The 70,667-nt window shown below is 49.1% G+C and overlaps 1 protein-coding gene and 1 non-coding gene across 3 annotated transcripts; both read left to right on the top strand.

The window, feature by feature from the left end:
- Positions 1–38,418: 38,418 nt before the first annotated feature.
- On the top strand, positions 38,419–70,357 carry KRT8 (keratin 8). Of its 2 annotated transcripts, none has more exons than XM_060252159.1 (9): positions 38,419–38,835; positions 46,318–46,526; positions 48,799–48,859; positions 48,987–49,082; positions 51,342–51,506; positions 60,726–60,851; positions 63,555–63,775; positions 67,222–67,277; positions 68,287–70,357. In XM_060252159.1, exons 1-9 carry the CDS (start codon positions 38,494–38,496, stop codon positions 68,475–68,477), a joined length of 1,467 nt encoding a protein of 488 aa, XP_060108142.1. In that variant the 5' UTR covers positions 38,419–38,493; the 3' UTR covers positions 68,478–70,357. The 2 variants fall into 2 exon arrangements, with proteins under 2 accessions (XP_060108142.1, XP_060108143.1); XM_060252160.1 differs by lacking the exon at positions 38,419–38,835 and adding an exon at positions 39,115–39,136.
- Positions 43,296–43,362, top strand: TRNAM-CAU (transfer RNA methionine (anticodon CAU)). Its single transcript has one exon. It is a non-coding gene; the product is annotated as a tRNA-Met (tRNA).
- Positions 70,358–70,667: the final 310 nt, after the last annotated feature.

Genomic DNA, 70,667 nt, shown 5'->3' with positions numbered 1-70,667 from the left:
AGTAGCTACTGATGGAACTATTTGCCACTAATTGGTTTAATCTCCTTTAACCCCCCCCCCCCAACCTCCCCCTAAACTAGCAGTTAGAGATTTTTTTGCGCAGGAATGCACAGGAACACAGTTCCGGCTGACTTGGTGTCAGAGGGTGTGGGCTTATATGTAAATGAGTTCCTGCTGGGCTTTTTCTACCAGAAAAGCCCTGCTAGCAGCCATTGCTACGACTGCTTTGACATGAATGTTTTGGGTCTGGTTTCGAAACTTGAGCAGGGAAGATGGTTGCAGCCTCAGGGTTGTAGCAGTGAAGTCCATGAGATAATAGTACTGATACCAGCTTGGGGTAGTGGCTAGAAGGCCAAACTAGGATCAGGGAGACTTGGGGTTGAATTGCTATAGATGGCCTTGGGCCAGTTAACTCTCTCTCAGCTAGGGCTGCCAACTCCATCTTGGAAAATTCCTGGAGATTTATAGGCAGGGAGGGTAGAGTTTGAAGATAGGAGAGAGTTCGGTGCAGTGTTAACCTCTGAAGCCACCATTTCATCCAGGATTTTTAAAAATTACCAGTATTTTAACATTATAGCAGTACACTTACTGACAGGGCTTTTTTCTGGGGGAACACAGTGGAACTGAGTTCCAGAATCTCTTTGTGGAAACAAAATTCTCAAAGATTGTTTAAAAGTTCATGAGGGGCACCCGTTTGTTTCTCCTTCATTTCTATCCTGAGAGTTCTGGCACCTCTTTTTCTAGAAAAAAAGTCCTGCCTACTGATGATTTTTAACAAACAAAAGCCTGCCAGTGCTAGGATTGGAAATGGTGGGCCACCATAGTGCCACATGTGGCATTGATTCACAACAAGAGAGATGAACTGGTTGGCCACTGTGTGAGACAGGATGCTGGACTGGATGGCCATTGGTCTGATCCAGCAGGGCTTTTCTGGTATTCTACTCTTCCATGCTTTCTCAATGCACTTTGAATGCAATCTTCCAAGAAGGATCTTTCCATATCAAGTTTGGGGAAAACAGTAGCACAGCCAGATTGGCAGTCGTACAGCAATGTCATGTGGAAGCTAAAATATGAGCTCTGTGAGGAATTAATCATAAGATCCAGCAGAACCCAAGTACAGAAATTAAAAAAGTTCAGTGTTTCTCAGAAGCACTACATCTCTGCCAGTATCATGGTTTTGCATTTCTGTGGGTTTTTTTCTCTTTCTTTCCCACACATACTAATTTCCTTCAATTTTGTCTTTACTTAATTTCATCCTATCAATTTCTACTTTCTTCAGTCTGTCAAGCTCCATGTGACTGCTAATCCTATTGTCCACAGAGTTTTCAATCCTTCCCCATTAAATTGATGATTTCCAGAAAGGAGTTTTTGAAGCAAACATGTCCAAGCTGATAAAGACCCAAAGGAGGGAGGGGCCGCAAACATTGTAAAGGATAGGATTAAAATTCACAACAAATGGTTCAAAGTAAACATAACAAGGCCTAAGGCTGAAAACTGAAATTCTATATTGGGCTGCTGCTTAAAGGAAGGCAGGGTGTGCATTGTACAATTAGATAAACCTATTTAGCTATCTGCAAAAGTAGCATCAAATCCCAGGAGTGATCTGACTTTCAAAAAGGAAGGATTGAAAAGCATGAGCATGCTGTTGGTCAGGCATGCTGCTAACAGGAGATCTGCCCCATTGAGGATGATATTATTTGTAAGTTCTCCTAGGACAGGTCTAAACAAGAGCAATTGTCTTGTGATCAAAACTAATGGTTGGTCTAGACAAGGTCTGCGTTCCGATGGTTAGTCTGGCACACAAAGAATGGGATCAAAATGTTCCACATCCCTGATCAGCCATGTGTACTAGAGGGGTTGGGAGAAGGCTGAAAGAAGTGCCCTGGGCTGTGCTGTGTTCCAGCCACTCTCCCAGGATATGTCTCGAAGGAAAACTAGGGCAATGAAATTCAGGGTTGCCAATAGTGAATCTGACTGGTGTAGTGCTTATTGCAAGGATCTTCAGTCTTTTTGAGCCTGCGGACACCTGACACAGGGAAGCTGGTGCCACCACAGGGGGCAGAGCCGACCACAAAATTAGAGTTGCCAACTCCCAGATGCCAGCAGAGGTTCCCCTGCTTTGGGGGGCTTTGGCCCACCGCTGGCCAACTGGCTGGCAGAGAAGCCCCACCCCGAAACAGTGACATCATTGTGTGACGTTGCCGATGCAATGACTTCCAGATCACTTCCAGGTGATGTCATCGCATTGGGGATGTTACATGCAACATCCTGCCCATCCCCGGAATGCCCCTCAAATATTCCCGCTGAAGAGCGGACCTGGCAACCCTGCACAAAATGGATGCAAAGCTAACCACAAAATGACTACCATGGGAGGTAGTGCTAACGAAATGGCCACCGTGAGAGGCAACACCAACCACAAAATGGGAGGCAGAGCCAAGCAGACACGCACAAGCACACACACACACAAAACACCCAGAAGAAGCCCAAGTGCAGGGGACAGGAGGAGTAATTTAAAATGCAGTAGGTAAGAGGAGAGAAAAAAATAAGAAAATTAGACAAGCCAGGTCAATTCTCATTTTTTTTTACAGTGCAGTCCTCTACATTTACTCCAATCTAAGGTTACTTCTCTATGGGGACGATTTCCACTTTTTTAGGGCTGCCTGCCTACAGGTGGCACCTGGAGATCTCCTGCTTTTACAACTGATCTCCAACTAGCAGAGATCAGCTCCCCTGGAGAAAATGGCTGCTTGGAAGGGTGAGCTCTATGGCATTAGGCCCCTCCCCTCCCCTCCCCAAACCCTGCTCTCTCCTGGCTCTACCCCCAATGTCTCCAGGCATTTTCCAACACAGTCCTGGCAACTCTACTTCAAATACACAGGCATTTACCAGGAATGGCCAAACTTCTTTAACATAAGATCCACATAGAATAAGCATAGGGCTGCCAAGCCCCCCGGTCTGGGCGGGGGAACCTCCCCCACCCACATTGGGCCAGCGGAGGGAACCTCCCCCAACGTTGTCGGTGTGATGACACCCAGAAGTGACATCCCGTTAGCCACTCTAAGCATTTTCAGGAAAACTCTATGGTTTTCCCGGATGCTCTAGCCATTTGGGAGGAAAAACTTTATGGCACAATGGGTACCATAGAGTTTTCCCCTCCCAAATGACTAGAGCATCTGGGAAAAAACATAGAGTTTTCCCAGAAATGTCTAAAGCGGCCATGACTGCTGCCGCCATGATGATGTCACTTCCGGGTGACATCATTGCATTGTGCCCCGGAGAGCAGAGGGGACTTGGCAACCCTAAATAAGCATCAAATGTTTGAGAGCTGCAAGACATGAATGTCAGATGTCTGCGGGAGGGAAGAAAGGAAGGAGATCAAACAGATGGAGGAAAGAGAGAGAGGAAATGAAAGCAACTTTAAATGCATTTTCCAAACCACCAGGTGGCTTGACTTGAAGAAATGATTTAAAGAGAGAAATGCCTTCTCCAAGCCGGCCAACAGGGCAGCGGGGCTTCAAGGGCAACACAATATGTGTGAAAGAGCCACATGTGGTCCTCAAGCCACAGTTTGGCCTCCCTGGCATTCACAGTGGCAATTAGGCTTGCCAATCACCAGGTCCCAGCAGGGGTTCTTCCGCTTTCCCAAGCTCCTTCCCGCCCCCAGTCAGCTGGCCGGCGGGGAGAAGCCCCGCCCCCAGAGGACTATGTGCCTTTCCCCCTCCGGAGGCTCCAGTCTCCGATTGAAAGGTTTCCTTTTGGGATGGTGTGTCTGTGTTACTTGGAAGAAGTTGGCAGCAACTTGTGAGTCGAGATGCCAATCCCTCGCTTCAGAGTTGCCAGAAACGGGGTGGCGGGGGGAGGGAAACATCTGCTGAGCTCTTCATTATTCCCTATGTGGAGATTGATTCTCATAGGGTATAATGGGGAATTGATCTGGAGGTTTTGGGGGCTCTGGGGGAGCTGTATTTTGAGGTAGAGGCACAAAACTTTCAGTATAGTATCTAGTGCCTCTCCCCAAAGTACCCCCAAGTTTCAAAACGATTGGACCAGGGGGTCCAATTCTATGAGCCCCAAAAGAAGGTGCCCCTATCCTTCATTATTTCCTATGGAAGGAAGACATTTAAAAAGGTGTTCTGTCCCTTTAAATGTGATGGCCAGAACTCCCTTGGAATTCAATTATGCTTGTCACACCCTTGTTCCTGGCTCCGCCCCCAATGTCTCCTGGCTCCACCCCCAAAGTCTCCTGGCTCCACCCCCAAAGTCTCCAGATATTTCTTGAATTGGACTTGACAACCCTAGTTGCAGTGCAATATCCACAGCCACCAATTCCCTCTCTCTCCCTCCCTCCCTCACCATTCTCTTCCTCCACAACCCTGGAAGACTTTTAAAACATGACACACTATTCATTTTTTAAAATGGCCCCAAAATGGAGGTGGGCAGGGCTTTTTTAGAGCAGGAAAGCAGTTCCGGCTGCCTTGGTGTCGGGGATGTGGCTTAATATGCCAATGAATTCCTGGTGGGCTTTTTAAAAAAAACAAAAACCCTAGTGGTGGGAAGCGGCTAGTGTAATAGGAGAGAGAGGGGAAATGGTTCCTGGTTTGCATGGGGAGTTTGGAAATCCATGTCCTTTCTTTAACATGTGACTCTGAGCACAGTGACGTTGAGCAATCCCCAGGGTAAGCCTCTGGACTTAGAATGCCATGGAAGAGCCACTCGTGGAGGGTGATATCGTGTTCCAACCCCTCCCCCACAAACCAGGATGAGTACTGGGCTGGAGAAAACGTTCCAAGTGAAAGCAGCCTAAGTCTATCGAAGTCTACACTTAGACAAAAGGAACTGTTATGTCCTAGGACCAATGTGAAGACTATTATGGGTGTTCCTGCCTGGCTCCCTGAAGCCATAAAGACTGAACTTGGGGCTCAGAAACAATGGGCAGCTGCCCTGCTCCAATCACTAACCCCTTGCTGGTTCGAATGAGCCAATGTTGTGCTAGTGCAGGAAACTTGAAGAGCCAGTTCGGTGCAGTGGTTAAGTGTGCAGACTCTTATCTGGGAGAACTGGATTTGATTCCCCACTTCTCCATTTGCACCTGCTGGAATGGCCTTGGGTCAGCCATAGCTCTGGCAGAGGTTGTCCTTGAAAGGGCAGCTGCTGTGTGAGCCCTCTCCAGCCCCACCCACCTCACAGGGTGTCTGTTGTGGGGGAGGAAGGTAAAGGAGATTGTGAGCTGCTCTGAGACTCTTCAGAGTGGAGGGCGGGATATAAATCCAATATCTTCTTCTTGAAGTGTATATGTTGGCCCCGTTGGCCCTGTTCTCCAGTCTTTTAGTGCAGCCCTATACTATGCTGTTTTAATAAAGAGCTATTTACTACCTAATATTTACTATTTAATAAAGAGCTATTTAATAAAGAGCTATTCACTACCACCTCGCTTCTTCCTTGTGTTGAACCAGGGCCGGCCCTAGACTGTCTGGCACCTTAGGCAAGGCTGACTTCTGCCACCACACCCCACCCCCCCTCACTGATAAGGTCACTGAGTCCCATGGGGGTTCTCAATTCAGTGCCCCCAGAAGGCTGGTGCTCTAGGCAGTTGCCTTGTTTACCTAGTGGCAGGGCTGACCCTGCGTTGAACCCACTATATTATAGGAACAATGCACAGGATTGCCCTATTACTGTGCTACAATTGAGCTGCCCAACATGCTATAAGATGTAGGTGGCAGCAATTACATCAGGGTAACAAAAACATTTAGTAGACTCTGAGGGTTCCCAACGGACTGGGAAAAACCAGCTGCGGTGTAGTTGTTAAGAGCAGCAGATTCTAATCTGGAGAATTGGATTTGATCCCCCACTCCTCCTCCATATGCAGTCAGTTGGGTGACCTTGGGTCAGTCACAGTTCTCTCAGGGCTCTCTCAGCCCCACCTACCTCCCCACCTGGGGAGAGGAAGGGAAGGCGATCGTAAGCTGCTCCTTTGGGTAGTGCAGGGCAGGGTATAAAGCCAACTCTTCTTCTTCTCCTTCTTCAGCAGACTCTGAGATGGTGCAGCTGCCAGGATCCAGGGTTTCTGGCAGGGCCCCCTGCTGTTGACTCAGTGGGCTTCCAGCAGCACACCCTAGCATTGTCACTGGGAAATAGGATTGCCAGTCCCCAGGAGGCCTTCCCCCACTTCAGGGTCATTAGAAAACAGGGGCAGGGGAGGGAAACGTCTGCTGGGCACTCCGTTATTCCCTATGGAGACTGATTCCCATAGGGTATAATGGAGAATTGATCCACGGGTCTCTGGGGCTTGGGGAGGCCTGCTTTTTGAGGTTAAGGTATCATATTTTGATTTATTACATCCACCTTCAGAGGCTCCTCTCCCAATAACGACATCCAAAAACACCAAATATTTGCAGCATAGCATTTGGTCCCTCTCCTCAAAGCACCCTCCAAGTTTCAAAAGGATTGGAGCTGGGGGTCCAATTCCATGAGCCCCAAAAGAAGGTGCCCCTATCCTACATTGTTTCCAATGGAAGGAAGGCGTGCAATCCCTTTGAATGTGATGGCCACAACTCCCTTTGGAGTTCGATTATGCTTGTCACAACCTTGCTCCTGGCTCCACCCCCAAAGTCTCCTGGCTCCACCCCCAAAGTCAAAGTTTCTTGAATTGGACCTGGCAACCCTACTGGGGGGCAGTCCGCAGGTGGTCAGGTGGCTGTGAGCGTGGGCAGTGGGAGGGAGTGCAAGAGGATGAGAATGGCATGCAGATATGTGAAGGGCATGCAGGTGGGGACAAAGGAGGAGGGCAGGAGCAGTAGAGTTGCCAAGTCCAATTCAAGAAATATCTGGGAACTTTGGGGGCGGAGCCAGGAGCAAGGATGTGACAAGCATAATTGAACTTCAAGGGAGTTCTGGCCATCACATTTAAAGAGACCACACATCTTTTAGATCCCTTCCCTCCATAGGAAATAATGAAGGATAGGGGCACCTTCTTTTGGGGCTCACAGAATTGGACTACCCGGTCCAATATTTTTGAAACTTGGGGGGTATTTTGGGGAGAGGTACTGGATGCGATGCTGCAAATCTGGTGCCTCAACCTCAAAAAACAGCCCCCCCCCCCAGAGCCCCAGATACCTGCGGATCAATTTTCCTTATTTCCTATGAGAATAAGTCTCCATAGGGAATAATATTCACTCCCCTCCCCCCGTTTTCTTTCTCTCACTCACACACGCTTAACTGTCTCTGGTGCAAGTGGGCAGCCATGTTGGTCTGAAGCAGTAGAACAAAGCAGGGGTCTCTGGTGCCTCCACAACCAGGTCTGGAAAGTACAGGGGCTACACACACACTCACTCGTTGGAAAGTTGCAAAACCAACAGAGGGGCTGCACTTTCACTAGGTCTGCTGTTGCTAACCCTTCCCCATGAAGTACTTCCTGCTCCAATTTAAAGGCACACACATTTTAAAACTGTACCTGTTTGCAGGTCCTTCCCAAGATCTAGCCAGCCAGCTGGCTGGGGAAGCCTGTAAAACCCAATCCCCCGCTGGGACCTGGGGATTGGGAAGCCTAAGGGGAAGGGAAGGGGCAAAAAGAAGCTGCTGCGATGGTGCTGGGTGGGAGGGGAAGGGGCGAGAAGAAGCTGCTGCCATCAGGGCTGGGTGGGAAGGGAAGGCGCGAGGAGAAGCTGCTGCGATCGGGGCTGGGTGGGAAGGGAAGGGAAGGCGCGAGGAGAAGCTGCTGCGATCGGGGCTGGGTGGGAAGGGAAGGGAAGGGGTGAGGAGAAGCTGCTGCGATCAGGGCTGGGTGGGAAGGGAAGGCGCGAGGAGAAGCTGCTGCGATCGGGGCTGGGTGGGAAGGGAAGGGAAGGCGCGAGGAGAAGCTGCTGCGATCGGGGCTGGGTGGGAAGGGAAGGGAAGGGGTGAGGAGAAGCTGCTGCGATCAGGGCTGGGTGGGAAGGGAAGGGAAGGCGCGAGGAGAAGCTGCTGCGATCGGGGCTGGGTGGGAAGGGAAGGGAAGGCGCGAGGAGAAGCTGCTGCGATCGGGGCTGGGTGGGAAGGGAAGGGAAGGGGCGAGAAGAAGCTGCTGCCATCAGGGCTGGGTGGGAAGGGAAGGCGCGAGGAGAAGCTGCTGCGATCGGGGCTGGGTGGGAAGGGAAGGGAAGGCGCGAGGAGAAGCTGCTGCGATCGGGGCTGGGTGGGAAGGGAAGGGAAGGGGTGAGGAGAAGCTGCTGCGATCAGGGCTGGGTGGGAAGGGCCACCATTTTCCCCCGCTTCTGGATTTTTGGCGAGCGAGGGAGGAGGCTCCAAATCGGGTGGTCCCCCGCCCGGGGTGGGGGATTGTGAAGCCTAAGGAGCAGTGGCCTGATGGGGAAGGGCAGGGGAGACCTCAGCACTCCTTGCCCAGGGCCCACTAAATCCTGCAACTGGCTCCGATAACCAGGACCTGGCCTGCTCTTGTGCCTTTAGAAGCAGATTAATGTGTGAGACCCAGAAGAGGTTGCTTTTCAGAACAAGGATGTGAACTATTATCACCTGCTAATGTCAACACATCACCATACATGTACCAGCTGAACAAGAGGCAACCTTTGCTGGTAAATTGTGACATTTTCATGGTGGGAATTAAGAATGATGCGCAAGTTATGTACAAGGAATGCAAAGCCAACGTACATTTAAAAGGTAAAAAGATAAAGGTAGGGTTGCCAAGTCCCCTGCAGCCTCCAGCAGCTTCCGGTGGGAGACTGCTTTATTGTACAATAGCTTCCATAGCGTTTCCCCTCCCAAATTGCTAGAGCATCCAGGAAAACCATAGAGGTTTCCCGGAAGCTCCTAGAGCAACCGGGAAGTGACGTTGCTGGTGCGATAACATCACTGCAAATGACGTCTTCGCGCCAGTGATGTTGGGGGAGGATCCCCCTCACCGGCCCATTGCAGGACGGCAGGTTGGGAACCTTCAGGATGAGGGAGCCCCTGTCTGGCCAGGGAACTTGGCAGCCCTAGATATAAAGGTAGTTCCCTGTGCAAGCACTGAGTCATTACTGACCCATGGGGGGACATCACCTCATGACTTTTTTTGGCAGAATTTTTATGGTGTGGTTTGCCATTGCCTTCCCCAGTCATCTATTCTTTACCCCCAGCAAGCTGGGTCCTCATTTACTATGCAATAAATGAAATGGGGAAAGGACTTCAAATCACAGCATTTGACCCTTGTCCCAGGTATTGCAGTCCAAACCCTGCAATCGACATTTGAAGGAGAAGCAGCTGGGAATAGTTCGGGGGGGGGGGGGGGGAGGAGGAGGAGGGGTTGTGTGGATTCAAGTCCCTTCTAGTCAGGCTTGGTGATCTTGCATGCTTTTCTGTTGAGTGCAAACAGGGTCTGGACCTTTCACATTCTTTCAAGTTTGCAGAGGCTTTTCATTTCATTTTATTTGATTTATATCCCGCCCTCCCCAACGAGGCTTTTTTCCAGCGAACTGCAGATTAGCACATTCCTATCTAATGTGGAGAAATTTCCCAACAGAGGGAGGCCAGGGAGTGGCACCAAACGGGCTGGAGGGCGAAAGAGAGCGCATCTACCTCTAGTGGGAGTTCCTCAGCACTGTTGCTGCTTTGCAACAGCTCTAAGGGCATTCTTGATTGGCAATTTACGAATTGGGTGTGGTGGCTCTGGGTTGCAAAATACCTGGAGATTTGGGGGGGGGGGGGTGGAACCAAGGAAGTGCAAGATTTGGGGAGAGGGCCTCAGCAGGGTATAATGTCATAGAGTCCACCCTCCAAATCAGTCATTTTCTCCAGTGGGATTGATCTTGGTTGTCCAGAGATCAAGTGTAATAGTGGAAGATCTCCAGGTTCCAAGTGGAGGTTGGCGACCTTAGGTGATGTCTCTTTCCATGCAGAGCTGATTCTCTGAGTAGCTTTTGTTGCTGCTGGGAATACTAAGGCATTAGCAGTGCCAACTGAATGTTCACACAGCAGTTTCCCCTGTGCTGTAGGCACCATTTTCCATCTTCCACTGGAGGGCTTTTAAAAAAAAAATTGGGAATTACCTTTGTCCATCAATTAATCCATCCACTCATGTTCAGTGTTGACTCTTCATTTCAAGATTAACCAGTTCAATTTTCATGCAATTTACGGTAGACATGTTCACCAGCACTCTTCATCACAAATCGTATGATGGGTTATAATCCAACAGAGTCATCAAATCCTATGAATATATGATGTAGACAGAACAATATAGATATACACTTAAAAACCATTGCATTAATCCAGCCACTAATGTTCCACTTATCTTTACAGCACATCATCTCCCTCCCTGCTGGTGAGGTCATACCTCTGTCTCTCTTTGTTCCTATCACATGACCTGGATGTCCCATGACTTCTTGTCACATGTTGGCAACTCAAAGAGTCCCTTCAATCCCACTAGGGCGATAGAGATGAGTTCTAGGGTCTGGAGAAATTGATGACCTCTGCACCTGAGAATAATGAGGAGGACTGACTGCTGATGTATTGTCCAACATTGAGTGCTAAATGGTACACTCTCCAGCATCATTTTGGCTTGGTCTACCAAGGTGATGGTATTCCTTCCCAGTAGTAATGTATGGCTGTGAGAGTTGGACCATAAAGAAGGCCAAGTGCAGAAGAATAGATGCTTTTGAATTGTGGTGCTGGAGAACTCTTGAGAGTCTCTTGGACTGCAAGAAGATCAAATCAGTCAGTCCTAAGGGAAATCAACGCTGACTTTTCCCTGGAAGGTCAGATGCTGAAGCTGAAGCTCAAATACTTTGGCCACCCAATGAGGAGGGAGCACTCACTGGAGAAGGCCTTGATGCTGGAAAAGACAGAAGGCAGAAGGAGATGGCAAAAGATGAGATGGCTGGACGGCGTTACTGATATAACCAATGTGAATTTGAGCGGACTTTGGAGGGTGGTGGAGGACAGGAGGGCCTGGTGTGACTTGGTCCATGGGGTCGCAGAGTTGGACTCGACTGTGCAACTGAACAACAAACACCAGAAGCTAGCATAGAAGAGTTTTAGCCTGGGGGCACTGTTATGTACCAGTCTGAGAGACGCACGTAGGGCAACATAGTTTATTGCATGGTACAAACACGAGGTAAGAGAGAGAACACGCGGGCCGGGTCCCGCATATATACAGGTCCGGAACTATTCACCCTACTGGCCAGTCCAATGCTGGCCAGCCATATTTCCCGCCACTCGCTGTGATTGGCGGATGACCAGCGCTCTTCGCGGAGGCGTCGGGTTGTCATCTTTGCCTCCGCGGCTTTAGCGGACTAACGCTTTATCGATGGTACGTTATAACGAAATGGTTGCGCTGTCAGGAATGATGGCGTTCTACGAACGCCATACACTACACCCCTCCCCCCTTAGTTAGTAACATAGTCCTGTAGGTAGGTGGGAGGCCGGCGCTCTCGAGTCGAACGTCGTGGGGTGGCTTGCGGAGTCGTGATGACTTCGGGCCCCGGCATCTCCTCAGGAGCCTGAGCCTCCGAGGGTTGCGGGGCGAGTTCGGGGGCTTGGTTGGCCCCTGTCGGAGGTGGCAGCGTCATGGATGGCGGCGGGGTTGTGGTAGGCTCCTCGGGTTGGGCTGCCCCTCTTGTTTCTGTGGGTGCTTCGGGTAGGGTTCTGCGGCGCATCTGGTCGATGTGCCGGCGCAGGATCAGGCCCCCCTCAGTGGATACTTCATAGTGACGGGAGCCCACGACTCGTAGCACCCGCCCAGCCACCCATTCGGGTCCCGCGGCGTAGTTGCGGGCGAACACTGGATCCCCGGCAAAGAACCCCCTGGCTGCCTCGCGGACCTCGGGGGACCCTCTTGTGTCAGCTGCACGGTCGGGGTGCAGCCTGTCAAGCCTTGTGGTGAGCTTGCGCCCCATGAGGAGCTCAGCTGGACTGACCCCTGTGGCTGGGTTTGGGATGACCCTGTTGTCAAAAAGGAATGCGGCCAGCCTGTGATCCCAGTCACCCTGCACGATCCTGCCCAGGGCCTCTTTGGTGGTGCGGACCATCCGCTCGGCCTGGCCGTTGGTGGCGGGGTGAAAGGGGGCCGACCTGATGTGCCTTATGAGGTACCTCTGAAGGAAAGCCTGGAACTCTCCCGAGGTGAAGGCGGCCCCGTTGTCCGAGACCAGGGTGTCTGGGATGCCGTGGGTGCATAGGACCCGGCGCAGGGCTCGGATGGCGGCTGCTGAGGAGGTGGATGCTACAGGGAGGACCTCCAACCATTTTGTGTATGCGTCCACGATTATAAGGAATATCTGCCCCTGGAACGGCCCCGCGAAGTCTATGTGGAGCCTGGACCAGGGTTTCCTAGTGGTTTCCCACCTTGTGGCTGGGGCGCTGGGTGGGTCCGGCCGCGACTCCTGGCACGCACTGCATCTCCGGACCCAGTCCTCTATTTCTCCGTCCATTCCCGGCCACCACACATAGCTCCTGGCTAGGGCCTTCATCCTCACCATGCCCGGGTGCGTTTCATGTAATGATGCAAGGACCCTTTTCTGAAGGGGAGGGGGAACCACCACCCGGCTCCCCCATAGCAGGCACCCCTTGTGGGCCGCGAGTTCCTCCCGCCTCATTTTGTACGGTTTGAACTCTCCCCCCAGGTCCCTCTCTGGCCACCCCCTCACCACCCAGTCGAGCACCCTCGCTAGGGTTTTGTCTTTCCCTGTGGCCTTTGCCACTTCGACAGCGTGTATGGGCTGGTCAGGGAGTGCCTCTATTGACATCACCTGGTGGGCTGGTGCTGGGTCGGGCCCCGTGTCTGGCAGTGGTAAACGACTGAGTGCATCGGCGTGGCCCATTGCCTTGCCCGCCCTGTGTACCAGTGTGTAGGTGTATGAATTTAAAAATTGGTTCCATCTCAGCACCCTCTGAGACAGGATTTGGGGGGTTTGCCGGTCGGGGGCTAGCAGACCCAAGAGAGGCTTGTGGTCGGTCGCTATCGTGAACTTGCGACCGTACAAATAATCATTAAATTTGTGAACCCCCGCTACGATCGCCAGGGCTTCCTTATCTATTTGAGCGTAATTACGCTCCGCTGACGTTAAGGTGCGGGAGTAGTAGGCGACCGGTACCTCCCGGCCGTCCGATAGTTGGTGCCCCAGAACAGCGCCCACCCCGTACGGCGATGCATCGCATGCCAGAATGACTGGAAGGCGCTCATCAAAGTGGTGAAGCACCGCGTTAGAGACCAGGACGTCCTTCACTGCCTGGAACGCAGCGGCTTGCTTCTTCCCCCACACCCAAGGAGCTTTTTTGTCCAGTAACCGGTGTAGGGGTTCCGCGATGGCCGCTTTGTGGGGTATGAATGTGTGATAAAAGTTGAGCACCCCCAGGAAGCTCTGTAGCTCCGCTTTACTCGTGGGGGCTGGGGCTTGTACGATGGCCCTGGTTTTCTCCTCGGTCGGGTGGATTCCCTCTGCGTCCACGGCGAATCCTAGGAACTCCACCCGCGGTACCCCCAGCAAACACTTCTCCCTCTTCACCTTGAGTCCAGCGGTTTGGAAACGACGGAGCACCTCCCTGAGACGGTCGCTGAACTCCTCAGGGTTCGGGGCGGCGATTAAAACGTCGTCGAAAAAGGGCTGGACTCCTGGGATCCCTTTGAGGAGAGCGTCCATTATACTCTGGAAGATCCCCGGAGCTACGCTGACCCCAAACTGTAGCCGGTTCACCTTGAACGCCCCCCTATGGGTCACAATCGTCTGTGCCTCGGCCGTTTTGGCGTCCACCGGAAGCTGCTGGTAGGCTTGTGCCAAGTCCAGCTTCCCGAAAATTTTGGACCCCGCAAGGGCGGCCAGGACGTGGCTGACAACCGGCACTGGGTAGGGGTTATCCTGGAGCGCCTTGTTGATTGTGCACTTGTAGTCGGCACAAATCCTCACGTCCCCATTCGGTTTGACCGGAGTCACTATGGGGGTTTCCCACATGGCGTAATCGACCGGCTCTAGGACCCCTTGTGCTATTAGGCGGTCCAGCTCAGCCTCGATTTTAGGTTTTAGGGCGAAGGGGACTCTCCTTGCCTTAAGCCGGGTTGGTCTGACCGTGGGGTCGAGCGGCAGGGAGATGGCCGGGCCCTTGTAGCTACCCAACGACCCGTCAAAAACCTCTGGGAATTCTCGGCACACCTCCCCGAACCCCCCCGCCATGGTCGTTTGTGACACCTCAACTCTGATTCCTAAGGGGCCGAACCACGTGAGGCCCAACAGGGTCGCCAGTGGTCGCTTGACTACCAGGATATCTAGCGGGCCTCTGAAGGACCCTCGCTCCACACGCACCCTCGCCCACCCCGCGATCTGGACCGGGTTTTTCTGGAAGTCCCGCAGTACAAAGTCGGCCGGCCGCAGCAGTCTCTTGTAGCCGGGGTGTAACCGCCTTAGGGTCTCCTCCGCAATTATGGAGATGGAGGAGCCCGAGTCCACCTCCATGAGGCAGGGGGCCCCCTCTATGCGGACCGACACCTTAATCTTGTTGGGGGTGGCCAGGGGCAGGTTCATTACCTGTAGCGTGGTGGAGGCCGTGGAGTGGAACTCAGCGGCCTCGTGGTGCGTGGTGGGCCCCGGGCGGTGGGGCTTGGCTCGGCAAGCCCGCGCTATGTGACCGGTCTTCCCGCAGCTCCTGCAGTCCCAGGTCCTGTACTTGCAGTCCCGCCGGTCGTGGGGGTCGCCGCAACTGGCGCAGTTCGCTCCTTGGTTGTTGCGTTGGTTCGATCTTTCGTTCGCCCGGGGCCGCTGTGGGGCTCGGGAGGCTGGTCTTGCCGAGCGGTGCATCTGGAGCGCTTCTCCTTCGTCCGTGTGATGGGGGTCCAGCTCCTCGTGGTGGACGGCTTCCGACTTGGCCCTGGAGAACGTCCGGGAGGCGCGCTCGAAGGCCACGGCCTCGCTGAAGGCGCCCTGAAGCGTGAGCTCTTCCTTTGCGAAGAGCTTTTGCTGGAGCCTCTCGTCGCGGAGGCCCCAAGCGAACCGATCGGCCAAGGTCTCTTCCAAATTCGGGAAGTTGCAGCTTCCGGCGATCTGGCGCAGGGCGGCCAGGTAGTCTGCAGCGGATTCTCCCTGGGCCTGGTCCCTCTTGTGGAAGAGGAACCGTCGGGCCACCCGCGACGGCTGCGGCAGGAAATGGCCCGTGAGGAGGTGGACGACCTCCGTGTACGTTTTCTCCGTGAGGCGGGCGGGCGCCGAGAGACCCTTTGCGATCTCAAAGGTGGCGGCCCCGCAGACGCTCAGGAGCACGTCCCGCTTCATGCCGTCCTCGGTTACTCGATTCGCCCTCAGGTAGCAATCGACTCTCTCCGAATAGGATTCCCATCCCTCGGGCTTCGTGTGGTCGAAAGCTTCGATGTGACCGGTGTTCCCGCTGGTACTGGTCATGGCAGCGGCCGTTGCGAAGTAGCGATACAGCGATGAAGCGATGGGACGACGAGTTGCCCGGGCGTCTCCTTCGTAGCCCTTGTCGAAGGGCTAAAATCCCATCCTCGTCGCCACTGTTATGTACCAGTCTGAGAGACGCACGTAGGGCAACATAGTTTATTGCATGGTACAAACACGAGGTAAGAGAGAGAACACGCGGGCCGGGTCCCGCATATATACAGGTCCAGAACTATTCACCCTGCTGGCCAGTCCAATGCTGGCCAGCCATATTTCCCGCCACTCGCTGTGATTGGCGGATGACCAGCGCTCTTCGCGGAGGCGTCGGGTTGTCATCTTTGCCTCCGCGGCTTTAGCGGACTAACGCTTTATCGATGGTACGTTATAACGAAATGGTTGCGCTGTCAGGAATGATGGCGTTCTACGAACGCCATACACTACAGGCACCCAGTACAGTTTTGGTTTTATTAGTAAGGAAACTTCCTTTCTGCAAGTCCTGACATATGCAGAAGAATGGAGACCGGTTTGTCCTTCAGTGGGTTCATCCTGAAGGAACTCAACGGGCAAACAGAACCTCTGCACTTCTTTTCCTCTGGGGAGAATGAATAGGAAAGGAGAAGAGGTTTCTCGCCCTTCTCACAGCGCTTTTGCAGGAAGATGGCAACAGTGGTGAGATGCCACTGGCATTTATTGGGGAGGTTACAAAGCCCCATTTTAGTGGAGGGAAACAGTCTCTCTCCTGAAAAACAGAGCAGAGTAGCAGATTCTCTACCACTAAGCCTCTTTGCTAGCAAGCCTGGGAAATGGGGGATTCTGGGTTTTAGGGTGCTTGACTTTAGATTTCTCTGTATAATCTGTAATGTTGGCTAGGGCTGCCAAGCTCCTGCCGGAGGCGGGTTTCCCCCCAGTATGGGGGCTCCAACCTGCCAGGACAGAGCTTGCCAGTGGGGGGATCCTCACCCCCCCAAAAAAAATTCTGGTGGCACATGATATGCCTGGTGTGATGATGTCATCTGGAAGTGACGTCATTGCACTGGGCATGTCGTGCCTGGGATGCTCTAGCATTTGGGTAAAAACTCTATGGTACCATAGAGTTTTTACCTGAATCCTAGAGCGTCCCCAGCACAATGTGCCCAATGTGATAACATCACTTCTGGATGATGTTGTTGTGCCATGCGTACAAAATGCACATAAGACTCCTCCCCCAAGAGTCAGATAGTACCTGGTAACCCTAATGTTGGTCTTTGCATATTCAGGAAGTTTGGGAAGCATTCATGGGTTCCCCCTAAAATATTTGGAGGAACTAGAAAAAGCTTAACCCTGTACTATTTTAGCAAACTCGCACATCTGCAAAGAGTACTGTGAACACATGACGCTACCTTACACTACATCAGATAGGTGTCCATCAAAGTCAGTATTGTCTACTCTGCCTGGCAGTGCCTCAAGCAGAGGTCTTTCACACTAACTACTGCCAGATCTTTTAACTGGAGGTGCCAGGGATTGAACCTGGGATCTTCTGCATGCCAAACAGATGCTCTGCCAATGAGCCACAGGCCACAGTGCTGTCAGTTCACAACTGACTTATGGCAACCCCAGCAAGGATCTTTCAAGGCAACTGAGAAGCAGAGGTGGTTTGCCATTGCCTCCTTCTGAATAGTCTTCCTTGGTGGTCTCCCATCCAAATACCGACCTGCTTAGCTTCTGAGACTGGGCAATCCCATGCTGCTCTCTCTCCTTGCAAAGAGTTTTGCAGGCCTGAATTCTAGGTAAGCTTGAGTTTCACCGTTTTAGAAATAGAATGCTTTACTCTGCACAAGCTCAGTGTTGCTCTTGCCTTTCATTGTTACTTTACCACTCCTAGGGTTGAGCAGGCAGTGAGGCTGGCTCACAGGGCTAGCTCTAGACCAGGGGTGGCCAAACTTGCTTAATGTAAGAGCCACATAGAATAAAGGTCAGATGTTTTAGAACTGCAAAACATGAACATCAGATGTTTGAGAGCCGCAAGGCAGGCAGGCAGGCAGGCAGGCAGGGAGGGAGGGAAGGAAGGAAGGAAGGAAGGAAGGAAGGAAGGAAGGAAGGAAGGAAGGAAGGAAGGAAGGAAGGAAGGAAGGAAGGAAGGAAGGAAGGAAGGAAGGAAGGAAAATAGTGGGGGGAGAGGGAGGTAGAAAGAAAACAACTTTAACTTTAAATGCATTCTCCATGCCACCAGGCTGGCTTGGCTTGAAGAAGTGATTTAAAGAGAGAAATGCCTTCTCCAGACAGCCACCAGGGTGCTGAGGGCTTCAAGAGCAACACAATATGTGCAAAAGAGCCACATGTGGCTCCCAAGCCACAGTTTGGCCACTCCTGCTCTAGACTGTCCGGTAGCCTAGGCAAGGCTAACTTCTGGCACTCCCCCCCCACCACACTGATAACATCACTGAGTCACATGGCAGTGTGCCCAATTCAGTGCCCCCAGAAGGCTGGCACCCTAAGCAATTGCCTAGTTTGCCTAATGGCAGAGTCAGCCCTGCTGCCCTGAGGATGTATACAAAGGTGGCATGCGCGCAAAGAATGACATGATAAGCAAGGCAGTTGCCTGAATGGCGGACCATAGCCTTCATTCTAACCCCCCCCCCCTCCCTCCCCACTCATTTAGAGTCACTGCTTGTGCTTTTTCAGCTTTGCTTTTTTTTTTGTCTGATTTGGAAGAAAAGGGTTTCCAGACAAGGGATCAAAACATAGCCAGTTAATTGCTTGCACTTAAAAGGCATACCAGGGTTTCTGCCTGGAGGTGCCCAATCTCTTCCTTTCTCAGCCAAGCCAGATAGATAAAGCTTCTAATGAGGAGCACAGAAAAGATCCAGGTTTCCTACTGTGCCTTCCTCCTCTGTAAGTTTGCTTACAAATTAATAATGTTAAGCAGGGGTCGTTTGGTAGAAAATAGGTGGTGGAGCTCATCCAGGGATTGTTCTGCAGCTGCACCTACTATTCAATGGACAAGGTGGGGAAGAGGAGGGGGAACCCTCAGAAAGGTTCAGGAGCTGTGCTCCTGTGAGCTCTTGCTGAATTCAAGGCCTATGGTTAAGATGCAAACATATCTCTTTCCTTCTAAGTGTGGTGGAAGGGGTAGAACACGCATTCTTTGCCCCAAAAAGATACAACTTGGAAGGCAGCAGATATGCAAAATATTAGCTGTAGGGGTCTCCACAGATGCAGGTGGCAGGGACTCCTTTCCAGCTGGAGTGCAGGTTGAACTATTAAGGTACCCCAAAGAATAAGCATTTTCCAACTTTGTTCTGTTGCTTCAGACCCACACGGCTGCCTGCCTGGATCTATGTACATTTCATAACCAGTTTTAATTTTGACCAAAGGAGCAAAAAATAATTCATTTAACTAAATGTGTGCGTATATCACTTAATCCTCAATTAGTTCAACCTGTACTCCAAATGGAAAGGAGTTGAAATCAATCAGTCTTTATTCTGGCCAGCTATAACGGTAGGGTGCATGGGTACAAGAATCTCCAGCTTTGTACACATGAGCCATTATGGGGAGTAAGAACATAAGAGAAGCCATGCTGGATCAGGCCAGTGGGCCATCCAGTACAACACTGTGTCACATGGTGGCCAAAAAAACCCAAAAAACCAGGTGCCATCAGAAGGTCTACCAGCAGGGCCAGAATTTCAGAAGCCCTCCCACTGTTGCCCCCCCCAAGCACCAGGAATACAGACTGAGAGTTTCATCTATAACCTGTGGCTAATAGCCACTGATGGATCTGCTCCATTTGCTTATCCAATCCCCTCTTGGAGGTCTCCATGCTTGTAGCTACCACCACCTCCACTCCTATGGTAGTGAATTCCATGTGTTAATCACTCTTTGGGTGAAGAAGTACTTCCTTTTATCTATTCTAACCTGACTGCTCAGCAATTTCATTGATTGTCCACAAGTTCTTGTATTTTGAAAAGGGAGAAAAATACTTCTTTCTCTATCTTCTTTATCCCATGCATAATCTCGTAAACTTCTGTCATGTCACCCCTACATCGATGTTTCTCCAAGCTAAAGAGCCCCAAGCGTTTTAACCTTTCTTCATAGGGAAGTGTTCCAAACATTTAATCATTTTAGTTGCCCTTTTCTGGACTTTTTTCAATGCTACAATATCTTTTTTGAAATGTGGTGACCAGAATTGTACACAGTACTCCAAATGAGGCTGCACCGTCGATTTATACAGGGCATTATGATACTGGCTGATTGGTTTTCAATTCCCTGCACATAGTTGCAAGGTCTAGGGTTGCCAGGTCCCCTTGCGTGGCTGGTGGAGGGATTTGGGGGGCATTCTGGGGGTGGGCCTCTGATGTGATGACATTGCCCAGAAGTTACATCATCCCATTAGGGATGCTCTGCTATTTGGATGAAACGAGTTTTTTGCCCCCAAAACCATAGCATTTGCCCAAATACCAGAGCATCCCTGCATGATTTCTCTGGCATGACATCACCTGGAAGTCCCTTTTTAGGTGTGGGTTTCCCCCCATTGAACAGGTGGCTGGCAGCAGATTGAAGCTCCAACTATGAGGGAACCCCTGCTGGAACCTGGAGGCTAGCAACCCTACAAGATATCACACTTACCTTAGTCCCCATAATCTGTCTGGGCATCCCTCTATTCAAAATGAAGGAGACAGAATTCTGCCTCAGCAAGCCATTCCTTTGTTTTGTTTGCTTCTGAGAAGGTGGTGCTTTGACTTGTTTTTAAAGGCAAAATTCTGTTAAAAGGAAAAGAACATTACAGGATGTTAGATCTCAGTGCACCCAGGAAATGATAGTACTAAAATCATGTCACCAGCTGTCTAAGGACCACCTTTGTGGATCAAGCACTTTGAGAGTCATAGAATCATAGAGTTGAAGGAACCTCCAGGGTCATCTAGCCCAACCCCCTGCACAATGCAGGAAACTCACAAATACCTCCCCCTAAATTCACAGGATCTTCATTGCAGTCAGATGGCCATCTAGCTTCTGTTTAAAAACCTCCAAGGAAGGAGAGCCTACCACCTCCCGAGGAAGCCTGTTCCACCGCTCTAACAGTCAGGAAGTTCTTCCTAATGTTGAGCCAGAAACTCTTTTGATTTAATTTCAACCCGTTGGTTCTGGTCCTTCCTTCTGGGGTCACAGAAAACAATTCCACACCATCCTCTATATGACAACCAAGTACTTGAAGATAGGGATCATATCACCTCTCAGAGAGTGTACATTAGCTGGAATGGTGTTTTAAGCAAAAAATAATAAGAAGTTGCCATAAGATAAATCAACTCCTGAAAGTTCCTAATAAGGACAAAGAAGGCCAGGGATTGTGAGGAAAGTCCAGACTGTGAAGGATAACAGAGTATAGACTGGACTGTCAGTTGAGGCAATTTGGTGAATGTGATAATAGGGGTCTGATAAAACACTGTTTTATTGCTTGCCCATAAACCAGTTGCACTATTTATTGTTTTTTTATTTATTTAATCACATGTAACCTCCCCCACCTCACACACACACACACACATACAACATAAATTGGTTTCAAGCTTGTTGAAGTATCAGGAATTCCCCCAAAGGGAAAAATGCTAGAGAGAGATGATTTTGGGCAAGTGTCAAATCTCTGCTAGAGATGACTAAACTAGCCATGGGCCTACAATTCTTGCAGCACTACTACATGCTGTCTAGGAAGTCAAACGCATTGAGATAAATTGGATTCAGGAATAAGTATGTACAGCATTTCAGCCTTAGAGTTTCTTGGTTGTGACCTATGACCAGTCAGCCAGTCTGAGATAGCAGTGCTGCTGTGCCTGGGGGCTCCGTCTCCTCCAAAGAATTTGAAGTGGTATTCTAAACATGGCCAAGGGAAGAATTCCATCTTGCCCTCATAACAACTTGAGAAACAGGCTAGGCTGTGGGAGAACAACTTGCCCAAGGACAGCAAATGAACTTTATAGCCCAGGCAGGAATTTGAAGAGGAAAAAGAAGAGTAGGGTTTTATGCCCTACTTCCCTCCACCCTAAGGAGCATCAAAGCAGCTTACAATTGCCTTCCCTTCCTCTCCCCGCAAAAGGTATCTTATGAGGCAGGTGTGGCTGAGAGAGTTTTAAGAGAACCGTAACTGGCCTGAAGTCACCCAGCAGGCTTCATGTGGAGGAGGAGTGGAAAATCAAACCTGGTTCTCCAATTTACATTACAGTCACTGCTCTGAACCACTACATCAGATTGGCTTTAGGGTTGTAGTGGCTTACAATGACATTCCCTTCCTCTCATCACAACATGCACCTTATCAGGCAGGTGGGGCTGTTCCACACAACCTGTGGGCAAATGTGCCCTCTCAACCCAACTGAAGGCATCCCTTCATTATGAGAGACTGTAAAGAGGGAAAAGACCCTCAATGGAAACCCTGCAGGTCTCTGAGGAATACAGAAAGTGAAGGTCTTTTTATACTTACATCACTCATAATTATACAAAGCAGATTTGATTAGTTATGCAGATGAGCTATCCAGATACGATTGGTTAATTCATATGCTTTGCTTCTGCTGACCAGTCTGTTGTGGTTTTGGCTAAAATTCCCTTGACTTGCAGGTTCCAGAGGGCACATTCTTTCATCCAGTCCAGGGTGCTTTCTTTGCTTTTTTTTACTTGCTTCAAAATAGTCTGCTTCAGGGTTGTCGTTGTTTTGTAGAAAAAGCCCCTGATATCACCATTGCTTCACACAGGGTTTTTTGTTGAAAAAACCAAGCATTCCTATGCATTCCTGCCTTTAAAAAGCCCTGGTCTGCTTCCCGGAAGACCCAAACTTACCACAGACACATCAGCTTGCAGTTAGAACAAGGGCTCCTTTGAGATGTTAGCTACCTCCTCTAAGAGCATTGATGGCTTACCTTAACACCTTGTGTTAGGAAGCTACTGGAATTAAATAAACTCTAGTAGAGATTCTATATGCTTGATCAAAGTGTCTCCCATATTTAGGGCTGCCGAGTCCCCCATGGCCTCCGGCAGGGGACTGTTTTCACAGAAGTGATGTCATTGCACCAGCGACATCATGCTCCAGCTGCTCTAGGAGCATCCGGGAAAACCCTATGGCTTTCCTGGACACTCTAGCAATTTGGGAGGAAAAAACTCTATGGTACTGCTCCTGGGAGCCGGCTCAAAAAGGCACCACTTTTACCACTTTTTCTGGGGTGCCTCTGGGGCATCTCCCTGGCTGTCTAGACAGTTGGGAAGCACCTGGAGAGTGCCCAGGGAACTGTGGACTGGGCATATGAGTGCTCCAAATGCTCCCCAGGGTGCTCGTGGCCCGTCCCTCTTCCGCAGGCTGTCAGGACACTCCTAGGTGCTCCTTTTCCGGCCACGTTCACATCTGGGTCAGTTTGATGCGTCCCTGATCCAGCGGTCTGTTAGCAGCCTTTTGTGTCTAAAGGAAGTAGCCATTCAGAAGCCATTGCCTCTACTGTAGGGGGTTACTTGCTTTGAAATCTCCTAACATTTGTGATTGGCACTAGCTCCCATGACACTGGTGGCCATTTTGTGGTTGCCTGTGTCTTATGGTTGCAAGCAAAAAGACAAAAAGGCAAATGCAATTTTGGGCTGTATCAATAGAAGTATAGTGTCCAGATCACATGAAGTGATGGTATCACTTTACTCTGCTCTGGTAAGACCTCACCTGGAGTATTGTGTTCAGTGTTGGGCACATTTTAAGAAGGATATAGACAAGCTGGAATGGGTCCAGAGGAGGGTGACGAAGATGGTGAGGGGTCTGAAGACCAAGTCCTATGAGGAAAGGTTGAAGGAGCTGGGGATGTTTAGCCTGGAGAGGAGGTGGCTGAGAGGTGATATGATCACCATCTTCAAGTACTTGAAGGGCTGTCATATAGAGGATGGTGCAGAATTGTTTTCGGTGGCCCCAGAAGGTAGGATCAGAACCAATGGGTTGAAATTAAATCAAAAGAGTTTCCGGGTCAACATTAGGAAGAACTTCCTGACCGTTAGAGCGGTTCCTCAGTGGAACAGGCTTCCTCGGGAGGTGGTGGGCTCTCCTTCTTTGGAGATTTTTAAACAGAGGCTAGATGTCCATCTGACAGCGATGAAGATCCTGTGAATTTAGGGGGAGGTCTTTGTTAGTTTCCTGCATTGTGCAGGGGGTTGAGCTAGATGACCCTGGAGGTCCCTTCCAACTCTATGATTCTATGATTCTAAGCCTCCATGTGGTAGTTGGAGATCTCCCACTATTACAGCTGATCCCTGGCTGTCCAAGATAAGTTCACCTGGGGAAAATGGCTGATTTGGAAGATGGACTCTGTGACATTATAACCTACTGAAGTCCCTCCCCTCCCCTCCCCTCCCCTCACCCCACACTCCTCAGGCTCCAGCCTCAAAATTTTCAGATATTGCCCAACTTGGAGCTTTCCCAACTTGGAGCTGGCCATTTCCTGCTAATTCAATGTCTACAGGAACCTTGACCTAACTTGCTGGAAGAAGAAACATCTGTGGCATGTTATGATGTTTTGCGGGTGTCTTTGCTGTCAAAATCATTCTTATCTGGTCTGGAGTCCATACCAGACTCATCAGAAATGACTGTTTGTTGCTGTTGCTTAGTTCACTTTACCCTGATACTGAGAAATTGCTGGAAGTTTTAAGCCATGACATTTAAAATAAAAGCAAATGCTTTATTAATTTACAATTTGTCAACTTTTTAAATGTTGGTATGAAGTAATTTCTAAACTACTGTCTAGTATTCACAGCTTTTGAACAACTATATGGCTTAAAAGTTTTCAAATAATTAATATTATTTACTTATTTTATTTAAAAAATACCATAAGATAGGAAAGGAAAGGTCCCCTGTGCAAGCACCAGTCGTTTTCAACTCTGGGGTGATGTTGCTTTCACAACGTTTTCGTGGCAGACTTTTTATGGGGTGGTTTGCCATTGCCTTCCCCAGTCTTTTACCCTTTCCCCCCAGCAAGCTGGGTACTCATTTTACCGACCTCGGAAGGATGGAAGGCTGAGTCAACCTTGGGCCGGCTACCTGAACCCAGCCTTCTGCGGGAATCGAACTCTAACAAACTCTAGCTCAAATTACAAGTAAAAGGAAATTAACAAATACACCCAGAAACCACTACAAAAGACTACTTAACCCTAATAGTAAAAGCAACAATTATTTAAGAACAACGATAACAATAATAACTCAGATATAATTCTGCATTGCAAATTAGCCAGTCTCCTTAAGGAATTAAGTATACCACCTCCTCATATTCAGGCCCATTCTTAGGGCTTCGGGTGCCCCAGGCCGGCACCTGCTGTGCAATCTCACCTGCTCCTGCTCCTGCCCTGCCACCGCACCCCGCCTGTGGTGACGACAGGGGCAGCAGTGCAACAGGGGAGGGCAGGGCAGACTCTGGCCATGCCATGGCTGCGCAGCTTACTGGCAAGTTGCGCCTGTGCTCAGAGGCGTCAGTAGGGTGGGTTGCACCCTGGGATGTAACTGATTCAAGTCACCCCCCCCCATTGGGCATCACCCCTTTTGGGGCTCCGCACACAACCCCGCCCACTTCACATGGCCCCTCCCTCATCCACCCTCTGGTCACATGACCAGCCCCCTCTGGTCACGTGACCAGCCCCCGTAATCCAACCCCGTTGGAGTTTTGGAAGCCCACCCCCCCCCCCCCCATGCACAGAAAGCAAGCAACTCAGCAACACGGCACCGGTTTGGGAAGCCCCTCCGCCCCCCCCCACCCCCCAGGCACACAGAAAACAGGCAGGACTCACTCAGCAGAGGCACCGTTGTAGTTTTGAAAGCCCAGCCCCCCCCCCCATGCACAGAAAGCAAGCAACTCGGCGGCAGTGTGAGCTGGGAAGCTCAGCCAGCCCGCCCACTCACCCCCGCTGAACAGAATGCTGGTCCCCATGTGGTAGAGGCGGCAGCGCGGCCCCGGTCTCAGAATCCCGTCCAGCCCACACAGCAGCAGCGTTCTAGTCCCAGGGCCAGCCCCTTCCTGTTGGGGGGGGCATGGGTCAGTGCCTGGGGCCAATAAGAATGCTCTGGGGGAGGGCCGATGGCCCCCTTGGCTCCGCCCTAGTGACGCCGCTGCCTGTGCTCTTGGAGGCACTCCAAGTCTACTCTTCTTAGAGCAGTCTCAGAGAGCCTCCGAGAGTGCACTGCACAGGCACAGCTTGCCTGCAGCCCCCACTCTTAGCCTTCTTGGGTCAGTGGGCAAGCTGCACCTCCAAAAGTGCAGATCCGAGATGGCTGAAAGTGGGGCTGCAGGTGAGCCGCGCCTGCACAGTGCGCTCTCAGAGGCAGTCTTTGAGTGCTTCCAAGAGCACATTGCGCAGACGTTCTCCTCTGAGCCCAGCTTTCCTTCCAAGGGAAGCCGAGCTTGTAGGGGAACGCACCTATCCGGCGGCTCTCTCCTTCAAGGCGAGAACAGCTGGGCAGGGGGCGTTCTCCTCCAAGCCCAGCTTCCTTTGGACACCGCCACGCCATCCCGCCACTCTCCGCTTCCCGAGTCTGTGGCTCAGGAAGCTGAGAGTGGCGAGGGGGGGGAAGGGGGCACCTGGCGGTGCCCCGTGAGGTGGCACCCCAGGGAGCCACCTACTCCCACACACCAACTATGCTCACGATATTGCTGCACAGAAGTGGCAACCATGTCATGTAGTGCTTCACATTTCCTCATTTTCACCTCTAGGTGATCTGCCTGTGCATTAGCCAGTGTTAGTTTGTGGCAAGCCAGGTTCCTCTGCAGTCCATCAAATATACTAATAACGTAGCAAGATTATTATTTAATTATACTTGATAAAATCACAACACAAATTGTTGCATGTGAATATGGCATATTTTAATCCTAAAATAACATAAAATATACCTGTTCATTTTCATAAATGGAGCTGAATGGTTATCCACAATTATAAATTGTCTATGGCAGGGATGGCCAACAGTAGCTCTCCAGATATTTTTTTTTGCTTACAACTCCCATCAGCCCCAGCCAGCATGGCCAATGGCTGGGGCTGATGGGAGTTGTAGGCAAAAAAAAACATCTGGAGAGCTACCGTTGGCCACCCCTGATCTATGATGCTTTACATGGTATTCTCCCATGTGGGCTTCTTTCCATTTGAGTTTCTTTCCATGTGGGCTTTTTTCCTGTGGGTTTTTTCCCATTACTGGGACTCACATACCTGAAGGACTATCTGTCCCCATGTAAGCCTGAATATCAGCAGAAATCCACCTACAGGCTCTTTTGACGGGGCTATGAAGGCTGCTTCAACACAGAGTGGGATGCTTAGCTTTGATGCTTAGCTCTGCTGTGAACTTAGAGGCATGTGCTTTGGCAATGGAACTTCCAAATGGGAGCTTTCCATGCCTTTTCTCCTTCCACCTCTTTGTGGCCATAATTTTCCTTACATTCCCCCCCCCCCCCACACACACACACATCATTGTGCTGCTGGAGGGCTTTTGGAAATGAGCCCCAAAGACTGCTGCCAGGGCTGGTGCTAGGCTTTCTGGCACCCTAGGCGAATCACCCTCTAGCGGCCCCCCCCCCCATTATTAACAAATATAGGAAAAATGAAGAGCACCAAACTTGAAACTTTTCACATTTTTAATTTTACTGATTTTTAATTTTTAAAAAATGTGATATAAAAAAATTGGGAGAATAAGTGCTTGCTGGCCACACCAGGAAAGAGGGTGGCAGGATATGATGAGGTGGGAGGCCAAGTCACACATTGGGGAGAGGGGGATGGCTTGGCTTTGTTGAGGGCAGCTTGGTGATGGGAGAAGACAAGGTGACAATGGTCAGGAGCCAGAGTAATGCCTACTTTGCCTACTCCCACGCACCAGCCCTGATTGCTGTTATCTGCCAATCAACATATTTTGGCCATCTCTGGCCCAAAGGATGGCTGATTCCGCATTAGCCTTTGCTCTGGCACTGTGTTTCCCCTGGGGCAGATGTTGGTTTCCACATATCTTGACCCGGGGCGGCAGTTTGATCCGCCTCCAAATCAGTGTCACCCTGCGTTTAGGAGATCACCATTTTGCAAGAAGTTTATTTTTGATGCGGGTTCAGGGCTTGAGATTTATGTGCGGAACTCACGCCAATGCGCTGTCAAGCTTACGCATCAGTAGTACACACCCACATAATTCCACACCCATGATTCCACCCAGTTATTTTGTCACACTTCCTTAATTTTACTCCCTTTGAAAATTATCCATCATTATTCGATAAAAAAATTAATTTTTTAAAAAATAAAGCAGGTTTCGCGTTACAACGCTCCAACATATAACAATGTAACATGATGGTCTTCTTTTACTGACTAAATCCCCTGCTTTCACCTACCTGCTTTATGGTATTCCACGAGATTTTGATAATGTGTCATTGCATTGTGATTACAGGCTATCGAGATCAGAGTTCCCCCACAATCGCATTCGAATTATGGGATGAAGAGAGATTGCTTTAATGCTGCCCTCCATTATCCGGGGAGTACTCCGCCATGCCATTTGTTCGTTCACAACTTTCTTCCCCCCTCCGACTGAAATCACTTCGTACTATTATAATTCCCCCCCCCCCCAATAATATAGTTACAATGCAACAAAATAAATAGCCATGTTACGCGAACTACTTTTAAGATGCACGATTGCCACCTTTATTGATCCTCCCCTGGCTGTATGGCCTCAAACGGAAATTTGATTATGTTTATAGCCTTTTGTTGATGTGCTGGGGAAATTATTTTTGATACCCCCCCCCCCCTTTTCAGGCATCTGTTTTTAATTTGTTATAGGTTTTAACCGAAAACTGTGTGCTTTGCATTCCAAGTGTGTGTGAACCACTGAGACCAATCCACCATTTCCTGCTTTAGACAATAGACCAGGGGGCAGAGTAATGGTGGTGGCCTCAGCGGGATTTAAGGGCTCGCGAGATCTTAAGATCACATACGAGAATCCAGCAGCTATCTTTTCTAAGCCAGCTAATAAGCGCTTAACACCACACGTGCTGGCCAGTCGGATCCTACGTATGGTCTGGCGGGAAAAAAGAATGGAAGGCTTGCAATTGCATTGTGGGAAGAAGAAAGATCACTGTTCTGCTGTCCTCCATTTGGCTTGGAGTACTTAGTGGTTGATCAAAAGCCATTGTCTAGCTTTGCGATGGCATCGTGGCAAACATTCCGGAGTTCGGAGTACTGTCCACAAAAATGAAGGCATGCAATCTTCCACTAAATCCCACCTCTGCATCAATGAATCTACCAGTGTGATCCACTGTTCCTTGGATAATCACAGAGCAGAAATTTTTGCAATTACTGAATTAATTTATTCCTCCCCCAGGGCATGAATTGGAATATGTGTCCCGTCTATGGCAGTGATACAATGAGCCACGTCCAGTTTTCTGAAACCATCCATTATCCGGAAAAAAAAATTACCGTAACTTTAAGAAAGTATCCCTGATGCGGTGATAACGATAAATTGATATCAAGAATTTATAAACTGTTATTGAAATGGTCTACGGAAGATGAAGTAGTTAAATCTCAAATGATTAAATGGGCAATTAATATAAATAAAGAAATACAAATGGAGTCATGGGAACACTTGTGGAAGAACTCTATGAAGATATCTACACGTTATAATATTAAAGAGAATTGTTTCAAAATACTATATAGATGGTATATGACACCTAAGAAACCGGCAAAAATGAGTAACCAGATGTTGGACAGGTGCTGGAAATGTAAAAAGCATGAAGGTTCTTTTTACCACATGTGGTGGACGTGTGAAAAAGCAAGACAATACTGGCAAATGATTCAGAAGGAAATGTCAAAAATTTTAGGTTATGATGTAAAGAGATCTCCAGACGTGTTTTTGTTGGGATTACAAATGGAAAGTTTTCCGAAATCAGATAGAACTATTGTGTGGTACCTACTTTCAGCTGCAAGGATATTGTATGCACAGCTGTGGAAGCAAAGTAAAATACCAGAAAAATGGGACTGGATTTTAAAAGTTATGTCTTGGAGTGAAATCGACAAACTTACAAGAATCTTAAAAGACTATGGTTTGGAGAAGTTTAAAATGGAGTGGGAGAAATTTCAATTATACGTTGAAAAACATTGGAAAGTTTAAAGGGACATTTAGTGAAAATAGTTGAATAGAAGGGACATTTAGTTTGAAAATAGTTGAAGCTTTGTGGAATGGTGGACTATAGTAATAGATATAAAGAAATGAAGAAATATCTTTTTTTCTTTTTTCTTTTTATTGGATTATTAGTATCTTCTTTTATAAAGGTTAAGAGGTTAGAGTATAAGGGTTTTTTTTAAGAGATATTCCCTTGTATTTTTAGAAATTTAAGTAAACACCGGTGGCGGTCAGGATAAGGGGGTAGAACGGGAGAAAAGTGATGTATTGGTATTATTTTTGCATTAGTGCTTTTTTTAGTGCTTTCTTTATAAATATTATTACAATATATTGCAATAATAAAATTGGTTTTGACAGAAAAGATAGTATCCCTGAAGTGTAGGTGCGCACTGCTTCCCCATGTTTACTGGCCCTCTCCCTCCCAGTAATCCAAGAAAAGGAAACATCAACGGAATGTTCAGCTTTGTAATCTCTATTTGGCTTCTCTAAATGTTTCTAATTTAATTTTTCTTGACCACCACTACCCAGAAGTGAACCGTGCAGTCTGTGGTGATGTTATTACGTCACAACGAAATTATAACGAGCTGTTAAAAAAATTTACCTTGCCAATTTCATTCCCAAGGCACACAACCTTTTAGAACAGCTTCTCCTCAAGAGCGAGACACACCTCCAAGACGATATCGCCAGCCGTAGATAATCCAATTCCGAACTGCTCACCCATTAGTCTATACGAGGTGCCGTTAGCTAAGTTCCATATGCATACAGCGACACACTTCATCAGTGGCACTGGAGACCTCATCCTTGTTGTCTTCCTCACAAGGATTGGCTCAACGGCATGCACGATCTCAAGGAATGTTGACCATGAATTCTGAAGTGCTTTAGCCATTGCTTGTCGCATTACACTTGCAGAACAAAATTCTCCCACCAGTCTACGCTTCTGGGGAATATCCAGTATTGCCATGGGAAGCGCAGGCCAGCAAGCTCATGCCATCTCTGCAATCTCTGCCTGCGGGCAACAGTAAAGAGAAGGTAGTGATGACGCTGAAGTGCAGAGATGGCGGAGATGCTGTCTTCTTTTGTGTGCGCGAGTTGAATATCCTGCCAGGGCACTAGTCGCAGCATTCAAAGCTAGAAGTATCAACTGGAGCACTGTGCTGATTTGGGATAGCTGTCTAAGCCGGTGATCATCCATCATGCAAGGCACGCAAGCTCACAAACAACACTTAGAAGATAATTAAATAAAAATGGTGGATCGCCAACTCAGATTTCCCGGGGCTTTGATAAACTGCCAATGGCAGGGCAAAAGGAAAACATGTGACTTTGCCAGTATTGTGCCTCTGGAATTACGTTGTAACGCAAAAAAACCCAATTGTGTTGTAACGTGAACACAATTGCATGTGTGCAAAAAAAAAAAAAAGGAAAATGCATGGATGAGTAATGAGGGAGGGGAAATTGCTCCGACTGTGGTGGAAACTCCGGGAGCGACAGTAATGCGGAATCAAAACACACAGAACAGATTGGGGATTGAATCCGGGATAAATCCTTTAGTGTGAAATGGGGAAATCACACCCGCATGGAACAGCCCCGGAGCGAGAGGGAGGCAAACATCAAATGCGGAATCAGCTGATGTCTGACTTACCTAGACCAGGGCCAGGGCTTTTTTCACAAATCCTTCACAAAGCCCTTAGGTGGCATGGCAAGGAAAATGGCAGCTGCAAAACCACAATGGCAAGGAAATGGTACTGATGTAATAGAGTTGTCAGCCTAGGACTGGCAACTAGCCAGTCTTTCAGATGCAGGGAGCAATGTCACATGGTTTGTGCCCGGAAGTGACATCACAACACTTTAGGATTTTGTGAGGAGTGATGTTGTTTGATGATGTGTGATGCCATGACATCACTTCTTGTTTTGTGCCTGGAAGTGACATCAGGAAGTTCTAGGAATTTGTGGGGAGTGATGGTGTGATGATGTGTGATATCAGGACACTGCTTCTGGTTTTGTACCTGGAAGTGACATCACAGTACTCTAGGGATTTGCAATGATGTCCCTTCAGGGTCCCAAACCAGAAGTGATGTCACAACATCATGCATCATCATACAGCATCACTCTCTACTCTTGTTCCTGTTGAAGCAAAATGTCCTGACAAGGCCTGGAGCCTGGGAGCAGCTTACCCACTTATGCTGGCACCCTATAGGGGATCCTTTGCAAGGCAAGAGAATGGTCACCTTTTGATTCTGACAGTGTGACAGTGCATTTGGGCCACGCTCTTTCCAGAAAGATTGCGGCAAAGATTCGGGATTTATGTAAAGTTCTGCTTTCAGGTGAAAAAATGTAGTTTTGTGTAGGATGGGCAAGACTTGTCTTGGCAGTAGTATGTGCAAAAAGGATCTAGGGGTCTTAGCCGATCATATGCTGAAGATGAGACAGCAGTGTGATGCACTGGCTAAAAAGGCAAATGCGATTTTGGGCTATATCAACAGGAGTATAGTGTCCATATCATGCGAAGTGATGGTATCACTTTACTGTGCTCTGGTTAGACCTCACCTAACTTGTGATCAGTTTTGGGCACCACAATTCAGGAAGGATAGACAAGCTGGAACATGTCCAGGGGAGGACAACTAAGATGGTGAGCAGTCTTAGAGACCAAGTCCTATGAGGAAAGTTTGAAGGAGCTGGGCATGTTTAGTCTGGAGAGGAGATGATTGAGAGGTGATAAGCTCACCATCTTCAGGTACCTGAAAGGCTGTCATATAGAGGATAGTGTAGAATTGTTTTCTGTTGCCCCAGAAGGTAGGATTAGAACCAATGGGTTAATATTAAATCAAAAGAGTTTTTTGGCTAAACACTAAGAAAAACTTCCTGACAGAGCAGTTTAGTGGAACAGGCTCCCTTTCGTTGGAGGTTTTTAAACAGAGGCTTTATGGCCATCTGGCAGCAATGCTGATTCTGCGAATTAGGCAGATCATGAGAAGGAGAGAAGGAAGGGTTGCATCAATGCTCAGTTCTTGTGGTCCTTTCTTACACGTCCAGAGCAATGCTGATTGCCACTTTGGAGTTAGTCACAAATTTTTCTCCAGGCCACTTTAGCAAGGGATCCTGGAGGTTTTTGCCACCTTCTGGGCATGGAGTAGGGTTCACTGGGGATGTGGGGGGAGAGGTATTTGTGAAGTTCCTGCGCTGTGCAGAACTAGATGTTCTTGGAGGTCCCTTCCGACTCTATGATTCTATGATTTTAAGCAGATTTAGAAGAAGATGATATTGGATTTATATCCCGCCCTCCACTCTGAAGACTCTCAGAGCAGCTCACAATCTCCTTTACCTTCCTCCCTCACAACAGACACCCTGTGAGGTGGGTGGGGCTGGAGAGGGCTCTCACAGCAGCTGCCCTTTCAAGGACAACCTCTGCCAGAGCTATGGTTGACCCAAGGCCATGCTAGCAGGTGCAAGTGGAGGAGTGGGGAATCACACCCGGTTCTCCCAGATAAGAGTCCACACACTTAACCACTACACCAAACTGGCTCTCCAGAAGAAGAAGACTGCAGATTTATACCCCACCCTTCTCTCTGAATCAGAGACTCAGAATAGTTTACAATCTCCTATATCTTCTCCGCCCATAACATACACCTTGTGAAGAAGAAGAAGAAGAAGAAGAAGAAGAAGAAGAAGAAGAAATTGGATTTATATCCCGCCCACCACTCCAAAGACTCTCAGAGATGCTCACAATCTCCTTTACCTTCCTCCCCCACAACAGACACCCTGTGAGGTGGGTGGGGCTGAGAGGGCTCTCACAGCAGCTTCCCTTTCAAGGACAACTCCTGCAAGAGCTATGGCTGACCCAAGGCCATTCCAGCAGCTGCAAGTGTTTTGGGAAATCAAATCCGGTTCTCCCAGATCAGAGTCCGCACGTTTAACCACTACACCAAACGACACCAAAAGGGTGTGCTGAAGCAGGGGAAGAACAAGTAGGGCATAGCCTCATGTTGACACTCCCTCCAAAAGAGCTGCAGTTTGCAAGCCAAAGTAGAGAAAAGCCTCCAGGTGGATTCAGTTCTAATCACCAGGCTGGCACAGCAACAGCTAGGGCACATGCCTTCTCTGTGCCTGTTCCTTGGAAAGGAGTGCCTGGGGACGTATGGCAAGCCTCTTCACGGTTATCATTTTGGAGGGCCCGTAAGGCTCTTTTGCTTCATAGGGCTTTTGAGGAATTGTTGGCATTTGGCCTTATCTGTGCATTCTCTCTTTTGATTCTGTGCTCTGGTTTTGGAGGGTTTTTAAAATATATATATACAGTTGACGTCTTCTGTTCTGTTATTCTGATGAATTTGTGCTGTCTTGACCTGTGGAAATCTAAAGAAGAAGAAGAAGAAGAGGACTACAGATTTATACCCCACCCTTCTCTCTGAATCAGAGCGGCTTACAATCTCTTATATCTTCTTCCCCCACAACAGACACCCTGTAGGTGGGTGGGGCTGAGAGGGCTCTCACAGCAGCTGCCCTTTCAAGGACAACTCCTGCAATAGCTATGGCTAACCCAAGGCCATTCCAGCAGCTACAAGTGGAGGAGTGGAGAATCAAACTACAGTGTACTACACCAAACTGACTCAAAAGGAAGAGGACCTTGAATGTAAGATGACCCTCCTTAAAAATTCAACACACGCACAAAAAAATCATATTGGATATATTATTATAACTTGTATGGGAATATAAGACGACACTCTTCCCTTTTTATGGTATACCTGTGAAAAAAATGTAGTTTTGCGTTGGAGTAGATGCTGTAAATCTAGACTGGTCAGAATCCTTCAAGTTGTGCTAATAATCACTTTCCAGACAACCTATGCAATTAATTTGTTACATGGCAACTAGACCTGTGTGCTGGATATTCCTCCAGCATTCAAAACACAGTATGTGATGTCTTGTGAAACAGATTTGGCTGAGAGACTGCATTTTTGAGTAATAATGTGTATGGGGGTGGAATTCTAGTAAGAGCTTCTTTGCATATTAGGCCACACACCTTGATGTAGCCAATCCTCCAAAAGCTTACAAGGCTCTTTTTTTGTAAACTCTTGGAGGATTGGCTACATCAGGGGTCTGTGCCCTAATATGCAAAGGAGCTCCTGCTAGAATTCCATCCCCGGATGTGTACATGGACTACACCTGTCAACAACTATTAATTAGGATTGCCAAATTCTGACTGGGAAATTCCTGGAGATTTGTGGGTGGAATTGGGGAGGGGAGGGATCTCAGCAGGGTATAGTGCCATAGAGTCTATCCTCTGGAGCAGCTATTTTGTTCCCAGGAGGACTGATCATCTGGTCAGCAGGGGGAGAAAGAGGGAGGCCCAGGAAGCATGGCTGGCAACATGGTGACATCGTTCTGGCACACAAGGGAAGTGATGTCATCACACCAGTGATGCTCTGGTATCTAGGCAAAAACTTTATGGTAGAAGCCACTTTTACCATAGAGTTTTTGCCCAAATACCAGTGCATTGCTGCGATTTGGCAGTGATATGACATCATTTCCTGACCTGTATGTGCCAGAAGTAATGCCACATCACTGGTGACATTGCTTGGACCTCCTTCCATCTCCGGGTAAGTCCACCCTCATCCCCCGCCAAAGGGACCTGGCAACCCTAGTTGTAAATCCAGGAGATTTCCAGGCCCCAATGTAAAGTTGGCAGTCCCGCTATTAGTGAAGATGATTAATGGGAACCAGAGACAGGAAAAGTGGGTTCCTAAGAGGAGTCCATTGAAATCCATGTGCTTAGAAGGGTGTAAAATTCCACTGGTATGAGCAGGGCTTTTTTGGTAGAAAAAGCCCAGCATATTAGGCCACACCCCCTGACATCATCATTGTTTTCCACAGGGCTTTTCTGTAGAGAAAGCCCAGCATTTGCATATTAGGCCACACCTCTCGACACCAGGCCAGCCGGAACTGCGTTCCTGTGCATTCCTGCTAAAAAAAAAAAGCCCTGGGTATGAGTAGGCAGCATCAGGTGAAGGTCTTGGCCTCTTTGCCATATTTGCTAGCCCTTCAAGGCAACTGGTTGGATGCTGTGTGAAACAGGATGCTGGACTAGATGAGCCACTGGGCTAATCTAGCAGGGCACCTCCTATGTTTCCTTGCCCATTTTTCTGCTTAAAGCTGGAAACCCTAACTGCTTCCTTGCAGATGCACGCTTACCCTTATAGTAACTCATCCGGAAACCTTATGAATATGCATCGGATATATCACAGCAGGGGACCAATCAGCAGGTAGGCTGGCCTGCAATTTTGGATAGCAACTTGAGGAAAGGCTGCTTTTCATATTAAAGGGAAATCATATTAAATACAGACATTACCTTTCTCTGCATAATATCAAATTTGCTCCTGACAGAGTGACCACCCTTAGTCACCTTGTGAGTTGCAATCTGAACCTGGTTTTCCCAGCTAGGGTTGCCAACCTCCCGGTGAGACCTGGAGAACTTCTATAATTGTAACAGATCTTCAGAGTATAATTATGGGATTCCCCCGCTGGAGAAAATGGCAGCCTTGGAGGCTGGGAGCCTGTATGGCAATCATACCTTGCTGAGTTCCCTCACCACCCCAAACCCTGCCCCCCCCAGGCTCCAGCCCCAAATCTCCAGGAATTTCTTAATCCAGAGTTGGCAGCCCTATTCCCAACTCTTTACCTAGCCTGCCTCCCTGGCTCAGAACCACTAATGTTTCAGGGCTTTTGTTATGGCAGGAACTGCTTTGCATATTAGGCCACACACCCCTGATTTAGCCAATCCTCCAGGAGCTTACAAGACTCTTAGTACAGGGCCTACTGTAAGCTCCAGGAGGATTGGCTACAACAGGGGGGCATGGCCTAAAATGCAAAGGAATTCCTGCTACAAAAAAGCCCTAACTGTGATCATCCCCACTGACAAATCCCTGCTTAGTAGAGTTGCCAGCCTCCAGGTGGAGCCTGGAGATCACCTGGAATTACAACTGATATCCAGGATCAGAGATCCATTTTCCTGGAGATAGTGTCTGCTTTGGAGGGCGGACTCTGTGGCACTATCTGCTGGGCCCCCTCCCTTCTCCAAACCCTGCCTTCCGCAGGCTACACCCACAAATTCCCAGGAATTTCTCAATCTGGAGTTGGCAACCCAACCCTACTGCTTAGCCTGTCCAGGGAGTCTGTTTTCTCCTCCATGCCAGGGTCGCCAGTCCATTTCAAAGGTACCCTCTCCCTTGTGTGTACCTATAATATACTGAAGGGGTCCTGGTCCGCCACCTGTTAGTAACTGGGCCATGCAGCCTTGCCGCCCTGCCCCCTGCGGTGCCTCCCCCCCCCTCCAGGGTTCTTTAAAGGCTGACGCCCCCCCCCCACCTGTTGATCAGCTGGGCGTGGGGAGGAAGTGGGGAGGAGGCAAGGCCAGCACTGCTTTTTCAGCAGGTCGTTCACCGTTGCTGCCACAGTTTTCTCCTGATTGGCGTGGTTCGGCCTTTAAAGACCTGGGAGGTGCTTCACCGCACCTTCCCAGGCCTTAAAACTGTGGAAATGGAGGGAGGAGGAGGCACTGTGGGGTGAGGTGGCCGAATTTGGTGCCCCCACCCTGCTGGCCTTGGGGCTGCGATGGGCAGGCTGGCCCTGGTGCCAAAAAGGTTGGGGGCCACTGATATAGTGGGTTCAATGCAAAGAGGAGATGCGGTTGCATAGCTCTCTTTATTAGTTACAGCATGGTAACGTGTAAACTAGAAGACTGCTGAACTGGGCCAATGGGGCCCACTATATATAGTTCAAGGTTCCTGCGCTAGGACGCCATTGAGTCATTTAAAGCAACAGGGGGCCTGGGATTGGACCAGGGCAGCAGGGATTTGGCTTCTCCTGCCCATTGTTCCTGAGTCCCCGAGCTCAGTCCTAAAGGCTCCAATAAGCCAGGCAAGAACACTGGTAAAAGCGTATTGTGTGAATCCACACACTACTTTTTTTTGTAGCAAGAACTCCTTTGCATATCAGATCACACACCCCTGATGTAGCCAATCCTCCTGGAGCTTTCAGTAGGCCCTGTAAGAAGAGCCCTGTAAGCTCTTGAAGGAATGGGTACATAAGAGGTTAAAATGGATAAAAGGAAGTACTTCTTCACCCAAAGGGTGATTAAGATGTGAAATTCACTGCCACAGGAGGTGGTGGTGGCTACAAGCATAGCCAGCTTCAAGAGGGGATTGGATAAAAATATGGAGCAGGGGTCCATCAGTGGCTATTAGCCACAGTGTGTGTGTGTGTGTATGTGTGTGTATATATATATATATATATATATATATATATATATATATATATATATATATATATATATATATATATATAAATTTTTGGGCCACTGTGTGACACAGAGTGTTGGACTGGATGGGCCATTGGCCTGATCCAACATGGCTTCTCTTATGTTCTTAAGAGGGGTGTGGCCTAATATGCAAAGGAGTTCCTGCTACAAAAAAGCCCTGCACATACACAACAGTGCCTTTCCTTACAGCTGGCAAACGGGGCAGCCTGCTTCTCAGCCAATTGGCGTAAAAGGGGGTGGGGTGGAAATCCCCAGGCGAAATGATCCCCTAGTCACTTTTACCTGGTCTGGGAGGAGGACTGCTGCTGCCCTCTTTGGGTCTCTTGGCAGCAAGATCCTCTGTGAAGCATGGGGTGGGTGGGAATCACGCCAGAGTTCAGGGTTGGGCAATGGGAGGGGCGGAAAGAGAGCGTAGTAGATCTCCTGGCGTGGATCCTCCCCTCCCTGGTTGATGATTTACCTTTGAGATGTAGCAACCGGCCCATGAAGAAAAAGGAAAAAAAGCCACACAGGTGTGAGCTTTGGAGTCTGGGTGGCCCCACCCCTTTCCCTGCCTTGCAGCCATTCAGGTGCTTCCGATTCTCCGACGGGCGGCCCCCCGGTTCCCTCCCCCTCGGCTGCATGTATATAGCCGTCCACCCCAGGAGATCTGCCTCTAGCACCCCGCCTGCCCGACTGAGCCTCTCTTTCCCTTGTCTAACAGCGAGCCCGCCTCCTGCAAAAGGGGAAAAAAAATGTCTTTCACTGTGACCCAGAAGAGCTACCGCAGCACTTCTTCCGCCCCCGTCCGCGGCTTCAGTAGCCGCTCCTACACCCCGGGCCCTGCCAGCAGTTCCCGCATCAGCACCTCCTATGCTTCCTCCAGCTACGGGGGGAGCCGCTTCTCAGGGGGCAGCGGCAGCTTCCGCGGGTCCTCCCTGGGGGGCGGCATGGGGGGCATCACGGCCGTCAGCGTGAACAAGAGCCTCCTGGCGCCCCTGAACCTCGAGATCGACCCCACCATCCAGCAAGTGAGGGCCAAGGAGAAGGAAGAGATCAAGACCCTCAACAACAAGTTTGCCAACCTGATCGACAAGGTGAGTTGAGGGAGTTGCCTCGGGTTTCTAGGCCCAGCTCTGCTCGATATGACACGTTGCTCGGATGCTGCAAAGGTATGCCCTGGTTTTCTGAACGATTTGTCATCTGAAATAACCGACAAGGTGGCTTTATTCTTGAGTCTGGTCATCAAGGATCGATTGTCCAATGTGTAGCTGCATATGACTGGTTTATTTTGTTATTTCTGTATCTCTCTCTTTTTTTTTTGCCTGATTTATAATCTGATCTATGCCAATAAAGGCTTGTCTTTGTTGTAACAAGTTTGCCAACTTGATCGACAAGGTGAGTTGAACAGGCCAGCGGACCGGCTGGCCGGCTCTTGGCCTTGGCCTTTTCCAAAAGGCCAGGTAGGCAAAACTGTCGGTGGGAGGTGCCTTGGGAAGAAAATGCCCCTTTTTGCGCAAAAGCCAAACTCCAAGGAGGGGAAGCAAGAGCACACCGGTGAAGCTGCTCTAAACTGAAGCCTGCCTGAGTTGAATCCATCTCTCCTTTCCAGAGAAGGGTGGCGTTGGAGGGGAAGAGAATGATTCTGGCAACAGAACAAATGGGTGTGTTCGTCCAGGAAGGCAGAGCTAAAAGCCTTCGGTGTGTGCACATTCCAGGAATAGAAAAGCAAGACCTGGTTTCTGTGACCCCGGCAACCAATGGGCAGAAACCAGATTGCACGAAAAGAGCAAATTCCAGTGCTTTACAACTTCTTTTGGCCTTCCCACCTCTCCCCGCCTGCCCCCCCACTCCTCCAAAGGAGAATCAAACCTGTTCTCTGGTGTGATCGGACCAGTCTGGTGAGCCAACAGCACCTCCTACGTGTGTTAAAGATAAAATAAAAGCCGTGTTGTAATTTGGGGGTTTTGTTTTCAAAAGGAGAAAAATTGATTCTCTCTCTCCCCCCCCCCCCCCCCACAATCCACAATCATTGAATCAGCAGCGCAAACCCCCTTTCTTAGGAGCTAGGGGAGAATCCCTCTTTGTGCAGAGTTATGAGTTTCCAACATATGGGACTTTTTCTGCACTCAGTTCCAATAGTATTCATTTAGATGGATCCAGGTGGGCAGCCGTGTTGGTCTGAAGCAGTAGAACAAAGCAAGAGTCAAGTGGCACCTTTCAGCCAACGAAGTTTTATTCTGAATGTAAGCTTTTGTGTGCTAGAACACGAAAGCTTACATTCTTAGTATAATTCATTGTTTGGTCTAGCTATAGACATAATATTTTCACTTTCTAATTGTGGTGATATGGTCTGGAGGGAGCTGTAGGATCGTGTCCCTCCCCCCCCATTCCCTTCCGGTGTATGCATGCCACCCCCCACCATTTACCTGATGGCCTGAAGGGTGACATCTTTACTGGCTTTTCCAGATGGCTAGTCTGTAGTGGCAGAACAGAACCACAGTCCAGCAGCCCTTCAAAAACTAAAAATGTATTCCAGCAGAAGCTTTTGTGAGTCTCTTTTTTAGATGAGCGGATGGCTTTAGCTACAATTCACATGCAACAGGGTTAGGACAAAGTTGGAGTCTGATAGCACCTTTAAGACCAACCAAGTTTTATTCAAAATGTAAGCTTTTGTGTGCATTAACACTTCATCAGACGATGAAATGGGGTATGGTGAGCAGTGCTACATATAGCTGGTGGGCAGTGGTTGAGCATTCAAAGCAGTACAGAGTTAGAAGCCAATGGCAAAATAGTGTAGCCAAGGTTGGAGCAAGGTTGCAAACCCAGGTTAAGGGAGTGCCCCATGGGGGAAGGTAAGTCATAGGATAGGTATGTTTTGGGATCTGGAAGGTTCCTTCCCACCAGCATTCTAAACTGCTGGTGAAGAAAGGGAACATAAGAACATAAGAGAAGCCATGTTGGATCAGGCCACTGGCCCATCTAACCCTATGACCCTGGTAACCAATGGGCAGAAACCAGATTAGTCCAACATTCTGTGTCACACAGTGGCCAAAAAACCAGGAACCATGTACTTTTGCTATAGGAGGTAAAAGTGGGGATAATCTGCCTCTGTGAGCCCCACTGAGCGGTCATAGGCAACAGGTGCTATCTTTAATATGAACATATGACGAACATATGAAGCTGCCTTATACTAAATCAGACCCTCGGTCCATCAAAGTCAATATTGTCTACTCAGACTGGCAGCGGCTCTCCAGGGTCTCAAGCTGAGGTTTTTCACGCCTATTTGCCTGGACCCTTTTTTAGTGGAGATGCCAGGGATTGAACCTGGGACCTTCTGCTTCCCAAGCAGATGCTCTGCCACTGAGCCACTGTCCCTCCCCTAAATCCCTAATTTAGGAATGCCAGCTCTGCCCTGAGAAATTCCTGGAGATTTGGCAGAGGTGTCTGTGGAGGGAGGAAGCTGGGGAAGGATTTATCCTAGAATCTATGGTATATCATAGTCTGCACTCTGAAGTTGCCATTTTCTCCAGGTGAATGGATATTTGTAGTCTGGAATTAGGGTTGCCAGTCCCCCCCTTGGTCGCCTGTGGGGGGCAGTAGGGTTGCCAGCTCCAGGTTGGGAAACTCCTGGAGATTTGGGGGTGGAGCCTGGGAAGGGTGGGATTTGAGTAGGGGATGGACTTCAGCAGGGTGTAATACAACCCTCTAAAGCATCCATTTTCTCCAGGGGAATTGATCTTGGTTGTCTAGAGGCTAATTGTAATAGTGGGAGATCCCCAGGCCACACCCGGAGACTGGATACCTTAACAGGGACGTCAGTATGCTATGCCATGGAGCCCACCTTCTAAAGCAAAGGTGGACTCTATACTGTTGTGTCCCACTGTGGCCCCTATCTTCCCATGCTCCATCCCCCCAAAACCCAGGAGTTTACCAGCCAGGATCTGTCAACCCTAGTTCTTCTATCCCCTGCTGGTGATTAAGAGGGACCTGGCAACTCTGGATTCAGTTGCAGTTGTTGCTTACTTCCCACAAGACTTCTCAGAATTCTTGTGTTGTTATTTATTTACCTCTGCAATCCTCACAACAGCCCTGCAAGGTAGGTTAGGCTGAGTATATGTTACTGACTCAAGGCTATCCAGAAGGCTTCTGTGATAGGGTGGGCATTCAAATCTGGGTCTGCTAGATACATTCTGACCACTACAGGATGTTGGTTCTAGTAACCATAAAATGACAGCATTCAAATGTGTTTATTTATTTACTGCTACGCCTTTATAAATGAGCCCTGTGGTGCAGAGTGGTAAGCTGCAGTACTGCAGTCCAAGCTCTGCTCATGACCTGAGTTTGATCCAGGTGGATTCATGGTTCAGGTAGCCAGCTCAAGGTTGACTCAGCCTTCCATCCTTCAAAGGTCAGTAAAATGAGTGCCCAGCTTGTTGGGCATAAAGTGTAGATGATTGGGGAAGGCAGTGGCAAACCACCCTGTAAAAAGTCTGCCGTGAAAATGTCATGAAAGTTGGAAATGGCTGGTGCTTGCACAGGGGACTACCTTTACCTTTTTACTCCTTTATAAATCCAGAGTAACTGAAGCCTGGTTCACACGTGCAGAAGAATGAAGTAGGAATGAAGTGGTGGAAGAGATCTGGAAGTAGTAATTTCACTTGTGAAACTTCCTCTCCTTTAAAAGCTCCATGCCATCCAGCCTCAAATTGTTGTTATGCTCATTTTTGATCTGCAGAGAATTTTTAACACATGGAAACATTCCAAAAATGAGATTGTCTACCTGTAACCTGAAGGGTGCAGTCCATTCTGCCCTTTCATTCTCTTGCATATAAGAACTGGACATTAAACTGGGCTTCCAGTGCTTTTCTATCTGAGCACTGGCTCTACACTTGGGACTAGGTGAGTTTTGACCAACTACTGTCATTCATGTGCATGTAGTAAGGTGATGTTTACCACATCTTTTGTCCCCCAGATTTCCCCATAGCCACAGGAATATGATCTGTTGTCTCACCATGTGGCTAGGGCCTACAGACCCAGAGATGCCACTGCGTGGGAGGGTTGCCAACCTCCAGGTGAGGCCTGGAGTCCCCCCAAAAATTATCATAAACTCCAGTTTATAGAGATCAGTTCCTCTGGAGAAAATAGGAGTCCAGCATCACATCTCTGTTGAGATCTCTTCCCTCCCCAAGCCCCAACCGCCTCAAATTTCACCCCAAATCTCCAGGAATTTCACAAACTGGAGTTGGTAACTTTACTATTGGGTTTTCCATTACAGCTTTCTCTGGCCTATAGAGCCTTCTGCTGAGATGAGTGGGTGACTGGGGAGGCTGCAGTTAGGAATTACACTTTGCACATGCTCCAGAGACAACACTCCTTTAGCACTACTTGTGTTGTAAGACTGTTACATTCTGGCATTCAGAGAGGTTGCAGGACTAAGCTGCAGCTCAGACTGAAACACTTCATTGCTCAGGGCATATTTACACCAGAATTGAAATCGGGAGACTAATAATTCTTTCTTCTCTGGACTGATGGGGACTGTAGTTGGGGGAGGGACGGTGGCTCAGTGGTAGAGCATCTGCTTCATAAGCAGAAGGTCCCAGGTTCAATCCCTGGCATCTACAAAAAAGGGTCAATCCCTGGCATCTCCAAAATAGGTGTGAAAAACCTCAGCTTGAGATCCTGGAGAGCCGCTGCCAGTCTGAGTAGACAATACTGACTTTGATGGACCAAGGGTCTGATTCAGTATAAGGCAGCTTCATATGTCCATATGTAGTTGTGGGATGACAGGGGAGATATCTGTAACATTCAAGAGTACATTTCCTGCATCCTTGCCAAACTACAACTCCCAAGTTTCTCTGCAGGAGGTCTATGGCAGTTCATGTGGTATAAAAGCATATATATATGTTTATAATACATTTTTTGTGCCAAAGCATGTAAAAATGTTTGCCAGGTGCAAAATAGGGTTGCCAACCTCCAGGTGGGAACTGGAAGTACGGTCTCCTCTCTTGAGAAAATGACTGCTTTGGAGAGTGGACTGTATGCCACTATAACCAAGGTCCCTCCCATTCCCAAACCTGCCTTCCCCAGCCTCCAGCCCCAAATCTCCAGGAATTTCCCAGCCTGGAGCTGGTAACCCTAGGTGGAAAGCAGCATTTCACAGTTCTTCTGAGCTTGTATGAGTACTTCCCTTTGAAGGACAGCATTGTTTGTTTTGTTGGAAAAAAGGTGTCTCATGGAGACTGGGTTAGAGCTGTACAAACATTAAGAACATGTCTAATTTTCTAGCTGCTGGCCAGAAGTCTTACCCATAATGCTAAACAGAGTTATTCCATTTTAAATCCATTTCAGTGAATGGCCTTAGATGGATGTAAGTCTGTTTAGGATTGTGCTGTCATATTCTAGCTGGTTTATTTCTATGCCTTATTCAGCCTTTCCTTTGAGGTACAGAGGATAGCATCCCTGGTGGTTATCTTATTATTATTATTGTCCTTTGAAAACCCCTGTGAGGTAGGTTAGACAGACAGACGATGTTTGACTAAAGTTACCTAGTGACTTTTGTGCTTGTGTGTGAGCCTGAACTCAGGTCTTGCCAAGCCCAGATATCTTTCTTTTCTCTATTTTACAGCAAATCTAATCGCTGGGATATCTCTCTTCTGTGCAACCTCACGCCCACCTCAGTCACTTTATAGAATAAATTACTGTGAGGGGAAGAGAAGAGGAGATTTAACCCTTCAAGCCCTGCTTGATTTTTTCAATCAAAACTGGGCTGCTGGTGCTGTAACTAGCAGTTTTAGAGCTCTTTTTTGAAATCTCCCAGCCCGTAAGCAGTAAACCAAAAGGTGCTGCTCCCTTCATTTTCTATGTGGTAACACATTCATAGTAGTTGTGTGGTTGTTGTTTTCTTTCTTTCTTTCTTTCTTTCTTTCTTTCTTTCTTTCTTTCTTTCTTTCTTTCTTTCTTTCTTTCTTTCTTTCTTTCTTTCTTTCTTTCTTTCTTTCAAATAATAAATAAAATAAATAAATCTCCCCAAAATTGAACGTGAGGGAATCTCAAAAAGGTGCTGGAAACCACTAATAATTATTTGAAAAGGTTTCTAGTTCTGGCGGCTGGACACCTCTCTTTTGTTAGAGGCAGCCCAAAAGATGAAGAGACAAGGCCCATACCCCCTTCCTTTATTTTCACTTGCCTGTCTCCTCATCTCTCAGGCGCTCTTGGAGAGAGCAAGTAGTCAGCAGATGAGAAAAGGAAGGATGTCTGCACCTTGCTTCTTATTTATTTTTTAATTAAAGCATTTATATCCTGCCTTTCCTCGTGGTTCAAGGCAGCTTGATGATAACAGTGAAAACCATTTTCAGTTAAAACCAAAATAAAGTAGCGAAGACTTAATCTTTGTCATGTCTGATGGGAAATCCATTGGGACTCTAGAAGCATGAACTCTAGAAATGTAGGTAACAGTAATTTATAGCCCTTTTCAAGCTTTACCTTTATTTTTGTATGTGCATGTGGTCTACGGATTGGTGTTTTTTTTCCTCTGTGAATAAAAATTAAAAGGTCAAGTAAGACAAAAAAAGGTCTCCCTTGGTACAGTGAAGGTTCTCTATTTTTCATTGTTGCTGCTGCCAATACATAGACAACAGTGGATCCATGTGATTTTTCTGCCCGGTTTCCTCTATCAGCTGTTGTTTTCCTGTATTTCACCTCACCATGCCACTGGAGGGTTTCTTTAATTGTAACTACAATTATAATAGCAATTGCAATTAAAAAAAAACTTCTGGTGACATAGTGGAGAAAAAAGTGATTTCCAGGGACTGGTGGAAGAAAAATGAAGTGGATGTTGATAGAACTTTTAAAAATGTGAACTTTCTCATCTACACAGTGTGCTAACATGCTTGGACAAGTGTTCTTTCCAAAAAGACTGTGTAAAGCATGTCTGAGAAAGTGTACAAGGAGAAAATCTAGAAAGAATGATTTAGACCAGGAGTGGCCAAACTTGCTTAAAGTAAGAGTCACACACAATAAGCATCAGATGTTTGAGAGCCTCAGGACATAAATATTACACATATGTCTTTATTAAGACTTAATATTTTATTTGCACAGAAAAATAAAAGACATACGTATGCACTTTACAAAATGACCATGCTAGAAGGAGACTTTTTAAAAAAACAAAAGCTGGGAATAACAGTCCCCACAAGACCAGCATAGGGAAAAGTTAGGGAATTTTTTTTTTGCACCAGTGGGAGAAGGAAAAACACACATACCGTATAAATGACTGACTACCATTTACATCATTATGTATCTCTCTTTGCCTTGACACCAAGGCTCCTATAAGAGCTATGAAACTTAGGGAGAACCCTTTGCCACCCTCTTTAATTCCATAAGAACATAAGAGAAGCCATGTTGGATCAGGCCAATGGCCCATCCAGTCCAACATTCTGTCACATCACCATCTTCAGCGGCCCTCCTGTGCCCCTGTGTCCATCCAGTCCCCACCTTTCCCTGCCCCTCCAAATGTGTGAAACTTCAGGGGAGTTTTGAACTGACCGGGGATCCCTTCTCTTCCCCTCTCCCCCCCCCAGGTTCGTTTCCTGGAGCAGCAAAACAAAATGCTGGAGACCAAATGGAGCCTCCTGCAGAACCAGAAGACCACCCGCAGCAACATGGACAGCATGTTTGATGCCTACATCAGTAATCTGCGCCGGCAACTGGATGGCTACGGCCAGGAGAGGGCGAAGCTGGATGCTGAGCTGGCCAACATGCAAGGGCTTGTGGAAGAATTCAAGTCCAAGTTAGTAGCCAGGGTGGGGAAAGGAAGCTGGCACATCTCTGTGTCTAAAAAGGCCCTAAATCAAGCCTTGCTGCAGATCTTGTTTTGGAGGATATTCCATGCGTCCTATAGAATCTCGGGCAGTATTTGGCTCCCTGAGATGCTTGAGTTTCATTTTTTCTTTCAAGTTATTAGTCCTCATGGATGTTGTGAGTTTCTTTCCCCCTTTAATCAAGTTGTCAGTGGTTAACTAATGGGTCAAGTCTGCTTAGCCAGTTTAGCTTTTTGCTGAACGTTGGCCATGATTAAGAGCAGGATTATGGCACGCGTGTGATTTCCCACAGTTGTGACTTTTGCTGACGCATCTGAGAATAGAACATAGTTCACTGTATATTACTCAGCTATCATACAATCATAGAGTTGGAAGGGGACCCCCCAGGGTCATCTAGCCCAACTCCCTGTGCAATGCAGGAACTTCATAAATACCTCCCCCTAAGTTATGTTCATACATCTCTTGGGAATGATCCTTTGAAGTCCTCAGATGTGCTTGTTCCACTTCCTCTCATGTGCAGGTCAAGATTGCATTTCCAGCAGAACAGCAGTTTGTTGTTTCATTAAAATTGGACAGTTTTGGTTTGGAATCCTGGCTTGTTGTAGGTGAGAGAGGAAACCCTTGTTTGTCCTTTCCTCTAGGAAACCTCCCCCCCCGCCCCCCCAAAAGGGTGTTTTGCTGGGAATGCAGAAGCCTTCATTTTCTAAACTGCCCACACAGAAGGGGAAGGAGGAACATGCATGCACAAGACATCCAACATTGGTGCATGGAATGACATAACACAAGCTGGATCAAGATGGGTAGCCTTGTTAGCCTGTCAAGCATTAGAAAAGAATCCAGTAGCACCTTAAAGACTAACAATATTAAAAAGGTAATTGGACTGATTCCTTCCAAGAGGGTTACCTAGAAGCCCTTCCTTTTAACCAGTGTCAGAGCCAGAATGGGATAGTGGTTGGGGTCTCAGAACAGGATCTTGGAAACCCAGGTTTGATGAGGAGAAGAAGACAAAGAAGGGAAAGAAGAAGGATTTATACTCCGCCCTTCACTACCTGAAGGAGTCTCAGAGCGGCTTATAATTTTCCTTTCCCTATGAGCAGTGCTGGCCCTAGGGTACATGGTGCCCCAGGCAGACTGCCTGCCCGCTGCCCCCTGCCTGCTCTGCAGCGCCGCAACGCAGTTGCCTACCCCCCACCCCCGGCACGATCAGAGGAGTGCCACAATGAGGCTCGGCCCTACCCCCTTCGCAAGGGCCTGGGCTTCTTCTAAGTTGTTTGAAAAGCGCGCTGGAGGAGGCTTCTTCCTCCTCACTTCTGGAACCAGAAGTGAGGGAGGAGCAAAACTCCTCCAGCGTGCTCTTCAAACAACTTAGAAGAAGCCCCAGCCCTTGTGAAGCAGGCAGGGCTGAGCCTCATTGCTCCTCCAATCACGTGGGGAGCAGGGCGTGGTGCTGCGCTGGGGAAGGGAAGGGAGGGGGGCGGGTGGTGGTAGCAGTGGCAAGAGGGAGACACACAGGCAATTGTCTTGCGGGGGGGGGGAGGCCAATTCGGCGCCTCCCCGGAGCCCTAGACAATTGCCTAGTTTGCCTAGTGGGTGAGCCGGCCCTGCCTGTGAGGTAGGTCGGGCTGAGAGAGCTCTTTGGAGAGCTGCTCTTGAGAGAACAGCTGAAACTGTTATGACCGACCCAAGGCCACTCAAGCAGCTGCACATGGAGGAGTGGGGAATCAGACCTGTTTCTCCCAGATAAGAGTCTGCACACTTATCCACTACCCCAGGCTGGCTCTCAGGTTGAGTCATGGAAGCTTGGTGGGTGATCTTGGGCCAGTCACTCACAACAACCCTCGCAGGATTGTCTTGAAGATAAAATGAAGTAGAGGAGAAAGCTGTAAGCTCATTTGGGTCCCCACTGGGGAGAAAGGTGGGGGTATAAATGAAGGAAACAAATATCTGATGAAAGAAGTGTCTGACAAAGGGAGCTTTGACTCATGAAAGCTTATCTTCTCTGCCCCCTCCCCCAAGATCTTGTGGTCTCTAAGGTGCTACTGGATTCAAATCTAGCTGAGGGAAACAACCTATGAAGTGTGAAAGCCGTTTGTACTTACTCAGGGTTGATGTGTAAACAGGTGGGCAGTCAGCCTATGCCCAGCTGGACAGTTTCACCCTGGTTCCAGCTCATCCACCATTTCTTTTTTTAAAAAACGTTAAGCCTCTTGATTGAACCAATTCTGTCTCTTCGCCTGGCAGGTATGAGGAAGAAATCAACCATCGAACTGAGAAGGAAAACGAGTTTGTCCTCTTGAAAAAGGTGAGCGAAAGGGCAACGGGGTGTTTTGGCTCATCCCTGGCCTGGCTGGGAGAGGGGGAGACTGTGGGAGTCTTTTCTTTTTGTTTTATCTTTGTATCATGGTGGCTTGTCCCTGTTGTCCCCACAGGACGTGGATGAAGCTTACATGAACAAGATTGAGTTGGAAACCCGCCTGGAGTGCCTGACGGACGAGATCAACTTCTTGAGGCAGCTGTACGATGAGGTAGGCATTCTCTTCCAGGAGTTGGGAGCCTCCCTTCTGGAATATTCCTCTTTACCAGCTTGAGGGAAGCCCAGGAGCTGTGGTGCTTCATGAAGCAGTGGGACTTTCCTCTCTGTAAAAAGGAATTTGTTTTTAAAATGCCAAGTAGACTGTGAAGATATAATAAGGTGACCAGGGCTTTTTTCCCTGGAAAAAGAAGTGCCGGAACCAATATTTCCTCTAAGCTGTGGAGCCTTGCGAACAAAAATTCCACTTGTGAGCTACGGGTGTTAAAGTCGTGAGCTGCTGAGCAAATTAGTTTGCTTTGGGGCCACTTTTCTTGAACTAAGACAAAAACGTGTGAGCCGGAGGCTAAAAAATTGTGAGCTAGCTCACACTAACTCAGCTTAGAGGGAACCCTGGCTAGAACTCTCAAGAAAGAAATGAAGCAGAACATACACAGGTGTCCCTCATGAACTTTTAAAACATTTTTTGAGAATTTTGTTTCTGTTAAGAGGTTCCGGAACTCCATTCTGCCACATTCCCCCAGAAAAAAAAGCCCTGAGGGTGACCATCAGTCACATTTTAATTTTCCTCCAAGGCGATCAGGGTTATGTTCATGAGCTTAGAGCCTGTGTTAAATCTCTGTTGAATGGAAGGCACTTCTTCCAGAATGGGAACTTCCCGACCATTGTGTTTTGTGTGCTGTGCTTTGGCCTAGCATTCACAGCTTCAACCTCGCAAACTCAAGCATTGATCCAACAAGCCCAGAAAGTTTGCTTTAGCTGCCAGTGGCCTTAGGAACCCTCAGCGCAGAGGTGAAAAATTCATAACATTCCTTTGAAAAGAACTGACAGGAAAAACGTTGACTACTGGGTCCCATGCTCTTTAACTTGTTCATAAATGATTTAGAGTTGGGAGTGAGCAGTGAAGTGGCCAAGTTTGCGGATGACACTAAATTGTTCAGGGTGGTGAGAACCAGAGAGGATTGTGAGGAACTCCAAAGGGATCTGTTGAGGCTGGGTGAGTGGGCGTCAACGTGGCAGATGCGGTTCAGTGTGGCCAAGTGCAAAGTAATGCACATTGGGGCCAAGAATCCCAGCTACAAATACAAGTTGATGGGGTGTGAACTGGCAGAGACTGACCAAGAGAGAGATCTTGGGGTCGTGGTACATAACTCACTGAAAATGTCAAGACAGTGTGCGTTTGCAATAAAAAAGGCCAACGCCATGCTGGGAATTATTAGGAAGGGAATTGAAAACAAATCAGCCAGTATCATAATGCCCCTGTATAAATCGATGGTGCGGTCTCATTTGGAGTACTGTGTGCAGTTCTGGTCGCCGCACCTCAAAAAGGATATTATAGCATTGGAGAAAGTGCAGAGAAGGGCAACTAGAATGATTAAAGGGCTGGAGCACTTTCCCTATGAAGAAAGGTTGAAACGCTTGGGACTCTTTAGCTTGGAGAAACGTTGACTGAGGGGTGACATGATAGAGGTTTACAAGATAATGCATGGGATGGAGAAAGTAGAGAAAGAAGTACTTTTCTCCCTTTCTCACAATACAAGAACTCATGGGCATTCGATGAAATTGCTGAGCAGACAGGTTAAAACGGATAAAAGGAAGTACTTCTTCACCCAAAGGGTGATTAACATGTGGAATTCACTGCCACAGGAGGTGGTGGCGGCCACAAGTATAGCCACCTTCAAGAAGGGTTTAGATAAAAATATGGAGCACAGGTCCATCAGTGGCTATTAGCCACAGTGTATGTGTGTATATAAAATTTTTTGCCACTGTGTGACACAGAGTGTTGGACTTGATGGGCCGTTGGCCTGATCCAACATGGCTTCTCTTATGTTCTTATGTTCTTAGGTCTGAGGCCCCCATCTGCTGGATAAATTGTCCTACAGTACACCTTGGAGCGAGGTGGTTGTGAAGCTTAATTCTAGAACTGTTGATCTCCCCCACCCAATCGAGAAATCTTTGTCTCCTGAGAGCCAGTTTGGTGTAGTGGTTGAGTGCGTGACTCTTATCTGGGAGAACCGGGTTTGATTCCCCACTCCTCCACTTACCTGCTGGAATGGCCTTGGTTCAGCCATAGCTCTAGCAGGAGTTGTCCTTGAAAGGGCAGGTGCTGTAAGAGCTCTCTCAGCCCCACCCACCTCACAGGGTGTCTGTTGTGGGGGAAGATGATAAAGGAGATTGTAAACCGCTCGGAGACTCTGAGATTCAGAGTGTAGGGTGGGATATAAATCCAATTTCTTCTTCTTCTTCGTTGCAGGAACTGCGTGTGATGCAGTCTCAGATCAACGACACCTCGGTCGTCCTGTCCATGGACAACAACCGCAGCTTAGACCTGGATGGCATCATCGCTGAGGTCAGAGCACAGTATGAAGAGATCGCTGCCAGGAGCCGAGCCGAGGCAGAGAGCACGTACCAGACCAAGGTGAGTTCTGGTTTCCCGTATTTGGCTCAGTGACTTCTGGAACTGAAAAAGGGTGTTTGAGGCCATCTAGTCCACCCCCACCCCACTTAGCACAGGATGCCCAAAGCTCAAGCTTTTCCAAGAAGTAGTTTAATGTCTTCTACTTGAAGACTTTCAGAGAGGCAGAGCCCACTATCCCAAGAGAGAACTGGCTTCATTGTCAGAATAGGCTTACCGTTAAAGAATTTCATTGTCGTATTTAGCTGAAAGCTGCCCTTCTGGAAGGACATGTTACGCAGGGCTTTTTTTTGTAGCAGGAACTTTTTTGCATTTAGGCCACACATCCCTGATGCAGCCAGTCCTCTTGGAGCTTATAATAGGCCCTGTACTAAGAGCCCTGTAAGCTGGTGTGTGGCCTAATATGCAAAGTCAGGGGTGTGTGGCCTAATATGCAAAGGAGTTCCAGCTACAAAAAAAGCCCACCATGTCATCACCATGGGGACTTGCAGGAGGATAGCACTTTCTAATTCCTGGAGGGAAGCACCACAGGAACCCAATTCTCGTTGGGACCACAGCGTGGGGAGAATAAGGACTCCTGCCTTACTCCCACCCTGCGCCGTTTTCCTGACTCAACACAGTTCCAGGAGGGAGCATTCCGTGTTTGTGCAATGCTTGTGCAGCCATTGTTCCTGAGCGAAGATAAAAATGTGTGAGCCGGGGGCTAAAACACTGTGAGCTCGCTCACACTAATTCAGCTTAGAGAACACTGTACATACACCATGCTGGCCCTGAATTTTAAACTGTCCTATCCCTTTTGCTCTGACCAAAGGCCTCCTCTTCCATTCTGCTGGGTTGCAGCTTTGGCCAGGGTGTAGCCTGTCCCGCTTGGACCCATTTTTTTTGCCACACCTAAAAATATTTCGAAATGGCTGGATGGATGAGACGGAGAGATAGTGGCTTGCTCCAGGCTGAAGTGAGATTCAAATCAAGGATTTCCTGGTTCTCCTCACAGCCAGTCAGTTAAATTAGCTGTCTGCTCTCTGGATGACTCTCTTGAGTAAGGATTTCAAAAGGGAGTTCTTCTTTTGTATCCCGGATTGCAAGAGGGACGCAGTCGCCTGAATTCTGGGAAGCTGCAGGGCGCTCATGTTTAATTCAAAAGAAGGCCGTCCGCAAACATTATCTGTCCCGCCAATCAAGATAAAACCATCCACGGGGAGTGGAGCCAGTCTATTGGCATGCAGACTGGCTGAGCCAAGCAGCTTACGTGATGAACTGAAAGGGTGGAGAAAACGTTTGGGGAATGAATTGATCTCCTGTATTGACTTGGAAGCTTGAGACAACTTGTAGCCTTGTGGAACAAGAGTATTAAGTAAATCAGGGCTTTTTTGGTAGCAGGAACTCCTTTGCATATTAGGCCACACACCCCTGATGTAGCCAATCCTCATGAAGCTTACCGTAGGCCCTCTACTAAGAGCTCTGTAAGCTCCAGGAGGATTGGCTACATCAGGGGTGTGTGGCCTAATAGTATTGGATGGGAGACCTCTAAGGAACATGAGGATTGTAACACAAGAGACAGGCAATGGCAAACCACCTCTGAACATCTCTTGCCCTGAAAACCCTACAGGGTCGCCATCAGTCGACTTAACAGCACTTTCTACCGCTGGTTGGTGACTGCTTCAGCTGGCAGTGCACCAGAATCCTTTCTGCTGTATTTTGGCTCAGCTGCCACTCCCACCCCACTCCTAATCGTGGGCTGCGTAGTTTCTTAAGAGTGTGTGTGTGAGGGGGGGAACATGTATGTGTTATGGTTGCCAGGTCCAACTCAAGAAATATCTGAAGACTTTGGGGGTGGAGCCCGGAGCAAGGGTGTGACAAGCACAACTGAACTCAGAAGGGAGTTTTGGCCGTCACATTTGGCCATCACATGCCTTTTAAATGCCTTCCCTGCATTTGGAATAATGAAGGATAGGGGCACCTTTTTTGAGGCTCATAGAATTGGACCCCTTGGTCCAATCTTTTTGAAACATCCCAACTATATACTAAAAAAATCCTAACTATAAAAAAGAAAAATCCTAATTATTAAAAAAAAACCTTGGGGGGTGTTTTGAAGAGAGGGACTGGATGCTATGCTGAGAATTTGGTTCCTCTGCCTAAAAAACAAACACACACACACACACCCCGAGCCCCAGATATCCACAGATCAATTCTCCATTATACTGTATGGAGAGACAGTTTGGTGTAGTGATTAAGAGTGCGGACTCTTATCTGGGAGAACCGGGTTTGATTCCCCACTCCTTCACTTGCACCTGCTGGAATGGCCTTGGGTCAGCCATAGCTCTGGCAGAGGTTGTCCTTGAAAGGGCAGCTGCTGTGAGAGCCCTCTCCAGCCCCACCCACCTCACAGGGTGTCTGTTGTGGGGGTGGAAGGTAAAGGAGATTGTGAGCCGCTCTGAGACTCTTCGGAGTGGAGGGCGGGATATAAATCCAATATCGTCTTCTTCTTCATGGCAAGGGTGGCCAACGGTAGCTCTCCAGATTTTTTTTTGCCTACAACTCCCGTCAGCCCCAGCCAGCATGGCCAATGGCTGGGGCTGATGGGAGTTGTAGGCAAAAAACATCTGGAGAGCTACCGTTGGCCACCCCTGCTCTATGGGAATTGGTCTCCGTAGAGTATAATGGAGTGCCCAGCAGACATTTCCCCCTCCCCCCCGCTTTCTGATGAATCTGAAGCCAGGAGAGGGCTTCCAAACCAGGGGATCCCCTGCCTCCACCTGGGGATTGGCAACCCTAGCTGTGTTCATGCCTACTGGCTTAGCTCCTAGCAAAGAGAAGCATATCTGAAATTCAGGGCAGTGTTTGGGTCTGGATTCCAGTGTGGGAAGGAGATCAAATGACACGTACCCCTTGGTTTCCAGTTTGATTTGAGAAATCTACCCCATGGAAGCTGCCTTAGACTGAAGCATATCCTGGGCCATCCAAGTCAGTATCGTCTACCCAGACTGGTGGCAGCTATACATGGTCTCTGGCAGAGGTCTTTTACATCACCTGCTGTCAGATGCTTTGAACTGGAGATGCTAGGGATTGAACCTGGGACCTTCTGCCTGCTAAGCAGATGCTCGACCACTGAGCCCTGGTCCCTCCTGCTCTCTCGCTGTTGGGTACAACTTGCCCTGCTCCCAGAAGGGAAAAATAAATGCACCTGTAGCACAATGTGATCGGTGGTGAAGAACACTGGAATGCTCCTATGCAGTGTTGGCTTTTGTTGTGCGTGAGTTGAAACGGGGAATGATAACCCACGGATAAAAATACTATCAAAGCATTATGGTGGTAGAAAGTGCAGCTACATCACAGCCGACTTACGGCAACCTCTTTGGGTTTTCAAGGCTAGACGTTCAGAGGTTGTTTGCTGTGGCCTGCCACTGCATAGCAACCTTGGACTTCCTGTATATTTATTTATTGGATGGTGGTTTGCATTGTGTGCGTGCGCATGCCTGGAAGATATAGCAACCTCTGGCAACTCCCTCTGGGGCATGGAGGACATTCAGAGAAATGACATGATACAGCCTGCCTCTGCCTCCAGTCTCTGGTATTCTTTGGAGATCTCCTGTCCAAACACTTGCCAGGGTTGGCCCTGCTTAGTATCTGAGATCTGACAAGATTGGGCTTGCCTGGACTATCGCTGGGCATCCCTGGACTTCTTTGCTCGTCTCCCATCCAAATACTAGCCAGGGCCAACCCTGCTTAACTTTCAAGTTCTAACAAGGATCAGGTAAGCCTGGGCCATCCAGGTCAGGGCATTTATAGAATATAGGCCAGATAAAATGGGGTGTATCCAGGGCTTTTTGTTTTTTGTAGCAGGAACTCCTTTGTATATTAGGCCACACCCCCATGATGTATCCAATCCTCCGAGAGCTAACAGGGCTCTTCTTACAGGGCCTACTGTAAACTCTTGGAGGATTGGCTACATCATATGGCCTAATATGCAAAGGAGTTCCTGCTGCTGCTGCAAAAAAAGCCCTGTATCGAGCTATCTGGAGGCTTGACAGTCTAGGTCTTTCCTGCTTTTCCCTCCTGCATCAGCCCAGAAAGATTCCTCACCCACCCCCCAAATTTCATTCTTTGGGTGTTGGCAGACCCTTAGGAACAGCATTGGACAGAGGGGGTCCTGCAGTGGGGAGAGGGGGAAATGAGAGGGGATCACTACATCCTTGCCCACAAACAGAAATGGATTGCATGGTTGCACACACTCCATTATAACAGAATAAAACCCAGCCAACTTTCAGGAAAATATACATCATAGAATCACATCGTTGGAAGGGACCTCCAGAGTCATCTAGTCCAACCCCCTGCACAATGCAGGAAACTCACAAATACCTCCCCCTAAATTCACAGGATCTTCATTGCTGTCAGATGGCCATCTAGCTTCTGTTTAAAAACCTCCAAGGAAGGAGAGCCCACCACCTCCTGAGGAAGCCTGTTCCACTGAGGAACCGCTCTAACGGTCAGGGAGTTCTTCCTAACGTTGAGCCGGAAACTCTTTTGATTTAATTTCAACCCATTGGTTCTGGTCCTACCTTCCATGGCCATAGAAAACAATTCCACACCATCCTTTATATGACAGCCCTTCAAGTACTTGAAAATGGTGATCATATCACCTCTCAGCCACCTCTCATGCTAAACATCACAAACTTACTGGCCGATACAACCAGGGTGAAAATCTGTCCGACAACCTTCCTTCAAAGACAGTCACAACAGACACCTTCTGTACCACTTCCCATGGGCAGTTACATAACCTAAGAACCAACAGGGGTGCATTTTCTGAATGGAGGGGACCCACAGGCAATCAGTGGGGTAAGAAATGCCACTGGCACACGGGCTCACGAAGTGCATGCGGCGCTATGCACCATCAAGGAGTTGGGTTGTCTCATAGAAACAGAGCTGGAAGGGACACGAAGGGGTCATCTAGTCCAACGCCCTGCACAGTTCGGGAAATTCACAGCTGCCTCCCCCCCTCCCTCCCTGCTGTATGCCCAGAGGGTTGTATGCTCATGCATCAGAAATGTCTCTGAATGTAGAGATTTTGTTTTACATCTGAGGATTATTGAAAGGTTTCTAGCCCTCATGGCTGCATGGAAGTCTGGAATGCAAATGGACATCCTGCCCTTTGACACCTGCCATGTTAATTATCCTTTATAGAGCAAGCTGGCACCGTTCCCGTATATTAGCATCTCAATGATTTTTTTTTTTGCAACAGTTGGAGGGAGGGTGGGGCGGAGGGGTGATGGTTTGCCTGACACCACCCAGCACGATCGGGGCTGCCCTGATTTTAAAGAGAGATAGCTCCTTTGCTATTCCAGGATACTATGCAGCACATTACTTATTGCCTTGTGTGTGGAAGTGCAGTGTTGAAAAGTCACAGCCGACTTACAGCGGGCCCCAGCAAGGGGCTTTCAAGGGAGAAGCAGAGACGGTTTGCCCTTGCCTTCCTCTGCAGAGCCTTCCTTGGTGGTCTTCCTTCCAAGTCCTGACCCTGCTTAGCTTTTGAGACCTGACAAAATCAGGCTATATATACCACACTGCCTCCCCTCCCCACTTATTGCCTTGCGTTTGTAAAGTGCCTTCAAGTGGCAGCCAACTTATGGTGACCCCGGCAAGGGACTTTCCAGGCAAGTGAGAAGCAGAGGTGGTTTGCCCTTGCCTGCCTCTGCAGAGCCTTCCTTGGTGTTCTCCCTTCCAAGTACCAGCCCTGCTTAGCTTCCAACTTATAGTGACGCCAGCAAGGGACTTTCCAGGCAAGTGAGAAGCAGAGGTGGTTTGCCCTTGCCTGCCTCTGCAGAGCCTTCCTTGGTGTTCTCCCTTCCAAGTACCAGCCCTGCTTAGCTTCCAACTTATGGTGACCCCAACAAGGGGCTTTCAAGGCAAATGGAAGGCAGAGGTGGTTTACCATGGTCTTCCTCTGCAGAGCCTTCCTTGGTGTTCTCCCTTCCAAGTACCAGCCCTGCTTAGCTTCCAACTTATGGTGACCCCAGCAAGGGTCTTTCCAGGCAAGTGAGAAGCAGAGGTGGTTTGCCCTTGCCTTCCTCTGCAGAGCCTTCCTTGGTGTTCTCCCTTCCAAGTACCAGCCCTGCTTAGCTTCCAACTTATGGTGACCCCAGCAAGGGTCTTTCCAGGCAAGTGAGAAGCAGAGGTGGTTTGCCCTTGCCTTCCTCTGCAGAGCCTTCCTTGGTGTTCTCCCTTCCAAGTACCAGCCCTGCTTAGCTTCCAACTTATGGTGACCCCAACAAGGGGTTTTCAAGGCAAATGGGAAGCAGAGGTGGTTTACCATGGTCTTCCTCTGCAGAGTCTTCCTTCGTGTTCTCCCTTCCAAGTACCAGCCCTGCTTAGCTTCCAACTTATGGTGACCCCAACAAGGGGCTTTCAAGGCAAATGGAAGGCAGAGGTGGTTTACCATGGTCTTCCTCTGCAGAGCCTTCCTTGGTGTTCTCCCTTCCAAGTACCAGCCCTGCTTAGCTTCCAACTTATAGTGACGCCAGCAAGGGACTTTCCAGGCAAGTGAGAAGCAGAGGTGGTTTGCCCTTGCCTTCCTCTGCAGAGCCTTCCTTGGTGTTCTCCCTTCCAAGTACCAGCCCTGCTTAGCTTCCAACTTATGGTGACCCCAACAAGGGGTTTTCAAGGCAAATGGGAAGCAGAGGTGGTTTACCATGGTCTTCCTCTGCAGAGTCTTCCTTGGTGTTCCCCATTCCAAGTACTGATCCTGCTTAGCTTCCAAGTTCTGATGAGATCAAGCTATACAATGCTGCCCTCCCACACCTACTTACTGGCTTATGCATGCAAAAGTTGAAAAGTAAAGTGAAAATTAATTCTCTAACATATCATCATTCTGCCGCCACCTTTCCTCCTGGAAATTGGGAAAGGAAACTGCCCTTTCTTCTGAGACTTGGTCTACACACAGCACAGACGAAGTTGGTAGAATTCTTCTGAGGAAGCTGTGCCACTTTAGATAGAGGGTGGGTGGGTGTGCTTTCTACTGCAAGTTGAAAATTAGCACAGGAGGTTGTGACTTTGCTTGTCTGCATGCATTCTGCTTTTTTTTTTTTTTCATTTAATGGGAATGATTAATGTCGGGGAAGGGATGGAATTCAGGGTGGTGCTGGGTGGTTACTTTAAAGTATGGGCCCAACCTACCTTGTAATTACGGCTTTGTTTTCTCAATAGTTCATCTTTTTTCATAGTTAGAAAATGAAATTTCCCATTTCCTTTTGGTTGAGTTTTTCTCAAAAGGTATATCTTTGAGTAGATGACAGAGTTATTGGCTCAGCACGTATTCCTTCTTGTTTTTTCTCTGCTGGTCCAAAAAAATGGTATTAGTTTGGGTGACGCTAGGGGCAGTCCTCCCAGGGCTTTTTTTGTAGCAGGAGCTCCTTTGCATATTAGGCCACACCCCCTGATGTATCCAATCCTCTTGGAGCTTATAGTATGCCCTGTACTAAGAGCCCTGTGAGCTCTTGGAGGATTCGCTACATCAGAGGTGTGTGACCTAATATGCAAAGGAGCTCCTGCTACAAAAAAAAGCCCAGGGTCCTATTGTCAGTGGAGGTCGCCCTTCTTCCTGAGCTGGGATTCCACCCCTGGGCATAGCAGCCTTTAAAAAACCCAAAACATGGTCTCTCCAGTCAAGTCCATAGTATAACCCATTTTACCACTTCAGTGTCTGGTGCTTATAGATCAAGGCTAAGATGAATTACCCGTATTTTTCGCACCATAAGGCGCTCCGGACAATAGGACGCACCTTCCTCCTGGGGGGTGATCCGCTGCCTTCGCCTCCAATCCCGGCACTTCCCCCGCACCTGCCTGGCTCCAGCTTCTTCCAGCAAGTGCTGGGATCGCTCCACGTGGCCCCACCGCAAACCCAGCGCTTCGCGAGCACCAGCTGTGGAGAGGGCAGCGTGCTTCTTCCGTGCCTGTCTGCCTGGCTCCAGCTCTGATGCTTAAAGCAAGCGCTGGGATCGGAGGGCGGAGGGAGCGATCCTGGCGCTTGCTGTAAGCGTCACAGCTGGAGCCAGCAGGCAGGCAAGGAGGAAGCACGCTGCCCTCTCCACAGCCGGCGCTCGCGAAGCGCTGGGTTTGCGGTGGGGCCACGTGGAGCGATCCCAGAGCTTACTGGAAGAAGCTGGAGCCAGGCAGGCAGGCGCGGGGGAAGCGCCGGGATTGGAGGCAGAGGCAGCAGATCGCCCCCCTTCTCCCCGGAGGAAGGTACGTACCTTCGCTCCATAAGACGCACACACTTCCCCCCCACTTTTTTGGGGGGGGAAGTGCGTCTTATGGTCCAAAAAATACGGTAAATGAAATAAAGTGAGAGTGAGTGATTGCCCATGCAGAGGTATTCTTGGTTGAGTAGTGATTTGAACCCAGATCTCTGCACTCTTCTGAAATCTCTGTGGCTCAGGCTAGATTGATCACACCAGATCTCAGAAGTATAGCAGGGTCGATTCTGATTAGTACTTGGATGGGAAACCAGCAGGGAATTCCAGGGTTGCTTCAAAGAGGCACACAAGGGCGCAAACCACCTCTGCTCATCTCTTGCCTTGAAAACTCTACGGGGGCAGCTGTGACTTGACAGCCCTTTACCCACTCGCACTCTGTCCCCCCTCCATTCATTCCTCCAGACATTTGGGGGTTACTGTCTCATAATGTGTAGAGCAGGGATGGCCAAACTGTGGCTCGGGAGCCATATCTGTCCCTTTCACACATATTGTGTGGCTTTCGAAGCCCCCACCACCCCAGCAGCCAGCTTGGAGAAGGCATTTGTTTCTTTAAATCACTTCTCCAAGCCAGCCCATGGCTTGAAGAATGTGTTTGAAATTAAAGTTGCTTTCCTTCTACCTCTACCTCCCCAATCTATTTTCCTCCCTCCCTGACTTGTGTCTCTCGAACGACTAACATTCATGTCTTGCAGCTCGCAAACATCTGATGTTTATTATCTGTGGCTCTTATCTTAAGCAAGTTTGGCCACTCCTGGTGTCAAGCTCACACAACCATTTGTATAGCAAACTGATAATGGCAAGTGTGAAGAAGTGGATTTTTGCTTGGAGTGTCTGCAGATCCCTGATCATTCTGATTGATCCCCCAGTTTCTGGTCTTTACTGCCTGTCCCCTCCTCACCAGCACTTCCTGATGCCTTCCTTTGCTTTGACACGCACACACACAAAGTACAATTTTTGTCTCTTTTCCTTGCAGTATGAAGAGCTCCAGACCATGGCAGGCAGGCACGGAGATGACCTCCGCAACACCAAGAATGAAATCAATGAGCTCAAGAGGATGATCACCCGGATACAGTCTGAAATTGACGCTCTGAAAGGCCAGGTGAGGAAGCAACTGGCAATTCAGAAACCACACCCTGGGTTGTTGTGACTGGTCAGTGCAGCATCATCATCAAGATACACGGCACTTGGCAGAATTCCTTGAGCAGCAAAAGACCAGAAGGGGCCGTGGCTCAGTGGTAGAGCATCTGCTTGACGTGCAGAAGGTCCCAAGTTCAATCCGCCCCCCCCGGCATCTCCAGTTAAAACGGACCAGGCAGTAGGTGATGGGAAAGGCTTCTGCCTGAGACCCTGGAGAGCTGCTGCCAGTCTGAGTAGGCAATACCAGCCTTGATGGACCAAAGTTCTGATTCAGTAGAAGGCAGCTTCATGTGTTCACATGGGAAGGGCTGTGGCTCAATAGCTTCTCCTTTGCATGCAAAAGGCCTCAGGTTCAATCCCTGGTGTCTTCAGGGCCAGAGCCCAACACAAATGCAGGTTGCAGCTCTCTCTCTCTCTAGCTCCTCTATTACATTCCTCTTTGGCTTTCTCTCCCCGGTGTATTCTGGGAATTGTAGTTTGCAGACATTAGTGTCGGGAGGAGGGTTGCCCTCAGGCCATTAAGTACAGAGTCAACATTACCCAACTGCCTCATTGTTCCCAGCCCTGCCCTGTCCCACAGGCTCCTGTGTCCTCACCCTTGTAACAGCCCCAGGGCTAGCGTCTGTAGACACTGAGCTGGGGTGACTGCCAGGGCCCAGAATAGAGCTGCGAAGCCCTTCCACATCGGTGAGGGATCCCACAGCCATGGATCATCTGGCCAGAGGGACAATTCCTGGCAACTAGGGGAGGCTTAGCCCATGTGGCAGCTCTGTGGCCAGCAGTGCAGCGATGCCTTTAGGCAAAACCTCTATGGTAAAAACAGCTACTATTGGTGTGTACCAGAAGTGACATCACTACAGTGTCAGTCTAGGCCTTCCTATGCTCTTGTAAATTCCCCCATCCCCTTCCAGTTGTCAGGCGTCAAGGCTTCTTTTGTAGCAGGAACACCTTTGCATATTAGGCCATACCCCTCTGAGGTAGCCAGTCCTCCATGAGCTTACAGGGCTGTTCTTACAGGACCTACTGTAAGCTCCAGGAGGATTGGCTACATCAGGGGTGTGTGGCCTAGTATGCAAAGAAGTTCCTGCTACAAAAAAAGCCTAGGGTACATGGTAGGGCCTGTGGCCACTACCTACCCACATGTTCTGTCCACAAGTCCTCTTTCCACTGTGGGAAGCCGGAGCCTTTGGAGGGCTTGGAAGCTAAGCAAGCTGGTGGGGGAAGATTTTATTTGAGTGAGTGATTTATGTAGTTAGTTAATTCATTCAATTTCTAGACTGCCCTTTCCTGTTAAACAGTGCTCGGGGCAGTGTACATCAAGAATCTCTATATAATTAAAAACATAAAAAACAAGAAGTAACCAATAAAACTGTCAGAGTATGGCCACTGCCTGGGGTGTAGCAGGAAAAGGGAGTGCCAGAAGGATAAGACTGTCACTGTCCAACACCAAACGCTTGATGAATTATCTCTGCCTTACATGCCCTGTGGAATCTCAATAAGATGATGATATTGGATTTATATCCCACCCTACACTCTGAATCTCAGAGTGGCTTACAATCTCCTTTACCTTTCTCCCCCACAACAGACACCTTGTGAGGTGGGTGGGGCTGAGAGAGCTCTGACAGAAGCTGCCCTTTCAAGGACAACCTCTGAGAGAGCTCTGGCTGACCCAAGGCCATTCCAGCAGGTGCAAGTGGAGGAATGGGGAATCAAACCCGGTTCGCCCAGATAAGAGTCCACACACTTAATCACTACACCAAACTGGGCTGCACGGCATGGATCTCACTCGGCAGAGAGTTCCACCAGGTTGGGGCCAGGGCTGAAAATGCCCTGGCCCTGGTTGAGGACAGCCAGATGTCTCTTGGGCTGGGGACTCCCAGCAAGTTCTGTATTTCACAGCCAGGCAATGCTCCCTCAAACTGTGGAGTCTTGTGAGCAAAAATTCTCCTTCGTGAGCTGCTGGCATTAAAGTTGTGAGCTACTGCATAAATTAGCCTGCTCTGGGGCCATTTTTCCTGAGCTGAGACCAGGTCTCGAATTCAGCAGGAGTTCACAGGAACGCAGTTTCTTTCTGAGGGTTCCCCCTCTTCCTCCTCACCTACCTTGTCCATTGAATAGGAAATGCAGCTGCATAACAATCCATAAGCCAGCCACCAGGAGCTTTGCCGCACCCCCAGCAGTGCTCATTAACCCCTGGAGAAGCCCACACCACCCTTTGTCCACTTCTTATGTGATTTTGGGCGGCAGGTGGCTTGCCTTTTGATTATTGGGAGGGGGGGGTGGCCAAGGAGAGCCCCAGGTGAGTGAGAGCTGCTTGGGCTGGCTGGATCTCTCTCCTGTCTTGCTTTTGGCTGGTGGGGGGGCAGCATATGCTAATGAGCTCCACAACCTATGGCTAACACAAAACGTGTGAGCCAGAGGCTAAAAAATGGTGAGCTACCTCACACCAACTCAGCGTAAAGGGAGCGATGGCGGTAGGGTGTGTGTGAATGAGAGCTGCAAAGGAAAGGCCCCTCTAAACCCAGACAGGGCCCTGAGCAACCCCAAAGGAAGGACCCTCCTCTCAAATTGTCATGGAATTCCAGCGCTGTTGCAAAATCCCATTTCCCCATCTTGGGTTAACAAGCCCTCGGACCCACATCTTTTTCTTCCTCCCTTTGCCCAGCGTGCCAACCTGGAAGCGACCATTGCCGAGGCTGAGGAGCGCGGGGAGCTTGCCGTCAAGGATGCCAGCACCAAACTGGCAGAGCTGGAGGGCGCCCTCCAGAGGGCCAAGCAGGACATGGCCCGGCAACTGCGGGAGTATCAGGAGCTGATGAATGTCAAGCTGGCCTTGGACATCGAGATCGCCACCTACAGGAAGCTGCTGGAAGGAGAGGAGAGCAGGTGGGTGCCGGCCAGCAACAGTGCCCCCTGGCTGTGACATGTGCCCCAGTTATTTTAGGAACCTGACAGAGGCCAGTTCTGCACTAAACCTTTAATCTCGGTTCAACCCTGCCCCCAAACTGACATTCTACACTAAAATCACAGAAACTAGCTCTAGGAGTCTAGGATACTATGGTTCTAGTGTAGAAAAACAATTTGGGGACAGGGCTGAACCAGGATTAAAGGTCTAGTGCAGAACTGGACCCTGTTTTCTGGCCCCTTGCAAATCACAGGCCCTTGTTTGTTGTACTTAAGAGAGATCCTGAATACTAGCTCAGATCCAGTCCTTGTTTTTCACCAGCTGCAGAAATGTTTGCTGTTTTCCCTCCTTCCTAATGCAAACTCCCTGTGCTGCACTCAGTGTTGTTCCTAAACCAGGGGCAGCTGTTTCACTTTGGAGATGTGCAGAGGGAGGGGGGAGCTGGGCAAGTTCTGTTATTTTACATCAACATGGCCTGCTACCCTAGGCAGGCCCGTAGCCATGGTGGGGCCCGGGGGGGCACAGGCCCTCCACCCAACCCCCCCTTCAACCTTGTGGCTCCTCCTTTCCCCGCTGCTCTCCCTGTGGCCCCATTTTTGCTGCTGTTGCTGCTCTCCCCGGGCTCTTCCCACCCCGTTCCTGCCTCCCCTGGTCTCCCCGCAGCCCTGTTTTCGCCGCAACCTCTCTCCCCGGGCTCTCCCCTGACTGCCCAGTCTCCCACAGCCCCGTTTTTACTGCTGCCGCTCCCCCAAGCTCTTCTCTGCCTCCCCCGCTCTCCCTGCAGCCCCGTTTTTTGCTGCCGCCACTCTCCCCGGGCTCTTCCCTACCTTGCTCACTCTCCCCGCAGCCCCGTTTTTGCTGCTGCCGCTCCCCCAAGCTCTTTCCTGCCTCCCCCGCTCTCCCTGCAGCCCCGTTTTTGCTGCCGCCACTCTCCCCGGGCTCTTCCCTACCTCGCTCACTCTCCCCGCAGCCCCGTTTTTGCTGCCGCCGCTCCCCCAAGCTCTTCCCTGCCTCCCCTTCTGTCCCTGCAGCCCCATTTTTGCTGCCGCCACTCTCCCCGGGCTCTTCTCTGCCTCCCAAGCTCTCCCCGCAGCCTCGTTTTTGCTGCCACTGCTCTCCCAAGCTCTTTCCTGCCTCCCAAGCTCTCCCCATAGCCCCATTTTTGCCGCTGCCCCTCTCCCTGGGCTCTTCTCTGCCTCCCAAGCTCTCACCGCAGCCTCGTTTTCACTGCCACTGCTCTCCTCAGGCTGTTCCCTGCCTCCCTCGCTCTCCCCGCAGCCCCATTTTCGCTGCTGCCACTCTCCCTGGGCTCTTCCCTGCCTCTCCTGCTCTCCCCGCACTACCCGCAGCCCCGTTTTCGCCACTGCTGCTCTTCCTACCCCCAAGAGCGTGAGAGAGAGAGAGAGAGAGAGAGAGAGCTGGGGCCTGGCGGCTGGCTGGTGGAAGAAATAGCCAAGCCTCCATGCCCCCCCCCCAATTTTATGTCCTGGCCCCCCCCCAAAAAAAAAAATTTTCTGGCTATGGGGCTGATGCTAGGGTTGCCAGGCACTGCCTAGTAACCAGCAGGAGGGATGTGGTGGGTCAGCACCCCTGGAAGTTAGAAGGGTAGCTCTTGGAACTACAGTTGCCTACTCAAGAAGTATTTGGGGGCTTTGGGGGTGGGGCCAGGAGCAAGGGTGTGACAACCACGACTGAACTCCAAAGGAAGCTCTGGCAACCACATTTAAAGGTACCACACACCTTTTAAATGCTTCCCCGCAACTGGAAATAATGGAGAGGGGCACCTTCTTTGGGGGCTCATAGAATTGGACCCCCTGGTCCAATCTTTTTGAAACTTGGGTGGGGGGGGGGTGTTTTGAGGAGATGCACCAGATGCTATGCCGAAAATTTGGTGCTTCTACCTAAAACAACAGCTCCCCTAAAGCCCCAGGTACCTGCAGATCAATTTTCCATTATATCCTATGGGAATCAGTTTCCATAGGGTATAATTGAGTGCCCAGCCTAGCAGACATTCCCCTCCCCCCTCCTTGCTTTCTGATAACCCTGCCCCCACCTGGGGATTGGCAACCCTACTGGGAACTCTGTGGCCTTATTTTAACTTTTCTTCCCAGGACAATTGTCCCTAGGGTTGCCAGCTCCAAGTTGGGAAATCCCTGGCAGATCTTGGGGTGGAGCTTAGGGAAGGTAGCGGGAGAGGCCTCAGCAGGATCATCGTAGTTCCGGGAGACCTCCAGCCTCCACCTGGAGGTTGCTGTTCCTAATCGCACTCCCCATTTCCCCTACAGTTGCCTGGAGGTCTCCCACTATAAGCAGGCAAATGGGAACTCTTTGCTACCCCCAGATTTATTCTGCGATTACATTCTGTTTGAAGCAATAGGTCTTGAGCCAAGTTTGCAGCGGAGCTTCATCTGTGACTTGTTCGGGAACGATTTGCGCTGGACCCAAGCCAGTGTCAGGGTGTGTGCTCCTGGGTCACAATCCTGCTCTGTGCAGGTGTGGCTCCTGCCTGCAGAGGAACTGCTGGAGAAGTCAACAGAACCTTCATTTCCCCACGCCTTTCCCAACAGAAGTACACCTGGGCTAGTTCCAAGGAGAGGCTGTGGCTCGGTGGAAGCGCCTCTGCTTTGCATGCAGGAGGTCCCAGGTTCAATCCCCGACATCTGCAGTTGAAAGGACCCAGCAGCAGGTGATATGAAAGGGAGTTTAGATACTTCATTGCAGGTCTTTTTTTGGAACAAGAACTCCTTTGCATATTAGGCCACACACCCCTGATGCAGTAGGCCCTGTAAGCTCTTGGAGGATTGGCTACATACGAAGGGTGTGTGGCCTAATATGCAAAGGAGCTCCTGCTACAAAAAAAAGCCCTGGAAAGACCCATCCCTCAGACGTTGCAGAGTAGTTGCCAGTCTGGCTTTGATGGACCACTGTTTCTGTTTTCAGCGTAAGGCAGCTTCATGTTTGTGTGTGTTCATCGGGGCTGCCTTCTCTGTTGTGCAGTGCTTGTACAGCTTGACTTGGAGTGATGTCCAGGGTCTGAGGCAGAGGCTTTCCCCATCATCTACCACTTGATCAGTTTGATGAAGATGCTGGGTGTTGAACCTGGGACCTTCTGCATGCCAAGCAGAGTCTGTCCATTCCCGGATTCCTTTGGCACCTTGCCTGCATGTGTGGAAGTGGGGAAAGTGTCTCCAGAGGAGCCCTCCATTTGTGGCAAGGAGATTCTTGGGGTTTTAGCCTCTTAACCTTCCAGGTCTCTAGAAATCAACCGTCCCCAGTAGTGGGCTCGTTTCTCTGCCCTCTGGCAAATATACAGCTTTTTATTAGCATAAGCTGTTGATAAACTGGAGCTCCAGGCCAGCTTTGGTCTATTTTTGGAACACACCCACATCGGTTATCACATAATGATGTTCTCTTTGTCCCCTGGCAGGCTGGAATCAGGGATGCAGAACTTGAGCATTCAGACCAAAACGACTGGCTACTCCGGTAAGGAACATTTGCCCTCTTAAGAACATTTGCCCTTTGTTGGAAGGGAGATAGTGCCAGCCCTTTGCCCCTGTGGTTCGGGTGGCCATTTGTGAGTGACAAAGAAATGCAGAACTGGGAGAGAGACCTCAAGGCTCAACCCCCTGCATAAAACAGGAAATTCACAACTAACCCCCCCACCCCACCCCAGTGACCTCTGCTCTATGATATGATAGAGCAGAGGTGGCCAAACTTGCTTAATGTAAGAGTCACATAGAATAAATGTCATGTTTGAGAGACATGAATGTCGGATATTTGAGAACAGGAAGGAAGGAAGGCATATAGATGGAGGAGGGGAGGAAGGGAGAGGTGAACAGAAGGCAACTTTAAATGCATTCTCCAAGCTGGCAGCTGGCTTGGCTTGGAGGAGTGATTTAAAGAGACAGATGCCTTCTCCAAGCCATCTGATGAAGCAGTGGGGGGGCTTCAAGAGCCACACAATATGCATGAAAGAGTCACATGAGGCTCCTGAGCCACAGTTTGGCCACCCCTGTGAAAGAGCTTTATAAAATCATGCCTGGGATGGAGAAAGAGGAAAGAGAGAACTTTTTCTCCCTCTTCCATAGAACCTAGGGGGCACTCGTTTAAAATGATGGGGAATAGCTTCAGGACAGAGAAAAGGAAATGCCTCTTCAGTCACCAAGTAATTATTCACTGCCCAGAGGATGTAGCAATGGCCACAAGCTTCAAAAGAGTTAAACAGATTCATTCAGGAGGGGTCCATCCATGGTTACTAGCCCTGGTGTCTAAAATCTACAGGCAGTACATCTTGATGCCAGTGTCAAGAGGCAACATTAGGGGAAGATGCCTTTGTTCTGTGTTCGTTGCCCTTCGGGGCAACTGATTGGCTGCTCTATGAAACAGGATGTTGGGACTAGATTGACCCAGGGTCAAGCCTTTAATCATTGGGAAATACATGCTTTGTCTTTCAGAACATTCCCATATTCTGTCTGTTCTCTTTCTCTCCCAGGTGGCATTTCAAGTGGCTTCAGTAACTACGGGGGTGGCTACAGCACTTCCTACTCCAGCGGCGGCTATTCCACAAATGCGTTCCCCCTGGAGAGTTCGGCCACCACCAAGTCGAAGGCCATTGTGATCAAGAAGATCGAGACCCGGGATGGGAAGCTGGTGTCGGAGTCCTCCGATGTGCTGTCCAACTGAGCTGTCATTGCGTGCGAAGTGAAGAACCCATCTGAATGCCTTCTCCCCAAAGTGCCTTCCCTAATGTAGTGGAGCTGGTGGCCTCTGGGAGAAACGGGATGGAGGCCAGACAGGAAGTGGGGGGGAGTAACACCTTCCTTCTCTTACCTGACTTTCTCTAAGATGCCAATCTCCAATCTCTCTCTGTCTCTCTCTCTCTCTCCCTGTTCCCCCTATAGAGAGAAAGTGATTTGAGCCTTTGTTTCTGATCCTCCCCAAAACTAGGGGATGGCCAAATATCCAGGGATTTTTTTTTAAAATAAGAAACCAGCTGGAACTGTTGTTGTGCCTTTAATGTAACTTTGCCTGCTGATTTCTGAGATGCAGGGAACAGTAGGCAAAGCTCTGCACAAGAGGGAACCGAGCACTGTCATCTCTGAATAGTATCCAGAAAAATTTACCAGCGAAGCAACAGCAACAAGAACAAGGGGAAATGCCAGCATCCTCACCACGAATGACCCCACAACCCTTCTCAGTAGCAAGCAGGGTGCTTAGGTGACATGTTCCAGCATCCCTTAGACCAGGGGTGGCCAAACTTGCTTAACTTAAGAGCCTAATAGAATAAATGTCAGATGTCCGAGAGACGAAAGACGTGAACATCAGATGTTTGAGAGCCACAAGAAGAGAGGGAGGGAGAGGTGGAAAGAAAGCAGCTTTTTCTGATGACCACCTAACTTTAAATGCATTCTCCAAGCTGCCAGCTGGCTTGGCAAAGTGATTATAAAAGACAAATGCCTCCCCAAGCCGGCCGACGGGGCAGTGGAGGCTTCAAGAGCCGCACAATATGTGTGAAAGAGCCACATGTGGCTCCTGAGCCGCAGTTTGGCCACCCCTGCCTTAGACCAATCCTTGATCCCCTATGGTGAAGAAAGCTAACTACTAGGCAATGGGTTGAGCAAGCTTGACAGTTCCTTCTAGGGAGAGGTATGGGTGGACTAGTAATAGCGATAGTTAGTAAGGCTGCTGTTTAAGGGGCTATCCCCTCCAGATCTCACTGGGGGAGTATGGTTATGTCAAAGCTTCAGAATCGCAACTGTGAAAAAACCCCCTTTTTTGTCTGCAAGGAATAGGTAAGAGAGAGAGCATAAGGATCGAATGCAACAGTGGACAGGGTAAATGCATTTTGCAGGGCTGTCCTAAGCATGCTACTTGGAAGTAAATCTCACTGTGAACTCCACGGGGCTTCTGCCCTAGATTTCAGCTTTAGCTGTCCCTCTGCAGAAAACCCTGGTCTCTGTTGCATCGTTTACCCTTCATGCTGAGCCCTTTATCTGTGTTTCGTGTAGACAAAAAGGACTGAGTATTAAGCAGAACTCGTTCTCTTCTTCTGCATCCTGGGTGGGGAACTTCGTGCAAAACAATCTGATTCCATCCCCCCTTCTTTTAAACCCCCCATGGGTTTAAAGCTGTGACTCTTTCTTTTCGGCATGGGGGAATGCTGGGCTTTGCCTCTTCACCTTTTTGCACTCTTGGCAGGTAACGGTAAAAAAAGAGAAAAAATTGGATTGTGGCACCAAAGGAGTTTTTCAAAAAGCTTTGGAGGCAATGTTAAATGCTCATCTTTTGAGGCACACTCTGGTTTTACTCAGAAGCAAATCCCACTGCAACCAAATAGGGTTGACTTCTGTGTAGGAGTGTCCTGGATTGTAGCCTTGGGGTGCTAATCTTAATGATGGCTCTGCAAAGTCGAAAGTCTCAACAATCTAACTTCCAAATAACAGGAACTGTGGATTAGTTAACTCTTGTGTCTCTCCTTGTTCTGTCTCCTGAAACTGTGCCCACGCAAATGTTCTCCCCCCCTCTTGACATGTTGCTCAATAAAAAACCTGTTTGTTATGAAAGATGCTCATGTTTCTTCTCTGTAGTAAATGGCAAGACTGTTTTCTTTTAGACAAGTAACTCTTGATATTTACCAGTCTCTTGATTCTTTCAAAAAAGAAATCAGAATATGAGAAGCCATGTTGGATCAGGCCAATGGCTCTTCCAGTCCAACACTGTGCGTCACACAGTGGCCCAAACCCAGGTGCCATCAGGAGGTCCACAGCAGGGCCAGAACTCCAGATGCCCTCCCACTGTGGCCCCCAAGCACCAGGAATACAGAGCATCCCTGCCCCAGACAGAGTGTTCCATCTACATCTTCTGGCTAATAGC

This window comes from Heteronotia binoei, chromosome 13 (genome assembly GCF_032191835.1).
Source record: "Heteronotia binoei isolate CCM8104 ecotype False Entrance Well chromosome 13, APGP_CSIRO_Hbin_v1, whole genome shotgun sequence".
Lineage (NCBI taxonomy): Eukaryota > Metazoa > Chordata > Lepidosauria > Squamata > Gekkonidae > Heteronotia > Heteronotia binoei.
This window is presented reverse-complemented; position numbering and strand designations above follow the sequence as displayed.

Bases quoted from the DNA above. Each gene is read 5' to 3' on its own strand.
- KRT8 (XM_060252159.1), top strand. From the start codon at position 38,494: ATGTCTTTCACTGTGACCCAGAAGAGCTACCGCAGCACTTCTTCCGCC. The intron at 46,527-48,798 runs GTTAGTAGCCAG...TTCGCCTGGCAG, and splicing joins GTGGAAGAATTCAAGTCCAA to GTATGAGGAAGAAATCAACC. The intron at 67,278-68,286 runs GTAAGGAACATT...TTTCTCTCCCAG, and splicing joins CAAAACGACTGGCTACTCCG to GTGGCATTTCAAGTGGCTTC.